Raw genomic sequence first — 72,089 nt, 5'->3', positions numbered from 1 at the left:
TGCCCATATTTTTAGATTACTAACGGGGGGTCATTGAAGGCCATCTGACTCGACGTGTTCAATCTGTTAACAGTGAACTTAGTAAATAATGAAAAAACATGAAATGTTGAAGACAGTACATGCAGTCACAAAATTATAAGCATAAATGGTGAAAAGATAGTAAACGCGTGGTTTGAGAGGTTATGAAACACATATTACCTTGTCAACAATATATTAACTTCGAAATTTAAATATAAAACATTTTTTGAAGTAACTTTGTCTCACTACTTAAACTAAACACTAAAACTTAAGTATGCACTGTGCACTACTTGTAATAGGAACATATAGTGTTAAAAAAGTCAAAAGAAACAGGCTTAGGACTGCCAAAAAAAGCGAGTTTGTTCTAAATATAGCAACCATGTTGCCTTTTAACCTTATATGCATCTACAAATAACTAAAACAAATTTTCTCTTAAAACTCGCCAAAATTACTTTATATCATTAATTATGAAATGCAGTGATTTGAGCTCAGAAATTATGTTATTTACTTTTCAAAAATTAAATATAGTTTCGCACTATGAGCTGCAGTAAGTAGCGTAAAGCAGTAAGTAGCGTAAAAGCGTTTTATTTTGGCGTAAATTTTCTAATGTTAATATTGTAAAACAAAGATTTGCTATGTTTATAATGCAGACCTGTTTTCATTACTAGAACATTTTTTTTTCAACTTAAGGAGTAGGGCCGGGAAAGCCTGGTTGGTAGGACCCTCGACCCATGTCCAAGACTTCGTGGGTTCGCAGCTCACCGGTCGAAGACTCCCCATGTAGTAAGTGGTGACTAATGCGCTTTAAATCTGTCGAGTTGCAAAGTCCTCCGTGGTCCCATAACAAATCGAAACCTCTGAGGGTACTGATCCAGGAGTTCCCTTGCCATCTGGATTGGTTCAAAATTACAAGGCTACGGCGTTGAACATAAGTAGCTGTAAACCCAAAATTAGGTCGGCTGTTCAACTGCGGAAATATAAAACTTAAGGAGTGGATCTTACTACGCTGCAGTCCTTAGCCCCATCATTAAATTAACCACCATTTTTAAAAGGAAAAAAATTAGTTTTATGGTTAGTTTCTATTAATAGCGATTGAATATATATAATTTTATAGTTTATGTATATTTTTATAATTTCATTAAAAAATAAAAAACAATTTCTTTTATCTCGTCTAATATTTTAAACATAAAAAATAAGATAAAAAACAATCTGAAATGTTACATTAATTTTTTTATGAATGAAACAAAGAGAATTAAAAATATTAAAAAATTGCTTTTCATTTTGAAATTATTATTATCTAAAACCACACAATTAAATCGTAGATTATTTCTTTTTTTTTTCGGTGTATGTGAAAACCTAAATTGATATAATTATGGCTTTTTTATTATGGAATTACTCTATTCTATTCGAAACCTTTTTAAAAATAAAAAAAGTAAAAAGTGTTTTCAATGAAATTTTTTTAACTTTGCCTTTGTAAGAAAAGAGACCGAATTCTTAAAAACATTACCGATGATTTCTTGTGTTCCCTGAATATATATGAAGGCCTATTTATTTTCTGAATGCAAACCTATAATTTTCCAACTTCGTCAGATATTTTGTTAAAAACAACCTCACCACTACAACATGCGACACATTTATAGACGAATTAAAGGGTTCACAAGGGGACCTACTTGTATTCTCTTTACAAATCCGCGGAAATGACTTAGTCAAACAACTAAATTACCGCAGTCCTCCCTTGGTTTGAATAACAAGAATGCTAATTCCAGCTGCCCGTGTTCGGTTTCCGCGGGACATTCTGTTTTAGCAAATTTAATTATTGTTGTTGTTGTTCATTTACGTCGCACTAGAGCTGCACAATGGGCTGTTGGCGACGGTCTGGGAAACATCCCTGAGGATGATCCGAAGACATGCCATCACAATTTTGATCCTCTGCAGAGGGGATGGCACCCCCGCTTCGGTAGCCCGACGACCTGCGCGAAGTCGAGCACTTTACGGTAGAACAGTTTAACGAGGACCAATACCGCACACCCTCGGTCCCTACGTAGGCTAATCCAAGTGGTCACCCACCCCCCGCACACTGACCACAGCCAGTGATGCTTTACCTCGGTGATCTGCTGGGAACCGTGTCTTAACGATCAGTCCACTGCGGGACTTAATTATAATTATAAATTAATAATTATAATTTAATAACAATGAATTATAAATTAATATTACATTATAAATTAATGATAATATACTAGAAAATTTTTTCAAAGTATGGTAGTCTTAATAAAATAGTTTCAATTGTTGCTCTTAATATTCCCCTTTATATAAAAAAAGATCGGTCAGTATAAAATTTTCTGAAGATTCTTTACAATCTCTGCACATATATGAGAGCCTATTTATTCCTTAAATATTACCCTTTTATTTTCCAAATTGGTTAGATAATTTGTTTAAAAGAAATGCACCACTAAAACAAGGAAAACATTTCTAGACGGAGTTGGGAGTGCACAAGGGCGCCAATTTGTAATCTCAATATTCTGGCGACCCTGGAAAACAAGAACAATCGCACCTCTTGTCTTAATGGCCTACGCCAACAACAACAAAAAACTTTTTTTAAATTATGTAATTTTAATGAAAATTTTTAAATTGTTGCTCTCAATTTTACCCTTTATATAGAAAGAGGACCGAACACTTTGAAGCTTTCTGAGAATATTTCTCGTGATTCCTGCATTTATTAGGGCCTATTTATTCCCTATATTAATCTTTTAATGGCAAGCTTGGTCAGTTTTATTGTTAAAATTTCTAACTTTGTCAAATATATTATTAGAAAGAACCACAAATTCAAATCAAGCTGTATATGTTAAGATAAAGAAACAACATCAGAGGCCAGTAATTAGCGAATTAAGTTTAATTAAGATAGAAATAACTGAATCACGCACATGACAGCGCCCTTACACATTTGTGTTTACTATCAATGCTAAAGCAAGCGTTGCCAAACTACGCAACTGAAATACGTACAATCATTGATGCCATATAAATAGTAATACAAAATAAACCAGGGAGTAAGGGTGATTATTCTCAACAGTATAAATATAGACAGACTAGAAGGCACATAAATTCCGGAACAAAATTTAAAGCAAAAATACTCAAAAAGCAAAAATTCCGGAAATCCGGAGCACAATCAGCCCTGTCAAACGTAAAATAAAAGTTAATCATAAATTCATTTGGAAAGCTATTGATTTTAATTAATTGAACGTTCAACTTCGAAAGAACTGCATTAAAACTGTTTTTCCCTTAATACTTTTCAAATAAAAATTATGCTTTTTTGTCCTTTAATGCAATTTTCTTGTAAACTCCACCTCTGTTCAAATAGTTAATTTTAGAAAAAAATCTGTTTACTATATTTTTTAATCTGTAATCTATTATCTCAACTTTTAATAAACTAAACTAAACTCAGCGGCGCGACAACCCATGAGGGCCAAGGCCTACTGTGCCCATCTCAGCTTTCTTGACCTTGGGCTCTGGGGTGCAGGAGCAGATGCTCCGGTCTGGTGGTCAGCCGAACGCGGAACCCCCAGTGTTTAGTTTCCAATCATGCTTAGTACTCATTTATCGACCCACTGAAGGGATGAAAGGCTGAGTCAACCTTGCCTGGCCCGAGGGTCGAACCAGGAACCTGTGGCACGACAGCGCGAAGCGCTACCGCTTAGCCACCCGGCGCATTTTTAATAAACTGCATTGTCAAAAAAATAATAATAAATTTCTATATAAAAAAGACTAGTAGAAAATATAGGAAAACATGATTGAAACATTATTTTGGAACGATTTTAAGAACATTAAAAAGAAATCTTAAAATAATAAATCTCAATCTTTAAATTTGACCTAATATGCTGGATTGCTACATATTAATAGAAAAAAAGAGTCATACCATGGCAATTTTCATCGGAAGAACACTCTTGCTTCTCCTTCATTAACTCTTGGCCAAATATCACTGACTCCAAAGGGCTGCATAGTTTTACTAACATCAACTTCAATGGAGTCAATTATTTAGCAATATCTTTTCTGATGACTCAAAGGATGATACTTCACACACTAATCATAAGGAAAAAATGATCCATGATCCAAAACATTTATAATAATTTTAACTAAGTTAAGTGTTTTAACTAAGTCATAGAGCAAGCTGTGAGATATATATTTTATATCTCACACTTATAATATAAGTACATATATAATATAAGTACAATTTGTAAATTCTAGTACAAGGAAATATAAATTAAGAAAAAAAATTTGATTAATCCAGGTAAATGCCAGAAAATCTTGTACATAAGCAAGAAAAACTGTAGGTCTAAAGACTATCTTACAATTTCCTCCTTATCTTGAGAGCACAAGCTATAGATTAAAATCAACTAATACCGTAACCATGGAATTTATTAATAGGCAGAAAAATATGAAATATAAAAGTTCTAGGCAAATTCTAGAAAGAAATCATGTTGTTCATTTACGTCGCACTAGAGCTGCACAATGGGCTATTGGCGACGGTATGGGAAACATCTCTGAGGATGATCCGAAGACATGCCATCACAATTTTGATCCTCTGCAAAGGGGATGGCACCCCCGCTTCGGTAGCAGGTCAATAAAGCATATAACATTTCTCATCTGTAGAGATCAGAAGCTATAAATTTTAAAAGTTTCATTTACATGTCGAAATTTTTTTATTTATTCACTACACTATAATTTCTTCATCTTTAGAGACAACTAGCTATAAAAATAAAGAATACTTCAAACATGAAATTTATGAATGGCAAAAAATAGAAAATATTAAACTTCCAGGGCAATGCCAGAAAAATCTAAAGAAGCAAAGAAAACTGCAGATCAATAGATGCAATCACTATTTCTTTTACATCTTTAGAGACTAGTTAGCTATAAAGTGAAATTAATTAATAATTCCAACATGAAATTTATGAAAGTGAAAAAAAAAAAAAGTTCCAGGCAAATGTCAGAAAAGTAATCATCATCTGGAAAGACCACCAGCTGGAAATGAAAATTGATTAATACTTCAAACATAAAATTTACAAAAGGCGATAAAAAAATAATAATAACTAAATAAATTTCATATGACGGGAAGGAAAAAAATTTGAGACCTTATTACAATCTCTACTTCATCTTTAGAGATCAGTAGACATAAATTAAAATCAGTGAATACATTAAACAAGAAATTAATGAAAGGCAGAATAAACATGAAATGTAAAAGTTCCAGGCAAATGCCAGAAGAAAAAAATTAACAGATTACATTACAACTTCTTTTTCATGTTTAGAGACCACTAGCTATAAATTAAAATTAATAAATCCTAGTTCAAAAACAAAATTTGTGATTGGCAGAAAAACATGAAATATAAAAGTTCCAGGACAATGCCAGAAAAAAGTTACAGAAACAAAATGACTGTAGGTCAATTGAATAACATTTTCTTTTTCATCTTTAGGGATCACAAACTTTAAATAAAAATCAATAAAATCTCTACTAACACAAAATTTTTGAGAGGTAATAATATATAAATTATAAGAGTTCCAGACAAATGATTGTTAAATTTTACAAGAGCAAATGCGGCCTGCAGGACAACTAACTAAATAACATTTCTTTCTTTGATTTTTTTAAAACACTTGCAAATAAAAATACAGCTAAAAAACCAAACTTCAAAAATTGAAAGCCATAATGAGAAGTGATACAATTTACACTTTCTAACTCAAATACAATACATAAGTTGAGGAAAAAATTTAGCAGATAACAGAAGACCAGGCCAATACCAGATAAAATTTACAGAAGCAAAGATGGCAGTAAGTCAATAAACTATAGTAAAATTTTCTGCTTTTTCTTTTTTAATTTCTTAGAAATTACTTTAATGAATATGAAAACAAAATGAAACCAATAAGTAATTCATAACTAATCGAAAATTCAAAAAATATGAAATAACAGATTGTTTGTATTCTTACAGAGACAGAATACATGAATTATAATAAGTTTGGGAAATACTGTATAGCAACAGGTTAATAAATCCAATCAATAAAATGGATTAGAGGGTGCAGAAAAAAATTAAACCGGGGAAACTATTTACAATTTTCATTTAAGAAAATAACATTAAAAAAAAAATCAAGATATAAGTAAATGAAAGATATCGTGATTGATATAAATGAAAGGTATCGTGATTTTTTATGAACATAAAACTATTTAATTAGAAAACGTATGACTATTTTACATTTTTAAAAACTTATAATTTGGCTAATTTTCTATATTTTTTTGTATCATTAACTTTGTGAACATCAATGCGATTGGAGCGACCACAAAGAAAATGCATTCTTGTGATTTAAAAAAAAATAATTAACAATGGACACAGTCAGTGGGTGGTTGTGTTCATCAGAGCAGTGTAATATGGGAGCATTTCAATCCTCCAGATTATCATATATTTCATTCTATGTATTTATATTTAAATTGAACCAATCGGCCTGTGTAGGGGTTGGGGTTTGGGAACTGCTCTGGTATTAGAAAGGTTCTGGGTTCGAATCCCGGGCAAAGCATGGATGTTCTTTCCTTCTCTGTCCTTACTGTGGGAGCAACGTTGGCCCACCTATTATGGTGCCCCTAAAAGAGTGGCCAACAAATCTGCGCTTCAGATGCCTGTATGATGTAAGTCATTTTCCAGGTGGGCATTGGAAATTTTTCTTTTAAAATTGATGTCGCTAAATGTGGACATTGTTGTATTCTCTAATAAAGAGATGCAGTTGAATAATTCCTCTGAGGGAAACAATAACCCACCATTAGATTTCGATTTTATCAATTCAGCATAGGGAGGATTGACATCTTGAAAAACTAGGCTGTCTAAACATGCCTGGCACTTTTATTATAAAAGCTCTTTTGATAGGTATATTAAAAGAAATTAACATTAATTTGTAATTAAAATTATTTAATTTCTGAATACTGGCAAAAATTTATAATCAATCAAGTTAAATTATATCTGATATGAGTAAATAATAACATTAATAATAAATTGTTACTTATCACTTAATACCACACAAATCACTTTTTATCACATAAATTGTTAATTGTCACTTAACATTACTTTGATGAAAGAATGATAATGTGAAGTAAATATTGTTACACATAGAAATTTCATTAAGATATATAGAACAATAACTATCTCTTTAATTATTAAAAATCTTAATAATCAATAATCAGGGTGGCTACTCAAATCAGATTTAAAATTTCCCTGATTTTTCGAGTTGAAAATTCCAGGTCTGCGATTTGTTTTTTTCTTATAAAGTGAAGGATGTGTACAAGAAAAGTGTCTATATTATAAAATATTTCATTAAAAATGTCATTTTTTTTAACATACCTTGAAAAAAAATTTATTTTATTCTTTTATGTTTTGGAACAACATTAATTTTTAAAAAATTAAGATATGTGGAGAAAATAATATGCTTAGCTTGTAGAACATATTGTTTTTATAGAATAAATTTTTTTTAATGTGTTACTGTAAGTAGTATTTGCTCAAAGTGTACCTACAAAATGACAAAAACAGAGTGACCAATAAAACTCTGATAAGTATTGTTTAACATCTTTTCATTAAGCAAAAGAAAACCGTTTCAGGTTCATATATCAATTTTTATAATTACAGTGGCTCCCAAAAGTGTTTGTTCAATTATAACTTTTATTGAAATAGGAAATAAAAATTCATTAATTAAAATGAATATTTGAAAATAAGATGCATAAATGATTCTTAGCAAAACTGCATAGAATATTTCAAAAACAAAGCAAAAGTTAATTTTTAAGATATCAATAATCAAATAGTAACAAAAATTTTACACAATGCAAGTCATTGTACAGTTAAATGTTTTCGGATTTCAGAATAAAAATTATTGTCAATTGCTTTAATTTTTTATTTGCAATTTAGTATCAAACTTGAGAAACAAAATTATATTTTAATTTTTGCTTGCTAATTTCGTAATATTTTATTTTATCATTTAAAAACGGCTTGTGGTCGTAATAAAACAATAGACTAAATTTGACTATTTTTCATCATAAGAGGTAAATTAGTAATAAATATGTTAAATTAGTTTATTGTATCCTATTGCACTGTGCAATATGTGATAAAATGCTTAAAAGAACTTCATATCAGAGATTAAAATTATAAAATTTGTGGAAAATTCATAAATTCGCAATTGAGTGATGTAAAATTTTTAAAAAAATATTCTGCACGAATTTTCCCTGACAAAAAAAAAACTAGTTACATGTATTTAAAAACTTATAAAAGCCATTGTAGATGCAAAAGGAAACTCTACTAAATGGTAATTTAATGAAAAATTAGATAATTTACTTTAAAAGTGTACGATGACTTCAGCGGAATAAAGTTTTTGTCACTTTTTGGTGATTGATTTCTAAAAAATAAACTCTTCCTTTGTTTTTAAAATATTTCCTACAGTTTTGTTAAGATTAGAATAAATTTTTTATAATTAAATATCCAATTTAATTAATGGATAGTCTTATTTCATTGAGTCACAAGTGTACGAACACATGTGTGAGTCACACTAATTACATTTCAATATAAAGTTGTACTGTATACTGCATTTTTTCTTACCAGTGCTTTTCATAAAATTCATTGATCATATTTTTTTAAAACCAATATCTCAAGTCAAATTTCTAAATGTCGTTTGGAATTAGCATTATTATTTTAAGAGATTCAGTATACAAAAATAAATGTCATAAATGTAAAATTGTCTAATATTTTGTTCTATACTCTACAGAAAAAATTCCTTAAATTTTATACTTTTTTGATGTTTTTTCTTATATGAAATTAAAACATTTAAAGAATTTCAATCTAAACACACAGATTTTTAGTTTAGCATAGTTAATTGTTTTTGTTTTAACAACTAGAGCCTTGAACAGCGCATAACTAAAACACTAAAGTTCATTTTCCTTCTTCCGACTGAACACGTATGAATAAATTTTTTTTAATATTTATACATCATTTAATATGTTTCCTATACATTCCTTAGTCTTTGTCAGCTTTTTAGGGTAAAAGGAGGGATAGTTTTGGAAATAACTCTGGAATGCAAGCAACATTTACGAACTTTCGATAAGTGATAACTATACAATTCGAACTTTGAATTAAAAATCAAATATTTACCAGCAAAACAGTAAAATTAAATATTAATATATTGTTCCAAAAATAAGCCTTTTTTTTAAAAATTGAAGTATGTTATAAAAGGTAAAAATAAAATAGAAAAACTAGCACTAATGCAACAATTGTAATAATTTGTCAACAAACATTGCTGTTCAGCGATTGTAAAGAAATGTGCGATTAGTCAGTTTGCTGAGAAAAAATAATTTACAGATTTCTTTGAATGGGAACACAAAAACTTTCAGAAAAAGAATGCAATATTAAATCTATTATTAAATTATAAGCAACTAATTTTTGGAGAGTTTCATTAAGTTAAAAATACAAAAACATTTTGTCAAAATAGAAAAAAACTACCACCAAAGCATCGGAACAAACTTAAGCTATAAATGGATTCAGCCCATGGACAGAATTTTAAAACAGAAGCAAATATCATAATCCCTTCTTCCACGTCTAGGACAATCTTTGCCTTTCTTAAATAACAGTCCCATAGTCTCCATAGAGATCAAAGGTTTATACATTCTTTTAGCAACCATGAGAGAATTTTATGTGGCATTCTAGTTTAACAGGGTTAAAATGAAGCAAATTTTGATGCAAGCAAAGTATAGCTGAGTTGATGACATTTTAACTGTTTGGAGATACATTTCCATCGAAAAAATGTCGGTATAATGAATGAAATAATTTAAATTAAAAAATATCTAAGAAAAAATTTCCAGCTTTTCTTTAAAATTCCCAGATTTTTATCCAAATTTCCGATTCTTTCCAGTTTCAAGAAATTCTCTGATAATTCCAGGTGGGTGGTCACCCTGATAATAATCTATAACAGAAACTCTAAAAGTAAAATACAATAGATAAAAAGGAATTAATTCTTATAACAAACTTACAATGTAGTATTCTTTATAATGAATAACATCATTGCATGTTATTGAACAATTACTCTTTTAACATACACTTTATCAGCACATGACATAACTATATCTCATTCAGCATCGTAAGTTAGAATCTTCATTTCATAAAGTTTAAAACAGAATTAATTAAAATCAACCAATGACATTGATACAACAAAACTTGTTTTTTTAAAAAAAAAAAATACTTGATCAAATTATTCTACATAGTGATATCACGGTTTTGTATCAAAACTTATGTGAACACTTTTTTAATATATTAAATAGACTCATCTGAATTATTGCATCTAATATTAAAGCAGATAAGTACAAAAACTTCAAATTAGAAATTAACCAAAAACAATCTTCATCCTCAACGCCATAGAAAAAATTTCTTTTGCTTTGAAAATAAAAACAAACATTCAAAGGGAGTAGCAATGAATTCTATCACAATAATTGAGTTGATTAAATATAGTGACTTAACTCAACAAAAAATAAATTATGTAAAATTCAGCACAATAAATTCTTTCTAATAATCTCATGCAACTTTTTGGTGTATAAACAAAATACACAAAGTGTTGATATTTATAAAATATTTTTTAATAAAAGAGATGATATGATAAAAAATAGAGTTCACTGCATTCTTTAGTACAATTAGAAACTATAACAATAAATTTTAGCATAACATAGGAAAATTCAAAACCTTAGTTACTTTACCATAATTAATGAAATAAGTTAATGATATCACAGTATGTTTGCCTGATTCAGTTTATTATTAAGTGACAGCCATACAAATCCATATAAATGTTTTTTAAAATTCAAATTAATGTATAAAATTATTATTTTTAACAATGTGTTTCATAAATTTCAATCTATTTACTAGATGTTCTAGTGAAAAACTGCAAGTTTTAAAAAGGCTATAATTTATTTCTTCCAATTACTTTTTATAAACTATAATTGTTTAGATGATCAGATCAATCAAAATAAGCAATTTTTAAAAAACACCAATCACTTAAACGGTTAAGTAATAAGTTCATTAAAACAAATATTTTTAATTTAAAAATGCACCTTTAAATGTTTCTCATAATTTTAAGAATAAAATCTTGCCGCACAGTAGGCTATTGTAAAAAGCCAGGTAAGCAGGTGTTGAGAATGAACAGGGTCCTCTGCAGAGAGGATGGCTCCACTGCCTAGGTAGGCAGAAGACCTGATCATGAAGTGGAGCACCTAACAGTAGAACAGCTTAAAGGAGACTGTACACCCTCTGTCCCGTTGCAGGCCAAATAAAGTGTGGTCACACACACTCAACTGCGTCCCGCAGTGGACTGATCGTTAAGACACGGTTCCCAGCAGATCACCGAAGTCAAGCATCACTGGCTGCGGTCAGTGTGCGGGTGGGTGACCCACTTGGATCAGTCTGCGTAGGGACCGAGGGTGTGCGGTATTGGTCCTCGTTAAACTGTGCTATCGTAAAGTGCTCGACTTCGCGTGCAGGTCGTTGGGCTACCGAAGCGGGGGTGCCATTCCCTCCGCAGAGGATCAAAATTGTGATGGCATGTCTTCGGATCATCCTCCGGGATGTTTCCCAGACCGTCGCCAATAGCCCATTGTGCAGCTCTAGTGCGACGTAAATTAACAACAATAATAAATAACACACTCAACTGCTGCCTGTGGGACTGGTGTATATTAGAGAATCTCTGCACAGTAAAAAAAAAAAAAACTCAAACCAATCCTAACTCAATACATTTATCATGATTTTGAAGCTAGATTAGATAGCAAATTTAATAGGAAACCTTGCTGGGTATGATAACTGATTATTTTCCTTTAACCATAAACTAGCTAATTTAAAAAAACTGCTTTTGCTCAATAACCTTAAATCTAGGCCCATGCTTCCCACCAACTGCCAAAAATACATAGACATTGTAACCTATTAAATGAACTAGGTAGTGAGACGAACTTGTAAGTACCTTCCTAGATTGTTGGACAAATGTTTATGAATAGCTTACATCTGCATTAACCTATCGGGAGTACCTACTTAAGAATAACAAAAAACAGAAACAGATGGGAAAAATTTAAGTTTTTATTATTGGCAAAATTTTTACATTTGAATTCGAACTAAAACTCAAAGAGTTAAATATCACAATACAGTAAAAAATTTAAAAACTTATTATTCAAATCAAGCTGCTTTCAGAAATGCTTTTCAAAGAATGCTTTATATCATGACATAAGAAATCAGTCTTAGTTCACATGAAGAAAAAAAATAAAAATTACGGAGAGAGCAACCTCGCAAAGTTGAAGGAAAGCCCTCCCTCATTAGACATGGATATCAACCAATTAGACATGGATGCCACGTGCCATTGACCACAGCCGGCCAGGGGGTCTACCTTTCTGCATGTAAAATGGCTTGTGCCTACGTGTGCCTCGACAGACTCCTCGGACGGGGTCATTTAAGGGAGTGATTTTTAGGGAACATAGAAAATTAAAATGCTATTGGTTCTATAAGCGCTGTGATTTCGTAAAAATGTCTTTTTTTATTTTTTTAATTTTGTAATAGGAGTGTTTTGATTTTAAACTCCGCATTATTTATTATTAAAAAATAAATTTAATAGTCCCGAAATGATCAGTTTTCTTATGGATTAAAATTTGTTCGCTATCTTATTTAAGCATTAATAGGCATTTATAGACGAACTAATAAACGGATACTAATACTCGTAATAGCTTAAAAATAATAAAAGATATGTTTACCCATGAGTTTATCTCTTATTTAAAGGTATTTTTTTTCTTTTTATCCTGTTCTATTTTCTTTATAAGAATAGTAATCTTTGAAATATGATAACTTTTTTACTATTATTACGTTTTGTATAAAAATAAAAGGAATGTAAAATATACTCGGGACAGTCCGTTGCAAGCAGGGTTCGTGATTTTTCTGACTTTTTTTTAAAAAAAATCAAAAAAATCGGATTATTTTGATTTAAATCGGATTTTTTTGATCTAAATCAGATTTTTTTCATTTTTATTCAAATACACTATAAGAGCTTTTATTTATGATTACAAAAACTTTATAAATGTTTAATCAAAAGTAAATTAATATTAAAACCATATTATAACAATATTTTAGAAGCTCTAACTTACTAAAATGATTTTTCATTATAATGCATAGCGACCATTTTGATACAAAGGCGTGATTGAAATTAAAAGACAAGATAAAATAGATAATTTAAAGAATACTACTTTAACTAGTAACACAAAGTTTCAATTAGCACACCATAATTTTAATTTAAAATTGTGATCTCTTTTTTTTCTCATGATTTATAAAACGGCAAAATAAATATAACAGATTGTGTTTATAAATGTTGTCATTCATCAAAAAATAAGTGTTCAATCTATATATTTTCATGTTAAAATATTCATTTTTAATCCTATATCAAAATACATAAGGTAAGCTAAAAAACATTTTAAAAAAATCTATGTACACATTGGAATCTTTTTCACAAAAGAAAATCTGATAATTTCAAAGATACCGTAAACATATTATATGAGAAAAAAAAAATACCAGTTAATAACCCTACTGCTTCAAATAGACTTTGAAATTGAAGAATGGCACTATATCAGGAAAAAAATATCTGAACTCAGCTTTTTTTTTTTCTATTTTTGGCACATTAAGGTAATTTCTTTTTAATATAACCTCAAGCTTTAGAAATATGGAAATTTCCATCAATAAACTATAATGTAGATCTGAATTCCATGCTTTTTTAATCAAAAGGTAGAATTTTAATTAACATTTTCTTTTTGAAAAAAAATCATGTTTATTTACTTTCTACAGCTATGCTAGTCTATATTAAGACATCATTAAATATTTACTTTAATCTGTACTTTCAATGTTAAGAATCAAAAGATTTTTAAACATGTAATTTCAAATGTGTTTAACACACACCAAGAAAGAAAGTAAAGAACTAAAATTAATTAATGCAGTAATTTATTTAAAATAAATTTTAAAACTAAGAAAAGAAAATAATAAAAGTATCAATAATTTAAAGCACTGTTTTTTAACTTTTAAAATCAATATAATATATATATATAAAAATCAGTTGATTTAAATCAATGATTTTTTTTTAAAAAAATCAACGAACCCTGGTTGTAAGCCACAAAATTAATTGACCACTGCGCACGATCCGCCTTTATTTCCCCCAGACAATTTAATAATTACGCTCTGTTAATTCAGATTTCATATATATATATATAGATAGATAGATCGCGAACAATTTTCAATCAATAAGAAAACTGATCATTTTAGAACTATTACATTTATTTTTAAATAATAAGTAACTAGCAATTTAAAACAAAAACATTATTTTTAAAAAATTAAGAAAGTAAATACATAAATTTTTGCGAAAACCCAACGCTTAAGAGCATCAATAGCATTTTAATTTTCAATTATATATATATATATATTGGAATAAGACTGTTTTGGTTTTAATTTGAGCGTTACTTATTATTTAAAAATAAATTTAATAGTTCTAAAATGATCAGCTTTCTTATTGGTTGAAAATTGTTCGCTATCTATTTTTACAGTAATTGTTGCGTGAATTTTATCATTTCAGTTAATTTTTGTTACTTATTTTAAATAGGAAATGATTCCGTGTAATTACTATGTTTAATCAACTTATAAATTAAAATAATGATTAGTCAATAACTTCGAATTCTGTTTGATGTTAAGAATAAGTATCATTTATACAAGATTAAGTGCCATTAGTATAATTTTATCTCTAAAATGCAATTTTCCCACAATCTGTGCCTTTGTGAACATAGAATGTCTAGTATTGACTAATCATGCTTTAAAATGGTTACCAAGAAATATCCCTATCTAGCTAGCATAGTATAATTAACTAGTAAGGATCCTGATGACCTGTTTCCTGTCCAGGTGTAGCCCATTCTATCACTTTCAGTATTTCAAAGAACATTGTTTCATGTAGTTTTGTTTGCATTTCTCTTCAGGCACAACTTGCTAATGTTAAAGTGTTACAGGTGTGAACATCTCCCCCCCCCCTATTTAGGATTCCCATTGCAGAAAATAACACTGATTGGTAGACAGAGAAGCTTTCTACACACTCTAGAAACTAACTATATATACCATACCGTTTGAAAGGCTTCTAACCATTTGTGTTTAAACTTCAGCGACATTTTATTCTCTCTATTTTTTAAAACTAACTATGAATTTCGAGTCTTCTGAATTTGCTGAAAATTTAATTGAGCTGGTGCGTGATAGACCTAATCTATATGACAAATCTCGTGCAGATTACAAAAATAGAGACTTGAAAAAAAATTCATGGGAGGAAATTCACAAGCATCTGTGTCCTGATTTCCATCAATTATCTGCAGCAGAAAGAGTTAAAACAGGTAAGATAATTTTTTTATAAAATATATTTATATATGTGTGCATTTGTTTTTTTTTTTTTATCATTTTACATACAGTATAGCAAATTTTTTTAAAGTATGTGCAAAAAAATTAATTTTAAAAAATTGGATTTCAAAGAATTTTTTTATTTAAAAAGTTAAAATCAAAGGTTTTCAGGTTGAAATATATATATATATAAATTGCTATTAAACAAATGATATTTTATTCATATTATAAAGTGTGCATTAACAGTATGAATCATAATTAATAGTAGAAATATTTGTCAAGGAAATAACACAATAACAAAAAAAAAATGAAACTTACTTCTGTTTAATTAATTTAATCATACTTGAATTGATTTCATTTTAATATATATATATATATATATATATATATACAGTGGTGGCCAAAAGTGTGGACACTTTTTGAAAGTTTCATGTTTTTCAACTTTTTGTGCTTGTAGAATATATTAATTTTCACTTAAATACAAACGTTTATATATCAAATTGAAGGTAATTTAATGTAGAATTTAATAATAAATACAGTATTGCAATATCTGCATTACAAAAAAGGTTATGCAACAAATAGTCAGATCTATCTTAGATTTGCATTTTTTTTAAAGTGATACTTACACAATCAATACTTAGTAGGATAACCCTTATTTTTTAAGACAGCTTCACAGCGTTTTTTCATCGAGTGAACGAGTGTTTGGAGTTCATCTTTCGTAATCACATGGTGCCAAGAATCAATTATAGATTCAATAAGTTGTCTTTTATTGGATGGGCGTTTTTTTCGTACAAGAATTTTCAAACGTCGCCACAAATTTTCAATTTTATTGAGATCAGAGCTGTTTCCGGGCCATGATAATATATCTATGCCTTTATTTTGAAAGCATGCTTTGCATACTTTTGCTGTGTGGCATGGAGCTGAATCCTGCTGAAAAATAAATGGTGCGTTGTTGGGGAAGAGATCCCTGATGGAAGGTATCAATTTTGGTTTCAGGACAGTTTCGATGTATTTTTTGGCATTCAGGATGCCAAATCAGGCCGAAAAAAATGCACAAGTGCTACTACCGATAGAAAAATTAAATGGCTATGCCTTCAAGATAGAAAAATGTCATCAGATGCCATTAGATGTGAAATGAATGCAGCTGGTATTGCAGTAAGTTCAAGAACAATAAGAAGAAGGTTATCAGGATTTGGACTACAAGCTAGAATTCCAAGGAAAAAACCATATTTAAATCAAAAGCAACGCGAAAAACGAGTTAAGTCGGCAAAAGAACACATTAAATGGTCAGAAAATCAATGGAAGCAAGTAATCTGGAGTGATGAGAGTAAAATATCGCTCTTTGGAAGTGATGGTAGAAAATACGTGAGACGTAGAGTAGGTGAAGCGCTTCATCCTGATTGCATTGAAGCAACTACTAAAAATCCAACAAATGTCATGATTTGGGCATGTATATCTGCAGATGGTGTGGGCCGAATTCAAGTGATTGATGGCATCCTGAATGCCAAAAAATACATCGAAACTGCCCTGAAACCAAAATTGATACCTTCCATCAGGGATCTCTTCTCCAACAACGCACCATTTATTTTTCAGCAGGATTCAGCTCCATGCCACACAGCAAAAGTATGCAAAGCATGCTTTCAAAATAAAGGCATAGATATATTACCATGGCCAGGAAACAGCCCTGATCTCAATCCAATTGAAAATTTGTGGCGACGTTTGAAAATTCTTGTACGAAAAAAACGTCCATCCAATAAAAGACAACTAAGTGAAGCTATAATTGATTCTTGGCACCATGTGATTACGAAAGATGAACTCCAAACACTCGTTCACTCGATGAAAAGACGCTGTGAAGCTGTCTTAAAAAATAAGGGTTATCCTACTAAGTATTGATTGTGTAAGTATCACTTTAAAAAAATGCAAATCTAAGATAGATCTTACTATTAGTTGCATAACTTTTTTTGTAATACAGATATTGTAATACTGTATTTATTATTAAATTCTACATTAAATTACCTTCAATTTGATATATAAACGTTTGCATTTAAGTGAAAATTAATATATTCTACAAGCACACAAAGTTGAAAAACATGAAACTTTCAAAAAGTATCCACACTTCACACTTTTGGCCACCACTGTATATATATATATATATATATTATATATATATAATGTGGAGATAGATATTTTACAAAAAAAAAAATTGCTATTGAACAAATCATATTTCATTGCTATCATAAAGTGTGCATTAACAGTATGAATGATAATTAATAGTAGAAGTATTTGTCAAGAAATAACACAACAACAAAAAAAAAAATTCTTACTTCTGTTTAATTAATTTAATCATACTTGAATTGATTTCATTTTAAAATATATATATAGTCCTTTCATAAGGCCAGCTTAATCATAAAATATGTCATTTGAGTTAATTTATAATCAGTATTTATTTATTAAAGACAAAAAGATTGTTATGAACCAAAGTCTTACCAAGCATTTTTCATTACTTAAGAATATATTGTGCTACATTAAATAAGGTGATGAACATTTATATTTACATGACAAAATAATAATAATATATTTACATAATATAATATATTTAATAATATATTTACATAATAATAGATTTGCATAATTTACTACAGATCCTATAAAAAGAGGGAAGTGGAAACGGGAATAAAACTATATCATTGTAGGTGACGAGGCTTACAGTATAATGAAACAAAATTTTGGAAGTTTTGAAATAAAAAATCTGCAATATATATGTAACTAATAAAAATAAAAAAGTAATAATGAAAATAATAATAAAATTAAAGTAATAATAAAAAAAAGTAAAAGTAATAAAAATAAATAATGAAAGTAATAAAAAGTATAAGTAATGCAAAAATAATAAATATTATTGTTTGATATATTTTAATTATTTATTAATTATAATTTACTATACTGCCAAGAGACGGAGCCAGAGGGTGATACAAAGTACTCCGCAAAATATTCCCTTATATTGTCAGACCCCCCAATGGCAGTATTATTTGCTCCCTGAACTCTAATACTGTCCAGGGAACAAAGAGACAATTCTATTTCTTCTTCGATCACATCGAAATGTCTTATAAAATTATGCAAAATGCATGCTGCCATTACGATTTCATTAGCAAACTCTAACCCCACATCGATGGATCTATTAAAAATTTTAAATTTTTTTGCTAAAATGCCAAATGTGCACTCAACCACCCTCCTGGCTCGCGTAAGGCGGTAGTTGAAAACTCTTTGTTTGATGTTAATTCTTTGCCTCGAAAAAGGCCGCAGAACGTCTTTTGACAAACCGAAAGCCTCATCACCTACAATGACGAAAGGCATTTTTTTGCCGTCTCTGTCGAATGGCAGAGTATCCACACTTGGTATGTTGAGACCTTTGGCTTTCAATTTTTTGTCGAAATTCGACGCTCGAAAAACCGCCGAATCACTTGCGGAACCAAAGGTTCCAACATCCACTGCCGTGAAACGGCATTTTGCATCGGCTAGGGCCAATAACACAATTGAATGATAGCCCTTATAGTTAAAAAACTGTGATCCTGCTCCTTCAGGCTTTTCGATTCGGATGTGCTTCCCATCTATGGCACCTACACAATTTGGGAAGTTTGTGATCTCGTAAAACTCTTCAGCTATTGCTAACCAATCTTCTTCCGTCTTAGGTGCCATAAAGATGGGAGCTAAAACAGTCCACAGATGTTTACACGTGTCTCTAACTATTTTTCTCATAGTTGTTTTGCCACGCAGAAATACAAAGTACAGCTCTCCGAAACTTGCACCGGTGGCTAGGTACCTGTAAAAGAGTAACCAAATTTCAGTGCCTTCATTATATATATATATGTGTATATATATAGAGAGAGAGAGTGAGAGAGATAATATTGAAAAAATATAAAGAGTTATGAAAAAAAGAAAGAAAATTTTTTAACAAACTTTTAAGAATATATTAAAAAACCGAAAAAGAAAGTAATGAAAAGATATAATCTGGTCACCAGCTCACACGATTATACACAGAAAAAAAGGAATGCTTTCTAACATTTTATGAATATAGCTGAAGCAAAGTATATCAATACAATAGTGTTAGGAGCACCCAAAAAAAAATTTAAACGAAAATAAAACATATCGAGTAAAAAATACAAAACAAAGAATATAAAATATAACATTCAATTAACTTAATGATTTTAGAAATAAATTAATTGCTTTAGTTGGGTATCCATTGCTTTTGATCAAATTTTGGAAAGTTAGTCTACTGTTTTTTCACATTTTCTTTTTATCCTATACAAATTAAAAATGGTATTTAAATGTGTTTTTAGATACATTAAATTTCAAGTAATTAGTTTATTTTTATTAAATTTAAAATAATTTCTTTTATCGTATTGATTAACAATGCATTCTCATCATTTTTAATCTTTTGGAAGGCATAGTTTAGCTCATAAGGCAAAATTTGTATAAACGCATATAACAATGTTCTTTTTGTAGTCTTGTCTTAAATTGATACCTTCTAATGTATCTAAAATATTAATCTTAACTCTGTTAAAATCAAGTTCTTGATTATTGATAATTTTATTAGTTAATATCTGAACATGTTGATTAATTCTAATATTAAGAGAGTTACTAGTTTGTTCAACATATCTCATGTTCCAAAAACCGCAGCATAACGCATTATTGATTTTACTAACAGATTTATAGCTAGCATAATTTTGAATTATGAGTGTTTTACGAATATGAGGGCAAGTTTTGTCTATATTCTTGAACTAAATGAACCTTAACTAACCTCCTATCGTTAACAAGAATTTTCATGGTATTGTTAAATTCAACGTTGTATGTATAAGTAACTGATACCTACGTACAATTAATTTCTTTCAGTATAAAAATAATGTAAAAAATTTTATATTTTAATTGTAATTATAATTTATTTCAATATATTATTTGACAATTAGTTGACTTGATATTATGTAAAAAAAAAAGAAAAAGTTAAACCAAATATATTTTTCGCTATTCTTACAGGCATGGAAATCCAGAAAAGATGGACGTACTTAAAAAATTCCTTTATAAGAGAGTTTCGCGATCAAACTGAGCATCATACTGGTGATGGTGCCAGGCATAGAAAGAAAAGTCCTTACTTTTCAAGCATGCTATTTTTGGTTCCAACAGTTTTGAGATCAAGAACTATGTCGAACATTCCGAATGACGAAGAAGAGGCCACAAATGATATAGAAACGCCATCTTCTTCAAAAGGAAAGAAAAGAAAGGAGATAGAACCATTCGAAAGGGCGATTATAGAGCTGTTAAAAGCTAAGAAAGAAGCTGACGACGAAGACTTTCACTTCGCGATGTCATTAATTCCAAGTCTTAAAAAACTAAGCAATAGAAAAAAATTAAAATCAGAAATTCTAAACATAATATACAATAGCACGTCTTCGGATGCAGGAAGTATTCCCTCCCCCTCTCCACCTATACCTACCAGATTCACATCACCTGCACCTTTGATCTTCTCGCCTCCTTTGCCTCTCGCCTTCTACACCAAACCCTTTTATTTCTGCTAATACCCTTCCCTCTTCTTCAAATGTCCCCACTTTTTCTATGAATCTTCCATCTTCCGAAAATAACCCATTCCTTAGCTTTTTATCTAAACCCCATTAATTTTTCTTAACCTCAATTAATTTTTATTTAATAATTATAAAAAAATTATTTTTCGTAATATACCTCATTAATTCATCAATATACATAAATTGAGCTTTTTTTAAAAATTTTAATCTGTATTACTTCTTTTTATTTATTTAAGATTTAATTTTCATTTGTTACACCTTCTGCAATATTCATACCTCTTATGCATTTTTCAGACATTTAATGACGTTTTATTTTATAATAGTGATGTTATTTAATAATACTTCATTTTGTAATATTTTTAATAGTGTTTTTTCCTCATATTTTATTATTTTTTAATTTTAATGAATGAAAATAAATTTATGTTTATAATGTTTTTGAAATTATATTGTACTCTAAAAATTTTTACTAATATTTATTAACATTGATATGCTTTCTTAAGATATTATCCATTTAGTGGAGAATATTCGACTATTGGTGGAAATATATACTGTAAAAGGCAAAATATTTTTTATTAAAAAATTAGTATGCATTTAGATCTGGTGTTTGTCTTCAATTCGTAATCCTTGGTTCTTTGGTATAGCTANTTATCTATTTTACTATCTTCGTTTTTTAAACAGATAAAGAATGTTGTTCAAGTTTCACTGCGATAAAAAAAAAAAACATGAATTGCATAAAAATTGCATGAAGATAAAATATTTTCAAAACAGAGAATAAAAATAAACTTCCTATTTTGACTTGCTGTTGAGAGTTATGACTATTTTCAAGAAAAACTATTTACATTTATCTTTTCATTTTCTAATATTCTTATGCTTTATATTTTTATCAAATATGTTTCATTAGATAAATAAGTATAATTAAGACTTTTTTTTGCATATAATAACTTTTTTAATATAGAAAAATAGAAATTGCAATTGACGCTTTCTACTTATTTTAGATTTTAATAATTAACTATTGTTTCTAAATGTTTCTAAAAGTTTTAAATATCCTTGCTATCAACAGATGTTTGTGAAACAAATATTTTCTATAATATCGTGAGCATTATTAAAAAGATTTTGAAAAGAAAGTATCTATCATCAAGTAATTTTTTACAGCAACTATTTTCTTTTATATAAAAACGAGAAATAATCTCCTAACACTTACTGCTTATACAACAAACTTTCAAATTTTACTGTTCTAGCTTATAATCTTATCTTTGGTAACGACAAATTTTTAAATAAAAATATAAAGTTTTACAAAAAAAATATATATGATTAAACAATATTAGTTTTGTATCAACAAATCAGGATTTTTTTTTTATTAAAGATAGTGAGAATATTTGATTATTAATGCATGTTTATACTGTAAAATCATGATTTTTTCATGGAAAAAATTAAGAAATTAGATTTGGTGTTTGCTTTTTATTCATAATAATCAGTTTCCTTTTCGTTACGTTATTTTTTTTAATATGTAGGAAATAATTTTTATTAATTAAAGATTTAAAAAATAGTCAAATAAATAAAATTTATATTACTACTTTTATTCGAAAAAATAAAATAAACATTGTTCAAGAGTGACTAAATTATATATATATATATAAAAAAAAAAAAAAATTTTGCTGAATTTCCACAACAGAAACAATCAATTACCTTTCTAAATAATAATGATCAAGTTTGGTATGCATATGTATAAGCTGAGATATACTATTAACTGCAATACCAAATACTAGTTTCTATTGGATATTTTTATTTGAAAATAGCCCTATCTAAAATATTACAATGAAATTTCATACACTGTCTTAAATAATTATTAGAATTTGGTCCCCAAATCTTATTACAGATGATCAAGAAAATATATCCGTAATCACATGAGACAATATCCTTAGTTAATATTCATTCTAATAATCCTTAGTTAATGTTATCTAAATACTATACAATTCTGCTAGCATATATATAATAATAAATAGATAATAATTATTAAACTCACCTTATAGTCACACTAAGCTTTTCTTCTGGATGAATAGCACAACTGCTCTTGGATGTGATTGAAGGCCCCATTATTTGCAAAAGTTCCTGAAATGTTTCTTTGGACATTCGATAAAATTCTTTAAATTTTGAAGGATGGTTTTTTAACTCATTGTGCAGAGTGTAATAATGGCCAAATATATGGCGCTTATCAGTTAAAGGATGACGCCATAATCTTTGAAATTTGCGTTCTTTTCTTTTTCTGCGAACTAAAAGAGCTAAAACTGCTATCGTTTCTTCCGCTTGCATTTTTTCAAACTAGAAGAATATATTACAGAATAAACAAAAATTTTTTTCCCTCGCATAGCAAGGAGAATAGGAAAAGTTTCGCGCCTTTTCTTCTGATTCGTGGATGAAAGTACTAAAATTTGGAGGTGTAAGATTACTATCTCCCCCAGATAATGTGTTTTCTCCAGATGTGCCACAAACAGGAAATGTCCAGGCTTCATTTTTGCTTTCTTTTCTTATTATTCTGTGGTAATTATAAAAAAATCCTAATTTTAAATTTTTAATAAAAAATTTTGTTTCAAATGAACAAGCTGCGTTGATAATAAAAATAGCTTATGTATCAAAGTAAATATTTCGTTTAATTTTGTGATATATATAACACACAAACACACAGATATATCATAAAAATTAGAAGACATTTTTTTTCAGTCTTCATATTGAATATTTAAGTTCCATTTGCTTGCTTAAATATAAGTTATAACAGTATTTACCTGTAAATTGGCGATTTACAATATTATTATTACAATATGTACTTAACAATATTTTTTGTAACATTTTCTCTTTTGACTTTAAGAGATATTTAAAACACTTTTGTTCAGTTATCGCCAACTATTTTTGTTTAACTATTACTGTTTGTTTTACTATAATTTATATTAAACTTATTTGGGGCTCCAGATCCATTGTACGCTACGTATTATACCTGTTAAAATTGCGCAAAATGAAAGGGTCAATTTCAAATGTAAACTAAAAATTGACTTTTTTTCTCTTCGAAATTTTAATTTGTTTGAAAATTATTGCAATTATAAGTACTTTTTTGTGAGTTTAACAATGATTATTTATACATTGTTGTACAAAATTTCGCAAAATAAGTACTACCCACATGCCACATTTATTTCCCTACAAATTAATAATTACTTTCTGTCAACTTATTTTGTTATTTAGATATTTTTGTTTTATTTCTCTCTCTCTCTATATATATATATATGCAATTAAAATAATAATTAATTGTTTAAAATTCTTAAGCAATATATGAATAGTTGAATTCACATTATTGTTAAACAGCTTCATTAACGAAAAATATGTTACGATTTTGAGAGTGCGATCAGCATTGCGCACTTATTACCTATATTTTAGAGAAATACGGCAGTTACGTTACGCACATTAAATTTATTTTATCATTTCAGGTAAATTTTGCAACTTTTTTTTAAGCAGTAAATAATTTTACAAAAAAAAATTACTATGTTGTCTCAACTTATTAATTAACCCACTGACGGTTCTGCACGTAAAAAGTCGCATTTTAACCTGCAGTCTTCTCTGTATAGCAAAACCGGTTTTCCCATGTTAACTGATAGGAGAACTGTGTGTAGGGGAGAAACATTCTCCCAATTTTGCCCATTTCCTTAACCGCCAGTGGGTTAAAATAATGAATAGAAAATAACTAGTTAAAATTCTAAAGCAATATTAATAATTAAATTAACATTATTGTTAAATCGTTTCATTAATGAACATATTGCGATTCAAAGAGAGCGATCATCATTGCGCACTAACCTCCTTTATTTTAGAGAAATCTGGCAGTTTTGCTATGTACAGTTAATTTTTTCCATCATTTCAGTTTTTTTATGTTACTTTTTTCTTCAATAGGAAATGATTATACAAGAATAAAAAACTATTGTCACTCAACGAATCGATTTAAAATAATATATATTAAGTAACTGTTTCAAATTCAAAAGCAGTATTAATAGTTATTCACATTATTTTAAAATCGCTTGTTCAACGAAAAATATATTACATTTCTGAGATTGCAGTAAGCATTGCGCACAAACTTTCGTTATTTCAGAGAAACATGGCAGTTACAGTATGTATATTAAACATATTTTATCATTTCAGCTATTTTTTGATTCTTTATTCTTCAATAGAACATAATTATACAACAAAAAAATAAATAAAAACTAGTATTCAATTAAAATAATGAACAGTAAATAACTTTAAAACTCTTCAGTAATATTAATAATTAAAGTCACATCATACAAAAAAATAAATAAATTAAAAAAACTATATATGCACTATCTTTTATGATATGTTCGCGATATAGTATGCGTAATGTAAAAGAAAAGCAATGACATTGAAACAGGAAACATTTCTTTTAAAATCTCTACTTGACCCCTTAAGACTTGCCTCACTTCCCCCACGCGTCTGTCGTACGCCGACTAATGAGGGAGAAATGAGCCTTCTCTTTGCCACCTAGTTTTCAGCCTAAGAGGGCTTAAGCTATCACAATATAAACACAATTTTAAAAAAAATACAGAAGCAGAATCATAAGCTTTAAGCAAAGTCATGAATAAGAGTATCAAACACACAGTTTAAGCCAAACAAATAAAAAAATTATTTTTTAAGACTGTCATTAGCGAATTCACTTAATAACAAAACCCTTGACTTATATATATTTACGTATATACATAACAGCAGTCAGTCTTTAATGTCAGCTCATACAATTTTCAAGAGAAAAAAATTCAATTCTGTTCATTAGATGGCGTCTCCATTTTAGAGATTTATTTGATACAATTATAAAACAGTTCATTTGAGGAATGAATGAAGTGGAATGAAGTACAACAGGCAGAGGTTAGACTTTAATCTGAAATCACATTCTAAAAACCTTTTTGTATGAAAACTAATTATTAAAAGGAAAATCTTCCATTGGGTGCAGCATTGGGACCACTAAAGCTTACTCATAAGTTTCGGTTTAACATCCTTATCTTCTTCCTCCTGAAAACAAAAATATTCAATTCAACAAAAAATATTCAAACATTTCGACAACAGTTTGTTTCAATCAATTTATGAGCGAGTCTTTGAATGGGCAACATACAGGTCTATTCCTTTAACGGAAAATAATTTTAAAATTACATAATTCACATTATTTTTTAACAAACTTTATTGAAAATCTAAAAGAAACTAATATTCAGATTCCTAAATGTGGAAAATAACGTCTTTTGAAAATTTTATTTAAAAATAAAAGTATAATAGACCAGTTTCAAAGTAACTAAATACAAAAATATTTATTAGACAGCTAGAAATGATTTTAAAAATTGTGATTTGAGAACATGAACCATTTAATCAAAATTAAATTTCTGTTACGTGATTTGTTGGTGTCATATTTTACTTAGGGTAGAATTCTGTAACAGTAAAAGAGACTATAAATAGCAAAATTCTGGCAATGACTGGGTGGTGGCAGGAGGGAGAAAAAAACATCATAGAAGGGCACCAACTCTAGGTATATTACTCACAAGGGAAACTAGGGAAGTGTGACTCGCCAATTTTGAAATAAACTAGTGGGACGTATGCCTTATGAGGAATAATTTTAGGGGGCATAAAATTCAAAATAATTTTTTTTTCATAAAATTCAAAATTTAAATATTTTGCAACTAATTCCTTTTCCATCTGATTAAAGATAAATAGTAAAGTAAATCTCTAAAATAACAAAAAAAGACATTATATGATTTATAATAGATAACGTAAGTACTTCCAATCCATTCTCCAATCTTGATGCATAGGTTAGAGCAGCGCCGCTTTATAGAATAGCACAGATCAAAAACGTGTAGTCTCTTTTCATATGGTGGCGCTACTCTAACCTATGCTTTAAGATAGGAGGATGCCAATTTTAAAGCTAAATATTTCAAAACTTAGCTAGGATATCAGATATAAATATAATTGTATGAATAATATAATAAAAATGGAAATGTTTCGACAAAATATTGAACAATTCACAGGACATAGGAATCAATGGATTTTCCACCATAAAGTGACAAATCACCTCAAATTTTGTGCATACAGAACAGTTGATCTTTTATGAAAAAAATCGAATTGAAATATTAAACATTTTTGAAGTTCAAATTTCCCGCTGAAAAGATTTGAAAATATTTTTAAAAATGCAATTTAATTTTATGCAATCACATAAATTATTTCAGATTTTTTTTAAAAGATCTAACAGTATGAAAAAAATTAATTTTTTATAAATCACATTTTTGGATGTTAACATAAGCTATACTCCCAAAAAATTCCATCAGTTTGGGAAAATGTGTATTTTATTTCTACTTATATTTCGACTCTGATATAAATGAAATTTATTATTGTTCACTTGTTTTTATATTGGAAAATTTTTTGAAAAAAAAAATTTAAGAAATATTTGGCCCCTTGGTGAAAGGAGTTGGTTTCAAACAGGTACAGTTACTAAGTAGAAATACCCCTTTATTTGCATAAAAAAAATAAGACTAAGGTAAGGTAATTACAAATGAAATTCAGTTAACTGAACCAAAGCGAGACTAAACCTTCAAAAATATAAGTCACAAAATGCTCTTTTAATAACGTTACGGAAAAATCAGGTTTATCTTTTTTATAATCGATCAATTTTAATAAAAAAAAATTGTATTTATGTATAAACTATAATACAAGTTCCGGCTATTAATTTAATTAATTCCAGGACTCATGGAATAAGTCAGAAGAAAAAAAGTTAAACACATAGCCATTTAATATGATTCGAAGTAATCCCCATAAGTCGTAATGCATGTCTGTGCTCAGATGTACAAATTTGGGAAAGAAGTTTTAAAGTCCTCTTTTGGAATGCTTTTTAATAGTGACGCTACAGTTTTCTTGATGGCTTTGACATCCTAAAATCTTGCTCCCTTCAGCGAATTTTTCAGCTTAGGAAACAGGAAAAAGTCTGCGAGTGGATGCCGTATCTCAACGACACCATGCTGGGCAAAGAATCGATCCACAGGCAACGCAGTGTGTGGGCGGGCATTGTCATGTAGCAGCAGCCAGCTCTCATTTTGTTGAAAATGAGGCATCAATCTACGAATTCGTTTTTGAAGTTGGTCAAGAACTTCTGTGTAGAACCGTACATTGATAGTCATGTTAGGAGGGAGAAATTCATGATGAATGAGTCCATCGCAATAGAAGAAAGCGATTAACATGACCTTGATTTTGGACTTTCAAATCGAAATTTTTATCTGCTTTGGTGAACTTGGAGACTGCTATTCGGAGCTTTGACGCTTGGTTTCAGGGTCATATTGATTAAACCAAGACTTGTCTCTCCTGACTATCCTATCCAGGAACGCAGGGTCAGCATCAGCGGTGTCGATAAGTACACTACATGCGCCCAGTCTCAATTGCTTTTGGTCGTCCCTTAAATGGTGAGGAGCGAATCTGGAACAAATATTGTGTTTGACTAGGTCTTGCGTCAAAATTCGCCGAACCATCTCTTTGTCCATGTTCAATTCATTAGCGAGTACTAAAATAGTCAATTGACAATCACATTTCACCATATCGAAAATTTTTTCAATTGCTTCCGGTGTGCGTACGGACTGCCGCCGACCTGCACCAGGATCATCTTCCACGCTTTGCGCCCGTCCCAAAAGCATTTAAACCCGCTAAGACGAGTCTTGAGCGGGATAATGGTTCCTCGCCGTAAACTTGTTTTAACATTTCGTAGGTTTCCGCAGTTGTCTTGCCCAATTTGAAGCAAAATTTAATAACTATGCTTTAATGAGCCTTTCCATGAGAACTACTTACTCCAGAATGGCGCCAATTGCACTGCTCATGCACAAGAAAACGCTCTTCAATATGCAATCACTAGCGCCATCTTCCGACCCTTCCTTCTCCTATAGTTCTGGAAATTAATAGCCAGACCTTGTAGATAAATTATTAATATACTATAAACTTAACCAATATAAAATATTGATATCATTAACATATTCTTTTTCTTACCTCAGTGTCTCTGCCTTTATTCTTCAAATATTTCAGTCTACATTGAGTAGACATGGTTACCTAAAAAAGGGGACAACAATTAAGAAAAATAATATGTTTATAATTAACAAAATATGATATTAACTTAAAATCTATTTCATAGTTTAAATATATGAGAACGGTATCATTCTAGCATTTTTTTTATAAAACTATCAAAATTACAAGGGTCACGTTATAATGAATATGATTCAAAAATATATTCTCAAAACATCTTCATAAGATATTAGAAAGTAACAACACCAAGTACAATAATTAAACTGTCACTTCCCTGTCTTATTCAAACTTTTTTAATAAATTACGAAATAACATTTTGAAATCTTCACCATCGGAAGAGGCTATATAAATTTTAAAAAATGGGGGGGGGGGGAAGAATTATTTTTAATTGAAATAAAGATGGTGCGCACAGCAGAAAAAAGTGTACGTGCAGCTTATGGGTTGAATATAGAATAAATAAGCAGACGCGTAATAGCAATTATGTTCATAAGATCTAGAATTAGTAGTAGTTTTTTGTGAGTGCTGTTGTGTGTTATGTTGGGCATAGTCGCTTTTGTTAATGTTTAATTGGTTCATAAATGAAGGATAAAAATAGATATCAGTCTGAATATTATTAAATTAAGATAATCAAGACAATGATAGCAATATCAAAACAGACATTCAATCGTTGATCTCCACCTCTGAGAAAAGGTAAGAAGATTATTTATTTCCTGGCTTGTGAATACAAACATTTTTCTGGAATTTTGAGCTAGACATGTGTTAGAGGATATTAGTAGGCCACACTTTGCATGCTTTCATTATTGTGTTGAGAGTTATAGGAGAAAAAAGTACATTAGTTTCACTTTAATTTTAAATAGATTAAAAAAACTTAATGCTGTTAAACTGTTTGGAGCTGGAAACTATATTGCACAGTTTTAAAAGAAAGAGTTATGGAAATTTTAAAAAATATTTTTGACAGACAAAAAATATTAAGAGAGGCAAAAATATCGTAGTACATTCCTATACAACAGAGAGGGGGAAGGGTCAAAACATGGATTTGGTCTTCTCCCCAGATGGCGTATTCAAGCGTTGCGATCACGAATTCTGAAATTTTTATTATGGCGTACAGTTTCTAATGTTTACACTGTAAATAAGCTATGTTGATATTGCAGACTTGTTTTCATTACTAGAACTTTTTTTTCAACTTAAGGGGTAGGGCGCTTGGCCCATGTCCAAGAGTTCGAACCCCACCGGCCGAAAACTCCCTGAGTAGTAAACGGTGACTGATGCAAGTTAAATCTGTCAAGTCGCAAAGTCTTCCATGTTCCTATAACAAATCAATACCTCTGGGGGTACTGATCCAGGAGTTACCTTGCCTTCTGGATTGGTTTAAAATTACAAGGCTACAGAGTTGAACATTAGTAGTCGTAAAGCGAAAATTGGGTCGGCTGTTCAACTACGGATATATAAAACCTAAGGAGTGGATCTTACTACGCTGCAATCCTTAGCCCCATTATTAAATTAACAACCATTTTTAAAAGGAAAAAAAAAATTCTTTTATAGTTTAAAATAATGTTTCATTTATTAAAAATTTTCTTGCTTTTGCTTGTTAGTTTCTATTAATAGAGATTGAATATTTTATTGTTTGTATATAATTTAATAATTTCATTAAAAAAAAATTTCTTTCATCTCATCTAATATTTTAAAAATAAAAAATAAGAGAAAAAACAATCTGAAATGTTACATAAATTTTTTTATAAATGAAACGAAGAGAATTAAAAATAGTAAAAAATTACTTTTCATTTTGAAATTATTATTATCTAAAACCACACAATTAAATCGTAAATAATTTCTTTTTTTTCTTCTTCGTACACGATTTCTTGTAGATAATTTTAATCATAGATAATTTCTTGTGAAAGCCCAAATTGATATAATTATGGCTTTTTTTATTATGGAATTATTCTATTTAACATTTAACACATCACACTGTAAGTAGATGAAGAAATTAGCAAACCTTCATATGAAAGGTTTAAAATCATTTGAAACAATTCAATGTGGATTGCAGTTTGAGAATAAGGCTGAAGGAGTTTTTGGTGCATTAAAAAATGGGAGACCTTTATTATGAGAAAAAAACACTTTTTCAATCGAAAAACACAGACAAAATTAACGGACTTTATCAGTAACAATCAAAATTAAGAACACATGTAATAATGTATGCTTAAAATTACTTTTATAATAAATGCAGCAATAACTTCAATATATAAAAATTTAGCTTTTTATTCAGTGGAAAATATAAGTAGCATGATAGTGTAACAATGGTTCATGTTTTGTTCTATTCTTGCTTTCTTTGCAGATTACTTTTATGGTTAAGATTTATAAAATAAATAATAGATAATAATTTACAAGATAAAGGTGTATCAATTGCAATTTCAATTATTTCTAGTGTTTACGAATTTAATAACTGTTTTGTGTCCTGCTGTTTTGTCTGCTGTAGCATATAAAAATACCAGCGGGTATTTGCTAACTAAAAAAAAAACAAAACTCAGTGAAGAGACAGCCCACAGAAGGCCAAGGCCTACTGTGCCAATATTAGTTTTCTGGACCTTGGGGTCAGGGGTGCAGGAGCAGATGTTCCGGTTATGTGGTCAACTGATGCAAAACCCCAGTGCTTAGTTCCCAAGTCCCTTTGGTACTCCTTCATAGCCCCACTGAAGCTGAAGGGATGAAAGGCTGAGTCAACCTTGCCCAGCCCGAGGATCGAACCCCGGAGCACTACCACTCAGCTACTTGCCTCATTTGCTAACTAATATTTTGTTTTTAAATCAGAATTATTCTATTATATTTGAAAACCTTTTTGGGGCTGGCATAACCTGTTTGGCAGGGTGCTGGACTCATGTTCGCGAGAACGGGAGTTCGGAACCAGCTGGTCGAAGACTCCCCGAGTAATAAATGGTGACTGGAGTACGTTAAATTTGTCAGCCTTAAAGTCCTCTATGTTCTCATAACAAATTACACCTCTAGGGGTACCGAATTGGAGATTGATCGTCCTCTAAATTAGGTCAAAATTCCGAGCTTCGGATGAGGATGTATGAATGGGTCCTCCCTATCAAAGGGTGTGACGTACGGGTGTATCAGAATATCTTTCTCAGCCATAGATGGCACCGCTGAAAAACAAAAACAATCACATTCCTTGTTTTAATGGCCTACAGCAACAACAACAAATTTTTTTTTTGAAGTATGTAATTTTAATGAAATTTTTTAAATTGTTGCTCTAAATTTTACCTTTTAAATAGAAAGAGACCGAACACATTGAAACTTTAACAGAATATTTCCTTTGTTTCCTGCTTTTTTTAGGGCCTATTTATTCCCTATATTAATATTTTAATTTCAAGTTTGGTAAGTTGTATTATTAAAAAGAGCCACACCACAACAACAAGCAACATAATTGCATATGAATTAGGAGCTGCACAAGGGGTCTAATTGTTTTAATCAGATCACTTCCCTATACAAATCACTGGAAATCATTTAGGAGCTCTAATCCCTTTAAACAACCAAATGACGGCAGACTCATGGTCTGCAGCACTAGGCTGTTGATATTATAGACATGGCAATTTGATGTTTGTCGGTTCCTACAAACAGCATGGAAGCAAAAAGATCGTGTTCTAAGTATAAAAATGTATTAAGCGAAGAAAGACTAAGCATAAACGAGAATAATCTGACAATGTACAATACTTTGTACCAAATTCTGTTCATTTAAATAAAAATATTAATATTGCTTGAAATTAAAAGAAATACTTTTGTTGTATATTTTCAACCTTAATTATTTACGCAATTTCTGTCCTTTGCATAATTTATAAATTGAATTTTTTTATGTTTAGAATCTGCATAATTTTTAAAATTTATCGCGACAAACTTGCAGCCCCAGCGATCAATAATCTTGCACATGCACATTCTAAATTAAACAGTTTTCTTACTATTTTTCAAGTAACAAATACTAAATGGTAATTGAAGAAAAGAATAACCTAAAAATCCAGACCAGTAAAGAAAACGATCTCCGTTGAACACAAAATTCCGTCGGAAAAACAAACAAAACATTATGTTTTATTGCGTCCCATTTGGATCACACACTCTATTTTAATAACGAGGGAGGGGTAGATGAAGAAGGGCGAGGAGAAAATACATCATAACCATTCATTAAAGATATGTACGTAAAGTGTGATGAAACTTGAGTAAATCTCATTGGCTCTGATTCAATCCACGTCAGACGTAGAGGGCGTCGATAATCTTGCGCATGCGCAGCAAGTGACACGCTTTAGCATGTACAAAAATCAGCTTATCAGGTTTCAATCACTCTTTTTCCAGGTTCGCCTTAGGATTTTTCCAGGTTAAGGAAAATTAGAGATTTTCCCTTATTTATTTTGCTTATTTTAAATCCCCTGACAATTCCAGGTTTTCCTTGACCCATGGGAACCCTGATGAAAACAGTAGGTCTTTTCAGGAACTTCAGCTATAGAAGCAAAAAAATGGCTATATCTTAAAAGAATTATTAAATTTTTTTCTAGAAAAAATTCCCTGTACATATTTAACACAATATATTAAAAAAAAAAAAAAAAAAACACTTACCGTGCTTTTGCGTGAGCTATATTGGGCTAATTATATTTATTAGTTTTAATTGCTCAAAAAACAAATGAACATACTTAAATAATGCTATAGTAAATGAAATAGTTTAGTATAGCTAAAATATAATCCCTAAATATCCCATAGATTATACTATGGTTGGTTTAATTTTTTAAAAGACAAAAATAAGAAACAAAATTTCCTAAATTTTCCCATTTGTAAAGAAAAAATCAAAATCCCATGCATTTTCCCTGTTATTTTAGACGATTTTTAAATTCCCTGAACAGCAGCAGCCCTGTTTGATAAAAAAAAACATGCGTCAGCAAAGCCATGGAACTATTTGCACCATGTGCTATTCCATGCATAGTCTTAACTCAATGTACTTAAAACACACATAATTGAGGGGGAAAAAAACAATGTATCTAATTAAAATCTTGCATGGATTTTGGGTCTGTAACTAGACAATAAAGTTATCTAAGTTTTACCTCTCCTGTAAAGAAAGAGTCTATAATCGTAAATGCTAATTTATACACTTCTGGGTCCTCATGGTGTAGTAAATTTTCAATTATGTCCAAGCCACCACATTGTTTTATAACGCAGCAGACACTTTCTGTTGTACCTACAGTAGTACCTTCTGTAGTAGCCTGTCAATAAAGAAAAGTGTTTAGAAATATTTTCAATTTTCAAAGTATTAATTTAAAATAGTTACAAAAAGGAGCTTTCAAATTTCGTACACTTTACACCTCAAGCAAATTGCAGGCATTACACAAAAAATGTGAATACATTGTAAAAATTGGCAAGTATAGGTAATAAAATTTCTACAAAGCGGACAACTAGAAATAATTTTTGTTATTCTTATTTATTAATAATCACATTTTCATGAAAATTCTTTAATTAACAAAAAAGCCTTTTACAAGTTCAAAACAGTATGTAGAATAACCTGATCAAAAAATAAAATAAAAATATATGGTGGACTATTAATATTTAAATCTATAGTTAATTTTCTAAAACTTTAGAAATCAAGTGCTGACCCCTTTTGAAAAATAAAACAAAAAACATTCAATGAATAAAAATTTCTAAAAAAGTGCTGCCATCTATATGCTTGAGGAAAAAAAATCCTCAACTTCATCGCATAGGCCTATTTAAGCAGGCTTTTATATCAGCCGAATTATTTGAACGTCTTCAAAATACTTTGAATTAAAACATAATTACAGTAATCAAAAGGAAAATTACATAATCTTGATTGCATAATTTTCCTTTTAAAATTATGTTATCTAATGTAATCTTGAAATTCCCGATAGCTGAAAGAAAATCTGTTTCATTATTACAATTTAAACTTAATATTTTGACTAACTAACTTTTGACTAATAAACTATGTTAAACTAATATCTTTAAACCTAAAATTTCTTTGATCGTAAAATCCGATGAAATATCAAGATTTTAAAAAATAAGCAAAATTTTCAACTGAATTGGCCTTTATTAAATTTAGTTCCTTAGGATATATATCTTTAATTAAATCAAAATCATTACAATCAAAAATAATTAAATCACCAATAAATCTAACCAAACTAATAAATTGTGTTGTAAAAATGCCAGAAAATATTAGCAAATGCACTTGAATAACAATATCCCATTGAGATACCTTGAATTTGTCTAAAAACAAATACCATAAAAAAGATAATTTTCAAAAATGTTCATATTACATAGATTTATCCAATTTTCCTTATTAATGTCCTCATTAGTCAAATAATTATCTAAATTTTCAAAACAAATATTTCTTAAATTATTGTGTGGTATACTCTTAAAAGATTTTCCAAATCACATGTAAGAATAGTATTAATATTATTGTAATTTATATATTTAATAACGTCATGGTTGTTATTTTTAAACCTTTTTCTTGGGAAAAGCTAATATTTGATTATAAATTTCTTTTTTAGAAGCAGTAATTTTGACAAAAGTATTATTGTCATAATATTCATTGCTCATTAAATGTCTAAAAACTTTTTTGCAAATAGAGCAAAAATTAGATGCTTTGTCAACAACAAATAATAACATTACAGGGCTGCCACTGGATGAAAATAGTAGCTTCAGTTGCATCCTATATGAAAAAAAGTCTCCTAAATAGTCTCCAAGATATATAAAATAGTTGCCAACATCATATCCTTCTCTAACATAATTTTAATTATTTGTACTGGAATAGTATAAAATTCAAATAATATGCAGTTGGATGCTCATATTTAATAAAAAATTTACATTTACTTGCGGATTTGCCAACAACATATAGATAGAGGAACTGCTGTAGAAAACTTCCAAATTTTTTAAAACATTTTAAAAATATCTATTTTTAGTTTTATTCTTCATGAGGCATAAAGCTTCATATAAGAAATAATAGTTGTAATTAAAAAAAAAAAGCTAGGGACTAAAAATTTTAGGCATTATAAAAAGAATGAAGTAGAAATGACATTTACTTTCCTACAAAATTTTTTTTAAACTTACTATAAAATAAAAATTTAGCATACAATAAACAAAATCTGCATTTTAAAACTACTTAAATAATTGTAAACAATAATATGAAAGGAAAATTAATATATAGGTACAAATAAATAAAAATTAAGTATTTTATGATTGAAAATGAAGTGGGCAAAAAGCACTTGGCTGCATAAAACATGAAATTTATTATTTTTTTAAACTTTTTCTTGGGGCTTGTAGTATAGAAATTAATTAAATTTGTTTTCCGCTTATGAACAAGTTTATTAATTTTAACTGATTCATCAATTTCATGTTCTCTCTCTGTTACTCACAATTTTTCAGTAGCTTCCAATAGTCCTTGAGTAATTCTTATTTGAACACTATCATTTTATTTTAATGGCATTTTTTGAACGCTCATTTCCTTCTTTAAGTAAAGAGTCTAATCTACTGACGACTGCATCTCTTGATGTTTCTCTATTAAAACCTGAGCCTTTTTTTCAAGACTGTTAATCTCTTCTTTTTTTCTTTCTACTTCTTCCCTCAATATTTCTAATATTTTCTTTTCCTTTTCTGTGGAGCCTCTTTCAGCTCTCTTTACTTAGCCTTTTTCTGTTCTTCTAAATAGGCAAAATACGAATTACAGCCACTATAAGTTTAAGATTTAAAGTATTTTCATAATTGGTACTTCTGACACATTTTTAAATTTCTGTATACCATCTTTTATATTAAGTCTAGCATTAAACATTTTCACAGACAGCTATGCTTTCTCTTGAGAAAGTACCCTGGAAGCTATTGAGAAACAACTCTCTACATAACTATTGTCGTGAGATAAAGCCAGACTAACTTCAACAAAAAGTCCGAGAATAGGACATTTAACTTTTCCTGTTGAATCTTTTTCATAGATAATCTCTCTCCAAAAATGATCTATTCGTAATTTATTTATTCCATGATTGGCTACTACCAGTTGAAACTGCAAAATTAGCCATTCAGCTCTGGTTTGTAGATCGCTAATACCAGGAAAGGTAAGACACTTAGCAATTTCTCAAGCATAATTCAAGCTTTTTGGATTGATTATTTCATCTGTTTGAAAACACTTTAATTAAATGAAATTGTGGCGCCAGGCATGGTGCGTAGTCGCCAAAGGAATCAGCTGGATGACGTACACAGGATCGGCAACCTTGTATCTTTCCCCAGTATTTAAGAATCTTTGAACATTACTCTGTGCACACTCACACTAAATTTTACTTTTTTGTTTTTATCTTGTTATGTTTCAGTTGGTAATAAATCATTTAAATCAGTGTTTTCACTACAGCGCGAGAACGCGAGTATCTCGCATATTTTTTTCTCTTCTCGCTATAAAAAATGATTAACGCGAGAAGATCGCACACTCTATTAATCAATTTCAAAATGTGCAAATTTTGGAAAAAATTTCGTATTTTGCTATTTTGAATAAAATCCGTTTCACTTTTCTTCCTTGATCTTTCATTATTTTGAACATCGTTCCTTGTTATCTAGCTTCCCTATTGACCAGTATTGTTCAGAACTGGTGCAAACAGCAGAACAACACCCCCCCGAACCACGGAACCCCTTTCAGAACACATTTCTCTGCAACCACGTGTTCACCGTAGGTAAGGTTTCTTCATGTAAGACGTTTACATTTCTTGTGCATGAATGTAAGATGGACAAATACCTTGTTAAGGTGACATCTTCTACTCCGTAACGGACAAATAAAAATGAAGCAAATGTCGGTAGAAACGGTCAAAACGAAACAAATACGGAAATATAATAGCTGATGAAAAAGTATATATAGAACATTTTACATATGATGATGCAGCAAAAATATTCAATTAGAAGATGTTAAAAATGTATTATAATTAAAGAAAATTTTTTTTTCTAAGTCCATTCGTGTTTTTTTCAATTTTAAGAAATCTTACTTAACTTTTTAAAATCTCACCCTGTTTTTGAAGAAGGGTGAGAAATTCTCACCCATTTTTTATCTGTAATGAAAACACTGAAATGTTGTTTGATTTTTGTCATAGTTGTCTTCAACTGAATATGAGAGGGTTCCTCCCCCTCAAAATAAAAATTTTCCGAAATACAAATAAGTTTTCTCAATTAAATAATTGAAAGCAGCACGATAGTGTCTGCATATAAATTAATTTTTGAATATAATTCTGATGAGACAAAAAAACTTTCAAAAATTTCTGCAGAAAGAAAAATAAAAGTTTTGTTTACTTCCTAAAGGAAAAATCTTTCTGCAAAAACTCTAACGTTCTGTGACCATGTCGCCGGCTCAGGATTATTAATATTATCTAGAGCTTATGTTCTACCACGCTCGCAACCCCATTCAAAATAAATGAATTGAAAAACGGGTGTACGAAATTGTAATTAACTGCTGGACCCCTATTCTTTCACACTAGGCATAAAAACAGGGAGTTTCATTTTTATCTGCTACAGAACAGGTGAATTTGAAACACGAATTTTCTTTCTAATTTGCAGCTGCTTAGTTCAGACATTTAAAAAAAATTATTATAATTTAATTAATTCATCTATCAAGTGTTTATTTTTCAAAACTGACACATTTCCAAATTTTAAGCTTATCAAAAAAATTACGTACACAATTCGACAAAAGGGGGAAACCCATGAAGCTACTCTTCATTTTAGTCGCTAATTGGCTTAAAAAGACCCCGATTATACAAAAATCATCGCAAATTAGTTGCTTTTACTCATATTTCTACTAAAATAGTTACCCTTTTAGTCGCCAACGGCAGCTCTAACATTATATTTCAATTTCTTAATAGATTTAATAATATCAGTATTCAAATAAAACTTGATATTTTATATTATTGTTCAAAAAATTTAATTTAAAATTATATAAAACACAAAATTTCACTAAATCACTCTATAGGCCAAATAAATTTTCTTGAGCATCTTTAGATAAAACAATCGAAATTCTTATTGATTGAAGCAAGCATAAAATTTAAGTGATATTTTTTCTTGGCCTAAGTCTAGTCCCACGAGAAATCTTAATTTCTGATTATGTTAAGGTCACCTGTGACAATAAGCTTAAAATCATTATTAACAAAATCTTTAAAATGCTCTAGCTCACATAAACAAATATCCTCTAAGCCATTTAAATTTTTACTACATAAATTATAATTACAAATTCTCTTCTTTAAAGTCTTACAATATCTAAAACAAACAGAATCCCAGATTTTCTCTCTAATTGGGAAACAATAAGTTTATTATTAGTCATAGGTAGTAAACCTCTTTCAAAATCTTTATCAAGAAAATTAAGAACAAAAAATTCTTCTTTAATTTTTGAAACATTCACAAAAATCAAAATTGTTAAAGGCAAGTTAAAATTTAATAAGATCTAATACAATATATTTAAAGTCAGGGGAAGAAAATTTCATAAGTTTTAATATCTCTTTAATTATCCATTTCAACATGGAATTTTTATTACTCAAAATAAACCCCTAATGTTTTTAATGTTAAATTTATTGACATCCAATAAACACAAAGATCTGAAACGAATCAAAATAAATTAATTTTTATCTTTTCTTTTACCCCTGCATCTTCTCAATTTACATGATCATTAAAAGTGTTCAATTTTTTACAAATGCACGCATTATTTAAATCTAGGTTACCTGCACCATTTAATTTACAGCCCATAGGGGTTTAAAGATTTTAAATTACAAATAAAAAGGTTTTCCTAATTTGATGTTAAATTTAGATCTATATATTTATACAATTTGATAATGCAAAAACAAAATTCCTCGTCAAAACCAAGTTTTAAAAACTTTTCTCCTAACATTTTTGTGCCATCTCATTTTGATATTTCAAACCATCTCAATTTCAATAATCATTCACTGTTCGCATTTTAACATTTTTTTTTATGTAAAATAACCAATCACAATGCATAAAACTTAATTTTTCATTTTAAGCATTGCATTTGGGGAAATCTTAAATTAAAAATAGATTTTTAACACACTTTTGTTTTGTTGCAGGTACTAAAAATGAAAATAAGTAATGAATCGAAAGAAACTAAATATTTCATACATTTAGAATATTATCTATGGTTTCCAAAGCTACAGCTAGAATTTCTGGATCCTTAACAGCAAGAAGGTTACAAACAGGAGGGATGACACCAGCTTTGACCAAAAATATAATCTGTTCTATTGTACCATATGTTGTTATACTTTTAACAGCCCAGATGGCTTCCTTTTGGCATCCTTTGGCACCCTGAAAAGTAAGAAAAAAAAAACATTTGAAAGATTCTTGGAATGTAAATAAATCAACATTTATAAGGCCAACATGTAACAATAAAATAGTAATAATTTAAAGATCTTATAAGATTTGTAAAATGCATTAATGCACATCAGCAAGGTGCATAGAGGCGAAAAGGGTACATCTCCGCAATACGCCATAATAAAATGGTGTAAAGCCTTAAATCTGTTGCAAGACTACTAATATATTTGCATTAGATTGTTACTATATTTGTATTAGAAATTTTTCAATTGATAAATATTTTGCTTGAGCAGTACATTTTGCGCAATATAAAATACAATTTTCAAACCAATCAATCAAATCAAGTGTTTTGTAATTAAATATTTATTTTCTTCGCATCTAAGATATCTTGCTTAAAAATATCAAAATTATACAAAAGTAACTACCATAAAAAAAAAGACTTAAATATGGATTTAAACTATTATGAATATTAAATGTTCCGATGAATGTTTTTCCTTGAAATTTGGTTTTTTTGGGGGGAAGGGGGTCCCTTCCAACGATGACATTATTGCACTTTTCTTTTCACAAGCATCTAATTAGGAATTTTGCCTTGTACATCTACACACCTCTGCAAACTACTGATGCACATCATTGTGATGTAATGCTTACTTTGTAAATATTAGCATTATGTTTAAGGGCAATGTAAGAGTAGCATATTGAGCTGATACAAATTGTAATTAATTTTTAATGTAACTTTATGAAATGCTCAAAGAACAAAACTAAAATTTTAAAATTCTATTCCCAAGAACTAGAGAAGTTTTAGAATAAAAGACTATAAAGATATATCTAACTCCAACAAAAAGCTTGTCGGCATCAATAAAGGCACCAACTAAAGCGGGGATGAGAGTGGACAGAAAGCATAAGAGTAAAATCGAAAATTTTTCCAAAAAAAAAAAAGAAAAAAACACGTAAAAGATACGATATTCAAAAATTCACATAAAAGGGGTGATTTATTAATAAGATTATAATCAAATATTTCCCAGGAGAGACAAATTACCGGCAAATTATTTAGAAATTTTATTTCAAATACATTTTTTAGTATTGAATAAATTTCAGTTATAAAAAATACCATAGAATGTACAAATAAAATAAACATGTTTAATAAGCCTAAAACCAGTAGTTTAATATTACAATTATTTTTTAGTAAACATTTCTTTGATTGTCATTTAAAACATTCCTTTATTTTGTTTTGTAGAAGGGTGGTTTGTCTTTTGTTTTCTTGCTGATTTTTCAGCTGCATTCTCATTAAGTCTATGCTTATTTGAAGGAGAAGAATTTATACCCCTTACAGGTACTGTACTTTGTTTCTTCACTAACTTTTCATTGACATGTTCACTTCAGTTGAAAGAGAAGGAACATTTTTCTCTAAAGAAATCTTGTGCATTTTCTTTAAATGAATATTTCTTTGTAATTTAGTGGCTTTTGCAGACAACTTCTTTGCTGCTTATTTTGAAATCAATTTTTGATTTCAGGCATGTGGTTGTTTGGCGCACTTCTCTTTTCTTTTCAAAACCATGTCATTCCTGCAATTTAAGTATGCTGATTTCATATTTTTACGCAGTTTTCTATTGATTGGCTCATGCAGGAAAATGTTCAGCTCTACATTCAACCTATTGGACCCTGGTGTTATTATAGAGTTCGTAATGCTAAAATTGGACTCCACTTTGGGTCCATGAAAGCAGAGCATGTGACATTTTTGACAGAAGTGGAAATTTTGTAGAATTTTCAATTTCTATCCACCAGTAATCTATAGACTCATTTTGTTTAGGCTGACGTAGCTTGGCAACATGGTAGCATTGGGCTTCTAGGTCATATTTAATGGCATCTTTTGTTGTAATGTTTTTCAACAAGCCGGATATGCTTTTGAAACATTCGCTTTGAATTTCTCTATGGTGTCCACCTGAGATCTTGGAGCTGAAGTGCACAGCGAAAAGCTGTGCACTTCAGCTACATTTCTCCCCACAAATATAGATTTTCTAGGCAAGTGATTAACTCTGTCTTCCACATGGAAAAGTTTGAATTTTTTACAATAATCTTTGAGAGTGGCTAATTTTTCAGCTTTTATAAAGCATGCCAAAAAGTTATTAACTAACCAGAACTGTTAGTCATTTAAAATATGTATAAGTGGAGAACTACTTTGAAACAGGTTTACATATTCTTTAAAGAGTGACAACACAGACAAACGAATTTGAAATTAAATGAGTATCTAAACAACATTCAAACAATATTTTAACAATTCTGTTTTTCAATCTTGGCCTGCTTGTGTAAGAACTTTATGCGAAAGTGTTTGCCTTAAATGTCTGATGTGCTCTCTCTAGCTTCATTTCCAATATCATTTGCTTTATAGATGCTAACAAGAATGTGAATTATTCCAAGGAATATCATGTTCAACAAATATCACTACAAAAAACAAGATTTCTTACTTATTACAAGAGTCACCAAAAAGGGCAACAAATATTCAATTTAAAAAAATGAAATAATTTTAGCTATATTAATTGAAAAACTTTGTGGAAGAAGCAGGTAAGTGACATTTTCAGAAGGAAAAAAAATTGCATTCAAACTATTTTATTACCAATTCAGTAGAAGGCCAGACAAATAATTTTTTGCTTTGTTGTTCCTAATTTTAAATAAAACCAAATTGCCTTTAAAAAAAACCTTATTACCTGATTTGAAATAAAAATCATGCTAGGATACTGAAAATTTATTTCGTTAGTTCTGTTAAGATTTAAAAGACAAAAGCAGTGATACAATAACTTCCTAAAAATGTCACTTATCTGGTTCTTTCATATTTAATTGTGTCAGCATATTATGAGCATGATTCAGTAGATCTTCTCTACTCTGATTTATTGATTCTTTACAAAATTTTTATTCACCCCGTGCGAAGGTATTTAGCTAGTTAACTAATATAACACAAAACATATTATTAAAAATATGCAATATATTTCATATCTAATTATAAGGAAAAAAGAAAACTATAAAAAAGGAAAACTTATTAATCAAAAAACACTTGAAAATTACCAAACTTGAAAGCGCTAACATAAATATTAATACAAAATATTATAAAATCAACTGAATTTAAAAAAAAAAAAAAAAACAGCTTACTTTTAAAATTTATGAATAAAAGGAATGAATTTATTGCGAAAGGTAAAAAAAAAAAACTCAATACGTAGTGAAATCAGAAATATATAACTTTTAAAAAAAGAAAGCTGTAAAATAATCGCCTGCCATTAGAAATAAATAATTGCATGTTTAGATTAATAAACAATCTTCTTTTATATTCTACATCAAGCAAAACTCGCAAACGATATCGCACTTCTAAAAAAGCAAGATTTTTCAATTGCAAAATATTGTTTTGTTAATCGGTGTCAAATAGATTAATATAACAGACGATATAAAAACGTTCTGTTCGGAATAATTAATCGTAATAATAATGTATTATCCGAAATTATAAAACAATTTGCAACAATAAATCAAGTATAACAAGAATAGAGTAACTAAAGTGGATTTAAAAAAAAAAATCTAACAAGTCAATACTCTTGAGGCCGAAGTTTCCAGTTCCTTAACTCGCACATACGATTGGCAAAACTCAGAAACGATAAAAAATAATAGAAGCATTTTTAAGATGCATAGATCCCCCATAACGCGAGGGCAAATGGCGATATTAAAAAAAAAGGGGGAGTGTAATCCAGCAATTTGATCTGTGTGGAATTTTCTGTCATTAACTATACTTGGGATAAAATTTCGCTTTCCCCCGACAATTCACTGGTTTTTTTCTCTCTTTCGAATCTCATTTTCCTCAATAATAACCGGGGCTTATGAATCCGTCATTTTACTTTCAGGCAATATTATTCTGAATTTTTATTTCATATTCTTAATTTAACATTAACATATACTTCATATTCTTAATTAACTTTCCTTGGGCTGCGACGGTCCTGCCACACTTGTATCATGCATTTTCCCACTCCCTCGTAAATCAAAGAAAAAACGAATTCAGCATGCCACTCCGTGTTTGATTGACGGCAGCTTATCAGAAGTAAAACCATTCCTACAATTCAGACACACAGGAAAAAATAAAACAATTGTTCCTTCCCTGCCTCCCCCTGACCTAACGATCTTTAAGGTCTTGGAAGAAATTAGCTTTATCTTCACAAACTGGGAGAAATATACCCCTACTCCCACATTTTCTTCTACATAAAATTAAATGAAATATTCCATCGATATTTTTATTAAAACGATGATAGCAACATACTTACATTTTTCTTGCCAAAATTGCAGGTGTTTTTTCAATTATTTAAAAAGTATTTTGCATGCAAACAATTTTCCCTTCTTCCAGCGGAACACGACTATATAAATCAGGGTGGCCACTCAAATCAGATTTCAAATTTCCCTGATTTTTCCAGGTTTTCCAGATAAAAATCTTAAAATTTCCAGGTTTGCGTTTCTTTTTTCTTATAAAGTATAGGATGTGTACAAGAAAAGTGTCTATATTATAAAATATTTTATTCAAAATGTTATTTTTTTAACATATCATCTTGAAAAAAATAATTTATTTTGACAATTTTCAAGATTTTTTATTTATTTTTTAATGTTTTGGCACAAAATTTTGAATCAAAAATCATATATTGACCAACAAAGGAGCCTTTTTTGTTTAAAATTAAAATATGTTATAAGAGGTTAAAATGAAATAGAAAAAATTAGCATTAATGCAACAATTGTAAAAATTTGTCGACAAACATTGCTGTTAGTGATTGTAAAAAAATGTGTGATTGGTTGGTTTGCTCAGAAAAAATAATTCACAGATTTCTTTGAATAGGAGTAGAAAAGCTTTCAGAAAAAGAGTGTGATATAAAATCTATTATCATAAAATTATAACCAACTAATTTTTGGAGAATTTTATAAAGTTAAAAATACAAAAACATTTTGTCAAAATAGAGAAAAAAAAATAACCACCAAAGCATCGGAACAAACTTGAGCCATAAATGGATTTAGCAAGGACAGAATTTATAAACAGAAGCTAATATCCTAATCCCTTTTTCCACCAGAATCTTACCTAAATTTTCCTAAATTCCCATAGCGGTCAAAGGTTTCCACATTTGTTAAGCAACCGTGGAAGAATTTTATATGGCATTCTAGTTTAACAGAACTATAATGGAGCAAATTTTGATGCAAGCAAAGTATCGCTAAGTTGATGATATTTCAACTGTTTGGCGATACATTTCCGTTAAAAAAAAGTGGTATAATGGATGAAATAATTTAAATTAAGAAAATTAGCAAATAATTTAAATTAGTGAAATTTAAAAAATCATTAAATGAAAAATTTCCAGCTTTTCTATAAAAATCCCTGATTTTTCCAGGTTTTTATCCAAATTTCCTTGATATTTCCAGGTTTTTTCCAGTATAAAAAAATTCCCTGATAATTCCAGGTTTTCCAGGTGGGTGGCCACCCTGATAAATACAGTTTACTGTTTATTAAGATAGTTGCAAACGTTATAACCTTTAAAAAACTACGTTTAAAATACTTAATTAGAGGAATGCACAATAGGAAGTGCTAATGTAATATTTTATAAATGCTTGTTCTTTTTCATAATTTGTTCAATATATTGCTATAATATATTCTCTTTTAAAAAATGCAATTTCCATTTAGATGGCATCTTACATTAACTTAATAAAGGCAACCGAAATATTAAAAAAATTGTAAATTTTAGATTGTTCTAAATATAATCAGAGGTTTCAAAACTCATCACTGGTTATGAAAAAGACTAACCCGCGGAGCCTCTTTCGAGGCCCAAAAAAATTCCTGAAAAAGTCTTGAAACCAATTTATAATACTTAAAACTTGATAATTAAATCTAAATACTTAAAATGTAAAACTAAATAAGCTAAGTAAAGAAAAAAAGGATTAAAATAACTCCCCAGGTAGTGCAAAATGCTCCTTCCATATCTGAGGACTTGTGCTTTGAGGATTTAACATGGTCTGTAAGTGTAACAAATCCTCTGGAATTGTCTGCCAACTCTTTGCCACAGACGGTACAATAGCATATGCCGCATTTATCCAATTTTCAAAAACGCTCGCGTAAATATATACCTTCAATTTGTTTTTACAGCCAATCCCATTTCCGCGGATTTTCAGCTTTATCTATTTCCCTAATGTTAAAAGAAGAATGAGATACGATACCCATACGAACACTGGCCATTATTATAAGAACAGATAAAAATAATGATCTCTTATTGAAGAACAAGAGCAAATCACAAATTCTGAAGCTGGAATTGAAAAGGGTGAGGGAATAAATAGAACAGATTTGCAATGGTACTGGTCAATCAAATAAATATTGAAAACGACAAAAAAAAAAAAAAAAAAAAAAAAAAAAAAAAAAAAAAAAAAAAAAAAAAAAAAANAAAAAAAAAAAAAAAAAAAAAATAGAACACGGCGCTTGTAGTGAGTCATCAGAAGATAAAAAAATACTGAGAATACTTTGGGGGTGTTTTACAAAGGTTAACCAGTTTTAATTCAAGGAATTAATTTCAGAGAAACTTCAGGGGGAGGAATGAGGACTGCAATATTTTCGCTCCACGAAAAATTAAATTCCCCAGAGAATATTCTAACTTGTGCAAAAAAAAAAAAAAAAAATCCCCACAGAAATTAGCAAGGGAAATGGAAAAATCCCCCCCCCAAAAGTAGAAATCAGCGGAAGAATCACACCTCTGTAAAAGTCACTTGCTGGCAGCAAAGTTATTAAAAATAAATAATAAAAGGAAAGTGATATTTATTGCATAAAAATTTAACATATGCATGAAGGGTATTTGTTAAATCAATAAATATGCTTTTCAATTAAGCTTCAGAAAGACATACCTTATGAAGAACATCAATGACAAGACCCACAAGTTCATTATCAATAACAGCTTGGATTTGAGTAGGCGTACCTGCAGTAAAAAAAACAATCCAACAGGCATCCTAAAAATAAATTTAAAAAGCACAGGAAAATTTAAAAAAACTTAAAACAACAATCTTTTAATAAAAATTCAAACATTTTTATTCTTTTTTTACAAGTTCTCACCTTAAGAATTTAAAAATATAATTTCTCTTCTGTTGTTTCAATGAGAACTGTTTTCGTTGTTAATGAAACAACTATTTTAATGAGTCCAGAAAAGTTATGAGAATATTCTCTTGTGCTCTTCATTGTTACCCAGAATGCATAGAACGCCTAACAAAGCATTCGCAATAATTTTGAGCTTCATGGCAGAATTGCGGAGACATTGTTGCAGAACTTTACTGAGTTCTTGCAGAAAGATTTTTCTTTTGAGAAGTAAAAAATTTTGGTTTGCTTTTCAACAAAAATTTTCACCCAAAATTCGAATCGCGTATTTAAATAACCACTTTTTGAAGATCTCAATTTATACCGATATCGTAAATCCTTTTTGATTGTATTTTCAGTAGTTATTGACATTGATTTTCACATAAGGGTTGCAGATGTTCGGATATATTTCAGGTCATATGATCATTTACTTTTTTTTCATCACATTTGATCATTTACTTATTAAGGCTATAAATTTTTTTTGGCAGTTATTGCTTTTGATTTCTATTTCGATAGTTTTTGAAAACCTGAAATTTGTCATCCGATATTATTTTCAACAACGATCAAATCTGGAAATGAAACATTGCATTTGAGTAACACCTTTCTGAAGAGTCCAATTCGCATGACTTCATCGTCGACCCGTTTTTTTGTTAATTACTGCTACAGATTATCATATTTAATTATTTTTTTAATGTGATGATTTGCAAAATGCGATAAAGGAAATAATTAGTGTGGCCCCAACAAAGTGCGAGAATATTGCCCACAATATTAGAATAAAAAAATATAACATATTCAATTAAAAAAATATATTGTTTTTGTAAACACAGCGTTCTTGTTACCTTTAATTAGCAACATACATCTTAGTTATTAATGAATGTACATTGCAGAAAGATATTAGTGCTAGAGAGTTTTGTTGCAGAAAGTCTGAAAAAATTCTGCCACTGGGATTACAACAATTAAGAGATCGTCACTCACCTCCACAATAAAATTTACGGGATGTCTAAGCAACACCCTTAAAGTCTGAAGAGCACCAGCATTGATCATTGTTTGAACATGCTCATCATCTACAGATATAATATGTCCAATTGCATTGAGTGCTGGTGAGATAATAGAAACTTCCCTCATCTCTAGAAGTTCACAAAGGCGTGGAACAAGACCAAGATTTATTACTTCCTGACGCTCCCTGTAGCTGCCTTCAGTCAGGTATGATATAGCAAAGAGAGAGTCTCTGACCACTTCTTTATCTAAATAAATATAATATATACAAAAGTAAATGAGAGATATAATAGCACTACTAGAGTTTGTCAAAAAAAACATTAAAAGATTAGATTATAAATAGCTGCCAACTTGTTAAAAACAAAAATAGGAACACAAAGCATAATAAGTGTATTAGAGGTGACACAAATTGAAAATCCCTGAAAATTTTATGTGCCAAGTCCATATCAAGATATCAATTTATAAACCACACATGCTTCATACTTAACAAAATAACTGATGAAGAATCCCATCTTTGAAGTAACTAAAAAAAAAACTAACCTCTTACAAAAGTCAAGATATTGGATTTTAAAATCAAAAGAATGAATTTTGATAATTGATTTTAAAAATGCAGAAATACAAATTGAGATATCAGGGCTCGAAAAACAGCCCGCCCGTGGCGGTAAAAAATTCACCATGAACAACGAATTTTCGCCGTGAACATTTTATATGAACTCTGTTCCGTAAATCAAGAATCAGTTTAATGTGAATTACGATGCTTATTCATAATTAATGAAACCTGTAGAACTAAATTTTATTTATTAGCAGCAAAAACTAAATGTAAAAATTTGTTTGTAAATGATAAAAAATTAATTATCCTTTGTACATAAATTAAAGGAACAAATAGGATAATATTAACCTGTCGTAATAACACATTGAACATATTTCTAAATCAATTAAACACTATATATCATTCAAAAACTATGACTAAAAAACATAAAATTTGCTAGAAATTTCAGCTTTCAAAACATTAGAGATGAACAATAATCTGGTCTGAAAAGTCTAGGAAAGAAAAGTTTTGCATCTTCTTTAACCCCTTCTCACTTCAAGCATTAAAATTTGCATCAATCATTATAATTTTCCATTGAATTTATTATTTTTTACTACTTTTTTGTAAGAAAAATTAGAAGTATTTAAATTCCTAAAAAATCAAGTACTTTTCAAGTACCCTATGGCAGAATTCAAGGACTTTTCAGGGCTCTGATTTTTTTCCACCACTTCCAACTTTCAAGGGTCTTCAAGTACCGTGGGAACTCTGTATGAGCAGATGCTTTATCAGTCGAACTGTATACCTTGAGTTCTGTACACTTTGAAGGTCAGTGCGGATTCCCTCCTTCCCCAAAAAAGCACCATCTCTTCCACGTGCAGTATCATCCTTGTCCACACTCTATTCTTTTCATTTAGAATATCACTCTCTTCATAGAGTATCATTCTAGGGAAAAGGCATAATATATTAATGAAAGAACCAATATATTACTGAAAGGAGATGTTTTATTCTTTTTGCCTGTAGCCCCGTCACACACATCCCTTCTTGTCTCTCTAAAATGCTCTACCCTTGGTGTATGGTCTAATTCTATGTGATAAAAGAACGACTTTTTGTTTTAAAAACTGAAAAATTGCTCTTACCAAGTTTAGTGATGCTGAAAAATTAAGGACTTTTAAAAACCTTATACCAAAATTAAGTACTTTTAAGAGCCTTTATTATGCAATTTATATAAATGTTATATTCATTATGCAATTTATATAAATGTTTGTAATAAATAAGAGAAAATTATATTTTTATTCAATTAGAAGCTACGGGTTAGTTTCAAAGAACAGGTACATTGTTGGATAAGCCGCCCTCTGGGACGAGTAAAATTTCCGAGTTTTTTTGAGCCCTGTGCGATATTGAAGTCTTAATTCACGTGAATACGAGTCACAGTTTTTAAATCGCGTACAAATATAAAAATCTGCATTTGATATTACAACAGCATGAACATGAATAGCAATTTTGGATTTTAAAAATGTATGAATACAAATCTGATCTTTAAAAATGTATGACAATATTGGGTCCTAAAAGGAGTAAATATAGCTGAAAAACATACTCCTAAATGTAAACAAATAGATGGGCAGCGTTTTCTCTCGTGCTATGTCACTTTCTAGAGAAAGATGTGATACTTCCTTGTAGTGTAACAGCTTGGAAGAAGTGAGTTTAATTGTCTTACAGTTATGTTCTGTTCTAGGTAGAGTGGTGCTCCATTTGTTGAGGGAAGTTCGTCTTTGTGTTTATAGTTTTATCTTCTTTTCAATAAACTTAAGTCGTATTGGAGCAAGAATCATATGTATGTAAAGGTTTCGACAACAGGATTTAGCAAAAGTTTCAATGTGTCGTCGAATTGTAAATTTTTGATCTGCGGAAGTCAGAGAACCAATAGTTTTGAGATAAGCAGAATTCTACAAATATTTGCTGAAAAATATCATCATCCGCCCTCGACTGAAAGAAAATCGGTATATGGAGGGAAAAGGTGCTAGAATACTGAAAAATCAAAACATGGACCTTTTTGGCACAAAGCTAAAAATTCAGAACATGCATAAACATCTGAGGACATACAATTTAATTGAACAGTTGGCAGCTGAAATTAGGCAGATCAGAAAAAACATACTCTTAATAAAAAAATAATAATTTTAATTATTGAAAACAACCTTGAAACAGGATTTTTGTTGCGAAACAGCAACAAAGTATCAAAATGAAAAACTTTAGAAATATCAAGAATAAAATATAAACACTTTTTGAGAAGCCTTACAAATGTTTTATTAACTCCTTTTTAACTCCACAGAGAGAGCAGTCTAATAATTAATAAAATATGACATGCTACATTTAATAGTGCATTTTGCTTTAACATTGGTAATATTTAAAAGAAAAAAGAAAGATATAAATTCTAAGTCAAAAATATAGTAGCAATATAAAATATAACACCTAAGTATTTATAAGCTACACAGTTAGAAAGAAAACAATTGTGGAAAGCATAAAAAGACAAAACTTATTGTAATTAAAATTTTATTAATAATTAATAAATCAATTGGTATTAAAATCTTACCACTGTGATTTATCAGTTCAGCAAGAGTTGGCAGAACCATTTTGATGACGTGAAATGGAGGAGGCGAATTTTCATTAATGCAAAGTTTAGACAAAATTCCTGTAATAGTGCGTCGCAACAGTGGCTAAAATAATAAGAAAAAATTATTCTGTCACATTTATGTCAATGCTGTATAAAAAAAAAAGCTCTTATTTCAATCAAAAGTATGCTTACTGAAATGTCAGATGTCAGTAGTGCATGGAGTGGAGGTATAATGTTACTTCTAATAACCAAGTCTCTTAAATAAACATCATCACCTTAAAATATTAAGATTAATCAAATCAACAAACGTTCTACGATTTATTTCAAATTCAAACAAAATAAACTAAAACATCTTCTTAATAATAGAAAAGAGAATACTGTAAATTCCTTTTTTTTCTCCAATGGCTGAATTTACCTTCTTTTTGAGAGAGGAGAAAAACAAAGGGGCTAACATTTGCAATTTTATTAAATAAATTATGATAAAATTTATTTTAAAATAAAATTTAATAAAATATAGACACTTTAAAAATATGTTAAAATAATTTTTCAGACTATCAAAAGAAACACTTAACCAAGCATACCAAGTTGTATCAACACACGTGGTCTTCATGCTGTACCAGCAAAACATGTTGTAAAACCAAAGGTTAAGCCAATGTGGTTCAAACGATAGCTTAAACCAACAAATGATTTAAAAAAATCTCAAAAAAAAAAAAAAAAAAAAAAAAAAAAAAAAAAAAAAAAAAAAAAAAAGGCTGTCTTGTTAAAAGTTATTTTAAATTTGTATGAATAGTTATAGTTTTTGAGTAGGAATAAAAAAAAAAAATTTCAAAAATTTTCCACTTTTAAGATTAAATACTAATGGAAATATGCATTTCTTTAAACCAACTTAAGTACATAATTTTAAAATGTTTAAAAATCAGAGCTTGCCTCCAAAAATATTTATAAAAATAAATTGATATAAACAAATTAATTAATATTAAATACAGTAGGGGTGCACAACCTGCAGCCCGTGGGCTAAATGCGGCCCACTGACTGTTGATGTGTGGCCCGCAGGAACTTCTGAACCCAACAAAAAATTTCATTTAATTTGGTTTTTGTTTAAACATTATAAATTTTCTTAAATTAAAATCTTTAATTCAAATTATTTTATTCTAAAATGCATAAATTTTTTGCTCTTTCATTTTGTAAGCTTCTTTTTGGTTAGAATTTATCTCCCCTTATATTTATGTATATCTATAAATATTTGATAAATTAATTGTGAAAAATGGAAAAAGTTTCTTGAAAAAAGTATCATTTTTTTTAAAATTCAAATAATAAAAAGCATTTAATTTTTTGCAAACATGTTATTAAGTTTACTGATAAAAATATTACGTGCTTAGAACACTAATACTTATATAAAAAGTATCATATTTGCCGGTAACATGACTAAATATCAGGGTTGGGTTTTTGACGTCAAAAAGTGGTTTTTGACATGACAAGGGTATAATACTGGTTTGAACCGTCAAAAATGTCAAAAACTAAAGTTTGCCAAAAAATATATAAACTTTAAAACTACCAACAGTTGCCATGCATTATATTGAAATTTAATTATACTATAGGTAATCAGCAGGTTTTAAAATATTTTTTAATTAAAATTAAGGTAAAATAACAGATTTAAAATCTCAGAAATTTATATTCAAATGCATGTGCAGAAAAATTTTGCACAAATTTTTTTTAAATATTTATATTTTGAAAAAAAAAATTTTTTTTTTTGATACTTAAGAAAATTAAAAGTTTATTACTATGCATTTTTGACATATAAGGAACATATAACTAATATTTATAAGGAACTTACAAGTTATGTTGTATAAATACAAACTTGATACAAGTGTATGAAAAAAGCTTTTAATGCTATACCGAATATCTTTATTATCCAGTATGTTAATTTGAATTTAAAAGTAGTTATATTTGTGAATAATGATAAATATAATTCATAATGTTTATGATATTTATTTATAATTATTACACTTATCATTTTAAAACAATTTTTACCTCTTAATTTATTTCCCCCACTTGTATTAAGAATACAAATAATGCATATCTTGAAAGCAAGAAGTAATTATTCAACAGCTGAATATTTAGATATTCAACAAAACTATGTATATAGTATTCAGCAAAATGAAATTCACAAGTATTTGGATAAACTAAATTTTCAGCATAGTAAATGAATAGGCTGAATATACTGTAAATCGACACTAACTACTCTGTGTATTTAACAGAAAGCATTTAAATTTGTATTGTCTTATGTTAAAAAGATTATTAAGATTTAAAAGAATATTAAAAAGATTTTTCTTTAAAAGATGTCTAATGTACAAAACTGCTAATGTTTATCTTTAAAAATGTCTAATTTTTAGTATAATCTATACTATACACTAAATTTGGTTATAAATAAATTTCTTAATAATATCACTGCAGATTTTCAATAACACATGAAAATGAATACATAATATTACAAAAGATGTGAGCTTTCAAAAGTACAAGATTTTGGTTACTATTCAAAATATAAGTGTTTCTTCAAAATTTTAAATTTATTTTTTCTAGAACATATTTAGTAACACTATCCTTTATAAAAAATATATAAATTTTATGTATTAATTAAATTTCACATATGAATATAGGTTTTTGACATTTTCGACAGTGAGGTTTTTGACGTGACGGTTTAAACCATGGTTTAAACTGTCAAAAACTGTCACATGTCAAAAACCTGCCAACCCTGCTAAATATGCGTGATGCCCTTTGTTAATCTACCTGCTGTGCAAGTGGCCCTTCACTCAAAAAGGTTGTGCACCCTTAAAATACAGCATCACCAAATCTATTTTCAGGTTACTTTTAAAATTAGTTAAATCTATGGAATGAATGAATTGAAATATAAGCTACATAAACTCTTTTTCATTATCATATTAAAGACACATTATGCTTGTTACAATCAAAAGCATAAACGGAAATACTTCCTGTAATGGAGTTCATAACTTCTATTATCTAATATTATAAAGTTTCGGTTTTAACAATTTCTAAATGAAAATAGTAAATGTGCTTCTCAGCCTCGGTGTTCATAAGTAAAATTCTGGATGAACCATTAATAAAATAAAAATATGAGAACAAAAAACTGAATCTTTCCATTGCTCAAAAAGATTTTAAGAGCTGCATTAATATTCATAGAAAATGGGATGTTTTAAACACAAACAAAATAGAAATATTAGGACCAAAACCTATAAAAAGAAGGAAAAATAACTAAATATTGTTTTAAAACTAAATGCTCTAATATCATTAAACTTTAAGTTCTATAATGCTAAAACAAATTTTCGGGATATATCATGCATAGTAGGGAAATCGTGCATACTCATGTAAAGTCAAAAAGAGAAATTCAAAACTGGAAATAATATAAGCACTAGCATTTAGCGAAGTAAAAAATACGTATAAACCTTTATGTAACAAGCATTTTTTAAAAATCATTATTAATAATTACTTAAACTATAAACACTCAACGTACTGCAGCATTGACAATAGTGCGATCTGTTGAAGAATAAGAAGTATTTTTGCGTTTGCCATTAGCGGATGCTTTATTTCCAAATTTTTATTTTTTAATTTCTTCAACAAATTCGGAGAAATTTGAGAATATACAGGTAAATAGGAGATAGACATAAAATAGGAGATAGACATAAAATACAAGAGTCTTCGTTAAAAAAACAGGAGACTTGGAAGGCATGAATTCACATTAACTACAATTAAAAAAAGATCCAAACACATAAATAGCTTGCTGAAAAGTAATTACCCAAATGTATGATTTGAAATTTCCATGCTTTAATATCAAACTAAAATTTTTTTTGATCTAAATGTAGCCTAATTAGATGAAGAGTTAAATAAATCCCATTAATAAAATAATTATTTTGTACACATTCAAATTTCCAACAAAATTGCTACTTATTAGAAATTCTTTTTCGAGTGAACAATATTTCATATGTTTATAATATCAGAATTATTTTTAAGATTACATATTTTATACTTTTGTTTTAACCTTAGTAGTTCCTTAATTCTAGCCTAAGCTATTATGGAAGTTTTGTTTCTATAAATTTGCCTTTTTCTGGAACAAAAATGTGGGTAAAAAAAGTACATTCAATAAATCTGATATAACTATGAAATCATAATCACGCACAACATTAATTTGCCACAACTTAATCCCTAAATAGCAATTATAAGTGAACTTCAAAGTTGACAATATTAACTTACCTGCAATGTTTCTTAAGGCACAGACAGCTTTCTCTGCAACATTAGCATGTGGAGAAGATAACAAACTTGTAAAATTAGGGATTGCTCCTGCCTCAACAACAGTTCTTCTTTGGGCAAAATTGCCAGATGTTATATTCGCTAGTGCCCAACAAGCCTCAAATTGTAAGGGGACACTAAAAAAATTAAAGGATTGAAAACCAAGACTAAATGTAAATTCCTAAAATAACAATCTGATGTATTAACTTCAGGGATGAGAGAAGTAAGAACGTAAAAAAGAGGAAATGCTAGATTGAATATATGTTTGCCAAAAAATATATAAACTTTAAAACTACCAACAGTTGCCATGCATTATATTGAAATNTATATATATAAGCTGATATCCAAAAATTTGACAAAAAAAAGTCCAATTTTTAAACCATGTGATTATAAATCTCTATTAATTTTATCTATTAATATTAAAATCGTGTGAATAAGATTTTAAATTGAGAGAATATGAATCCTGATATGCAGCTTTTAAATCTTGTGAATATGAAACTCTACATTGGATTTCAAAAATACAAACCACGATGCATAATTTTTAAATCACGTGAATAAAAATCGCAATGAGCAACTTTTAAATCAGGGAAATACAAACAAACAAAACAAATCGCCGTTTTGTAATAATATCGCTATTTTTAATTCTCGTAAATAACAATCACAATGCACAATATTTAAATCGCGTGAATAAGAATCGCAAAGAGCAACTTTTAAATCAGGTAAATACAAAAATTGATGTTTGATATTAAAATCGTATGAATAAGAATGGAGATATTAGCAGATTCTGGGCATGGGATTTCTAAAAGGATTGTTTGTGTTGAGCCATAAATAGAAATTTAAAAGATTAATTGAATGAGCAAATAAATCTTTTCACAGTAAATCCACTGATAATAATAAAAAAATAAGTTTAATTTGTTTGATTTTGAGCCAGCAAACACAAAGTAGCACAATCTGAATTACGAAAGTACAAGTTGCCTAGGGTGCGGGGAATCTTGTTTTCTGTACTTAAAAGCAGAGAAAATAGCTAAAATAAGTAAAAATGTGTAAGGGTTGGTAGCTACGTAGTTTGAATTTTCTGTTTGTCTTTGAAATTCTGAAATAATTATTCTATTTAAACTGAATTTTCAGAAAAAGCGGAATGTTTATATAAAAAAAAAAAAAAAGCAACTTTCAGAGAATTAGAGTTTTTGAAAAAGAAAAAGGTTGAAATTCGAGACAAAAGCGAAAATCTGCTAAAATGAGAAAAAATCTCATCCCTGCAACTAATATTTTTTAACACTGATATGGTTCAGAGCTACGAGCAGCTTTCTTATATTTCAAAGTTTCTTTATACAAAATTATGTGTTTAGTAAGACCCTTTAGTCCTATATAAATAAAATTTCTGAATTTCTAAAACTAAACTATGACATATTCAGGGTGTATAGCCAAATCTTTCAACAAAAAATAAGCACCTTTTAAGAATTGAAAAATATTTTATACACTGTATACATTAACAAAATGCAAAATAATTTTCATGATCATGATAAAATAACTACTTTCTGACAAAGAACCCTTTTTCTTGATTACTGTAACAATTATAGAAAGATAAAGAGATATTTCGATTCGATATCAGAGGGTGGAAAAATTAAGCCTGACAATATCATTATTGTTGAAAATACGAGCCAACTTATTAAGTTTCAGACATTGCAGACATCTATCATAAATAAAGAGTTCACTTCACAGAAAAAGAATTCACTTCATAGAAAACAGTACAACTATATTTATTTACGAAGATAAAACTTTAAATATAAAGAAAGAAAACTACACTCAACAAAACTGAACATAACTCTTCAAGAGAAGAACATACTCTATACAAAGCAAAACATAACTAACTAAACACTAAAACACCCACTTCCTTCTAGCTGAGACACAACTTCCCCTAGGAAGTGACCCAACTTCCCTCAGGAAGTGACACAACAAGGAGGAAAACACTGCCCATCTATTTGTTCACATTTTTCAGCAATTGCCCCTTTCTTTAAATAAAAAAAAAAAAAAACACTAAAAAATTATTAATTGATAAATTTCTCCGATTCTGCTTTTTTCGATCATTTATACTGAAAATGGAGATTTCAATATCATGGTCTGTGGCAGAATAAACGTCAAGTCTTTGCAACTTCCGAGAAGTACGCAAGAAACTAAAAAACTTCACAGACAGTGACCAACTCGAAAGGTCTAACTGGCAGTCATCTCCGGACAAACATCTACTTACTTTCTGTTACAAAAAAATTTAGAAGTTAAAAATAGATTTGGCACCTTGGCAATTGTAATTGGCGTAACAGATCACAATACGAAAATATCCCCACAAAAATTATAAGATAATAATCACTAAAAGATGCAAATTTTTAAAAAGAAAAAAAGTATTTAAAATATAATTTTAAAAGTTTATCAATATACCCCCTTTAAAAAAAGAGAAACTAATAAAAATTTGACCAGTTAAGAACAACCCTAACAAAGTAAATATTTGTAATATAATCAGAATTAAACCTATGAACAAAAAAATTTTTGTGTAAATAATTTAACAAAAATGGAATTTATTAAAAAAGGAATAAAATAAAAAAAGAGTTTTTAAAGGATGACAGGCATTCATAGGGATCAAGGGCAGACAGGCCATTCTAAAAAGAACGGATTTAATTTTAAAAACTTATACAAAACAGGATTATAATGATATTCATGTTGGATACTAAAGAGAATGGAAAAAGTAACAACTATAAAAAAAAATCAAACACAGAAAATTTATGGCTTGAAATATTATTAAAATTAACTTTTTAAAATGTTACTTACTTATCATGGCGTAAAAGAAATTGTACGAGTATGGGAACAACTCCTGAAGCAATCATAGCATCTGTTGGTGGACAAGGCTCCCTGGAAAGTATTTTTCTAGCATTCTGAGCAGCAATCAATTGTTGATGAGCATCCTGACTAGAAATGCCTTGAACTATTTCTTCTATAGACACCCCAGCATCCTATGAAAATAAAATAAATTTGAAGAAAAATTCACTATCAGCCAAGTTCTATATCTTTGATGAATATATAATTATCATTATGATTAACAAGTTGCCGAAGAGTTCCGTTTACTCAGTGCAGTGTTGCCAGAACTTAAGATTAAAAAGTAGCGAATGGGAGCTCCAAAAGTAGCGGATTCGAACATTTTGTAGCCCAAAAATAAAACATATATATATATATATATAAATTTATTTACTGCACTAATTCATTTGGCTATATTTCTGTAAAACAGCGCCGTTTGGCAGAAAACACTAAAATTATAATAACATTAACTAGCTTGTTTTTTTCCAGCTTTTTTATGTGTAAAAATCAGTCGGAACTGTCTTCGATATTTTAATGTTGGTGCGGTCTTTGAGCTGCATAAGAATACTAAGAGGTTTCGACCTCAGCTCGCTTCATTCCCCAACCTCAAGAACCTTAATTACTCGCACATAAAAATGTTCTCACTAGCTAATTTTTTTTTAATAAAAATTATCTCGCGTTTCGAGGAAATTAAAAATAAGACCTAACTAGGACCCAATCTCCAACAAGAAATTCAGAAAAGTTCAACTTCATGGGCCTACATCTGTGTGTATTTAAAAATAAAAGGCAAAAAATCTTTTTTTGATAAGCAAAATAATTTATTTAATCATTTCTGCTCTGAAGTTCGAAACAATACAAAGTACAAACATTCAGCTCGCAGATGAGAAATATGACTTTGCTTTTCTTTGTAACAGCATCAATAATTGTTTCAAACTCGATTGAGAATAGTTTTGATAGTAATTTAGTGAACAAATGAATATTTTGATTTGGACCACGTATGAAACAGTATTTTAAAGCGTCTACGAAGCAACAAATATTTTTAACTAATTTTTTTTTCATTTATAGTAGCCGTAACATCTGTTGTAAAGTTTAAAAAAAAACAATGATAAAAAGATAGATTTGCACTAAATGCTCGTAAATATTTTCTTTTCTCGCAGCTCGCCTTAGTTGCTGTGCTTACTTTACTTGCACAGTGAAACCTGTTAAGTTGACCATCTCTATAAGTTAATCACCTATCTAAGATTTTGATGATCAAGTGCAAAACTGGTAAAAACAATTTATTATCATTTTTATAAGATGACTTCTCTTATAAAACCATCAAATTGTAGTTCCACTTCTGATCAGTTTACGATAGTTTCACTGTAGTAGCTTTAATAATTTTCTAAACTCCTTTTATAACACGCAGCATATACATTACCGTGTTTATCATTTAAAGTAATTATCTTTCCTAGTTATTTTGCAATTACTATAAATGTTTCGAAAGGTTTAAAATGTTGACATTTTCGAATTAAAAAAATTGTCGTTATTCAGTTTTCCTGATCCCTAAGTGCATTATGTTTCAATTAACTTAGTCATTTTTATTCATAATTTCATTGTTATAGTTAATTATTATTTGAAATTTCATAGTATATATTTTTGTTTTAAAAACAAAATCCATCTTTTGCGTTTCATCGTCATCATTGGGTGGGCCTTGGCCTTCTATGAAATATTTCTTCATGTCGTTCTCCTTGATGCCAATTCTGATTATCATTTGCGTTTGGTAATACGAATTTTATTTTAATATGATAACTATCCAAAACTTAATTTTTATTTGTTTCATTTATTTATTGCATATTTGGCAAAATGAGGTGAAAAATAATAACTGTAACCATAGCAATACATATTATAGCTTCCTTTAAAAAAAATAATTTCATCATTTACAACGGGCAAATCTAAGCTCTAGAGCAGGGATGGGCAAACTTTTTTGGTCGAGGGCCAAAAATCGAGAAAAAAAATGTTTGGTGGGACAAATAAAACTTTCAAAATTTAAAAAAAAAAGCGATATACAAGTTTTAATTTAAATATTTAGTGAGATGAATGAAATTGCGATTTCGTTTTTAAAAGTTCCTTATATTAAGGTTCGAAGCGAGATGTGCCTATTTTACGGAACAAGGCTAAATGCTTTTCTGTTAGTCCACTTCTGAAATGATTCTTTCTAAGGTTCAAAGTTGAAAACTCTTGTTCACATATATAAGATTAAGCAAACATAGAGCTGATTTTCTGGGCATGAAATATTAAATTTTGGAAACTAGCTTTTGGTAATGATTTGTAAAACTTTGGCATATTTAGAAACAACTGCTTCAGATGATTGTTAGATTGTCCGCTCGTTGGATCTTAAAATGCGTAGTCTGCCAAATGTGAAGTACAATTTACCTATATTAGATTCCTCGAGAAAGACAAACGCTAGTTAGAGCCAATCTAAGACTATTCTATGAAGAACTTCTGCTTTCAACATTTTACCAATTGAAGCTGTCTGTGCTAACTATTTCCATCAATTTATGTTTTGTAGAACAAAAATAGAGAAAGTAAAAAGGTCATCAGTACTTTGTTAAAAAAGGAAAAACAGAAATAATTTTAAATAGTTGACAAGAAAATGGATGTATATTGTTTATGTATATTGCCACTGATCGGCAAATTAAAATTATATCCGCGGGCCGGATAAAACCTTCCGGCGGGCCACAGTTGGCCCGCGGGCCGTAGTTTGCCCATCCCTGCTCTAGAGAGATATAAAAATTTTCCTATTTTTCGTGCAACTGTGAATAGATCGTGATTTACAAAAGTGAAATGAATTCACTAAAAAGCATTTAACAGTACGATATTTTTTGGAAACTCATTGTCATTCACAACAACTATTTTCATTCATCAGGTAAAATGACTTTGGATTTAATTTTTCTGAGTTTCAAAGCGAGTAACGTGATTTTTTTTCTCCAGAAGATAAACGATTAATAATAGTTGGAGTTAAAAAACATTTTCCCCATCATACTCTCCGTGCATTTTTCCATATATATCTTTGCGATTTCCCGAGTCTACGATTTGAAACATAAACATGGAAAGATTATAGACTCCATCAGTAAAACATATCAAGAATCCAAAACTGAAGCGAGAACGTTTTCAACAACAACAACAAAAATGTCCTTTTTAAAAATGGTAAAGAAGCTGCAAACTTTCAGAATCATTTTATAATGGGAAGGGAAAAGATTAAAAAATATATATATATTTCAGTAAGGAAGAAAAGTAGCGCATATTTAAGATTTGTAGCGTTCGAAAAATAAAAAGTAGCCCAAAAAGTAGCAAGTAGCGAAAATTCAATTTTCAGTAGCGGGGACTTTTAAAAGTAGCCCAATCCGCTACTTGTAGCCCAATCTGGCAACACTGACTCAGTGAGGAAGGAAGATGGCGGAGGGAACCAGTTTTCCTCTAATCGTGGCATTCACGTCTTTTTCTTCTCATTGGCTCAAATTCTCCTACTACTCGGAACTTATCGGTTAAGCTATATCAGTTATTAAGTAACCGTTTCCGATTCCTTGCTCTTAAATAACGTGTACAAAATTTTAGCTCTTGAATAACTTAACAGATTTGAGGCAGCAAGGAGAGTCAACAGTGACGTCATGAGATCAGAAAAATTGTTAATTTCTTCGTTAGAAGTCCAAATGCAAAGAGCAACTTTTCTTTCATTTACCAATTATGCGCATTTGGTCTGACGAAGGAATTAACGGGATCTCTTGATTAGAGGGTAATTTTAGAAGGGAGGCGCTAGACTCTTGTAAGAGAAAAATTGAAAATGTATCACGAACATTAACGGTAAATTGGCCGTCCGTGCAGACGTCGGATTCGAGAAATTCATAGTCCGAGGGGAGTTTTTATTACCGCCGAGGACGGGCGATTTTTTGAGCCCTGCAAGGCTTGTTAATCGATAAAAATAAAAGTTCTGGCTTAAAATTTGGCATGAACCATTTAATTAAAATTAGATTTTTGTTACTTGATTTGTTGGTGTCATTTTACTCAGGGTAAATTTCTGTAACAAAAGACCTTAAGACTCTAAAAGTCCAAAACTGGAAGCAAAGAGCTAGAGACAGGCAACTTTGGAGGAAAATTGTTAGTGAGGCCATGGGCCAACATGGACTGTAATGCCAGGGAATTAGCTAGTTAGATTTCTGTAACAGTACCAGAGACAATAAATAGCAAAATTCTGGCAATGATAGGGTGGTGGCAGGAGGGAGAAAAAAACATCACAGAAGGGCATCAACTCTAGGGATATCACTCAGAGCCACCCTCGGCAAGTGCTTCCGAAGTTTGATGCTTCCAACATTATATTCTTTACATATAGTAGTATATATACTTTACATATATCTTTATATGTAATAAATTACACACAAAGAAAACCTTGGGGAAATATTAAGGAGAAAAGTAAACATTCTTGAAATGATTAAACCTATATCCTTATACTTCTAATTTTTTATATATAAAACTACATAGATTTCAGCAAGCAAATGGCCCTTAAGAAATATTTGGTCCCTTGGTGAAAGCAGATGGTTTCAAACAGGTACAGTTTTGAAGTAGAAATATCCCTTTATTTGCATAAAAAAATAAGACTAAGGTAAAGAAAGTACAAATAAAAATCAGTCAACTAAACCAAAGCAAGACTAAACCTTCAAAAATATAAGTCACAAAATGCTCCTTTAATAACATTTAAAAAAAACAGGTTTATATTTTTTATAACTGATCAATTTTAATAAAAAAAAATTGCATTTATGTATATACTATAATAGATAAATTACTAATAAACTTAACTAATATAAAATATTGATATCATTAATATATTCTTTTTCTTACCTCAGTGTCTCTGCCTCTTTGAGTAGACATGATTACCTAAAAAAAAAAGGGACAATAGTTAAGAAATAAAATTCATTTATAATTAACAAAATATGATATTAACTTTAAATCTATTTCATAGTTTAAATATATATCATTCAAACATTTTTTTTATAAAACTATCATAATTATAAGAGTCACGTTATAATGAACACTTTTCAAAAATATATTCTTAAAATAAATTTTGTCAAAAATTGCAGCAATGCAAGTCAAAATAATTGTTCATAACTTAATAAAAAAAATAACTAAATAAGCTTTAATTAAACAGTAGGCAATAAGATATTAGAAAGTAAAAACACCAAGTACAATAATTAAACTGTCACTTCGCTGTCGAATTCAAATTTTTTTTTAATAAATTATGAAAAAACATTATTAAATCTATACCTTCGGAAAACCCTTAATAAATTAAAATAAAAAAAACTTTCAAAAAATAAATAAACACACGTGTATATTCAAATGGAGCCAAGAGAAAAAACGTGCAAATGATTGGCTGACTAATTTAAACGTCACTAAACTCATCTTCTTCCTGTAACTTTACAGAAAGAAAGTGAAGAAATCAGACTACCCATTTTAAGTTGTATTTTGACTAAAAGTACTGGCAGCTTATTAAAACTCTGCGTCGATAAAGGAAACTATTTAGAAGAATTCTGCACCACTAGATAGCAAAAAATATCAGTTCGCTGAAAAATTATATTTTTTAATTTTATTTTTTAAACTTCAATCTAAGAAGAATTCTCAAAGAATACGGTTATCGCATTTTTAATTCCGTCTATAAGAAGCTGTTGTAGTTCATTTACGTCACACTAGAGCTGCACAATGGGCTATTGGCGACGATCTGGGAAACATCCCTGAGGATGATCCGAAGACATACTATCACAATTTTGATCCTCTGCAGAGGGGATGGCTCCCCTGCTTCCGTCTAGAAGAAAGGGAAATTGGTGGGTGAGTCTCATATTTCTAAACACATGAAGGAGCGAATTCAAATCCCAGGAATACTAATGTAGCTAATATAAATAAATACCTGTTATTCTTTATTTTTATAACAGAATTTTTCTAATAAACATTTCGTTAAAGTATGGAAATTTTAAAAAAGAATTTGAAAATTGCTGCCAATATACCCCATTTACCGACATGGCCTATATATTCCTTTAATAATAACTTATAAATTTTTAACTAGGCAGATATATTGTTAAATAGAACCCCACCACCATCACAAGCGACGTAATCATAGACGGATTAGGCGGTGCGCAAGGGGGTTTATTTACATATATTATACAAATATACAAATCAGCGGAAATGTCTTCGAATCTTAAATTCTGTCAAAATCGCAAATTTCTGAAGTCTCGACTCTTTGAAAAATTTCTGAAAATTTCTTGTGTTCTCCGTATATATATGAAGGCCTAAATATTCACCAAATAACTACCTAAAATTTTCAAACATAATCAGATATATTGTTAAAAGAAACACACCACCACAACAGGTGACATGATCATAAACTATTTAGGGGGAGAGGTTGTCACAAATGTACAATCCCATGGGTTCCGCAGTAACTTATGATTAACTATTAATTTAACTATATATATATATGTATACAGGGTGTCTCAGTTAAGCGTTTCAGAACTTCTAAGAGGGGTAGGGGGCATCCTGACGACTCGAAATCATATAGCAATGTGGGGTCGGAAATGCTTTCCTGAAGCGGTGACGTACACAGAAGCACCATAAAGAAAAGAGACCGTAAGTGAAAAATCGTTTTAATAATACATTGAAAAAAGCATAAGGCACATGGGTTAAACTAAGTGTTCGAAGTTTCTGCCACCGACTACAATGCACACCTCACATCTCCGGTGCATGGACATCCGAACATTCTGCAATACTCCAGGCATATCTCGAATTTCCCTGGCAGCTACTGCGATTCTTGCAACCAGCTCCTCAGCATTGTAAACAGGGGTGTCATGAACCAGTGTTTTCATATGACCCCAGAAATAAAAATCAAGACATGATAGGTCGGGTGACCGAGGAGGCCAATGCACTGGACCGCCACGTCCGATCCACTGTTGCCCAAATGTGACATCTAGGTAGTTACGAACATTTCCGCTGAAGTGGGCAGGGGCTCCATCGTGTTGGAACCACATTGTCTGTTGTGTCGATGCAGAAATCTGTTCGTCTCCCAAAAGTTGGGGCAATACTTGCTGCAGAAAGATCAAGTAGTTACGTCCGGTTAGACGAAACGGTAACAGGTAAGGCCCGATGAGGTGATCTCCTATAGCACCGGCCCAAAATCCGTATAACACCGGCCATTGACTGAAAGTCGAGTCTGTGCTGCACGATGTCGTATTGCATGTGGGTTCTGCTCCGCCCAGATATGGGAGTTATGCGTGTTGAAAATTCCTTCCCTTGTGAAGGATGCCTCATCGGAAAACAAAACTTTAGCAGGGAAAAGGGGATCTGTAGCACACTTTCCAAGGTACCACTGTGCGAAAGCAATACGAGGTGCATAATCATCCGGTTGCAGTGCCTGGACACGCTGCACGTGAAACGGATGCATGTTGTGATCTCGCAGAATTCTCCAAACGCTTGAACGGGAAACCCTGAGTTCGTGCGCCAGACTTCGAGTACTCTCATTTGGCATCTCCTGCACCAGCTGCAACACATTATCTTCGATAGTCCGAGTCCGTGCTGTTCTTATCCGGTTCTTGTCAGCTCTTTCAAATGATCCCATGGTGCACCGCATGTGCCAAGCCGCTGATTTTGGATAGTGCCATTTTACCATGCACGGTATACTTTCACCACGGTGGCATGCGAACAGTTCACAAAATTAGCCGTTTCCAAAATGCATCCACACCTGGCCCGAAAGCCAATAATCATGCCCTTTTGGACGTCGAATAAATCGCTACGTTTTTGCATTATGCCAACGCCTGAAATGCTTTCCGATGCCATAGGACATCCTTTATATACACTCTACTGTAATATGCTGCCACGTGCCTTCTGTGAATGGTTATTTCACGTTGACGTCGAAGGTAGGTGGTGGTCACATTAATGTGACTGGACTGTATATATATATATAAAAGACGNTTCTATGGAAGCATGCTAAGACTCGGTATTGTTCATCATTATCGGATAAAATTAGGTATATATAGAAATGATAAAAAACGCCTTTTTTCCTACTTAAATATTTTCTTAGAAACAAAAATAATAATTTGATTTTATTCCTTTATTCCTCTGAGAAACTTTCGGGAGTTTAAAAAATCAAGGAAGACAAGGAAGATATTTGGAATTTTTCGCCAATTAAGTGAACGGGCCAGATTCAAGAACAGAAATTACTAATAAAATTTTTATTAAATTTGTTATGCTATAGGCTTCATGCGTCTATCGTTGTTAGTTGAGGTACCGTAACCAATCTTCCAGGAATTTTTATTTGGAGTGTAATAAAATATGGCTACCAGTGGTTTTGTCAGACTGACTATGCCTGGCTTAATGCGACAGTACCATTCAGCAGGAAAAAGAAATGTAGCATAATTAAAGCGTGATATAATCCTTTTTTATGCTGCGATTTTTGGAAAATGTAATTTTATGTAAAAGTAGAACATAAATGAAAAAAGAAAAACACACACACATTTTTGTACTTTTCATAAAGTAGTATCTCATGATCATATTACAAAGGGTCATTAAATAATAAAAGGTGTCCATTTTAAATTGTTGCGCAAGTGACTCCACTCGGAAACTCCTTAAATTAAAATATTAATCTCATAAATTGCTAGCAACTTGAGAATGTTAGGAAAAACTCTATTGAAACATTTGCATATGGAAAGAATATCCTTTTTATCACTTCTATATAAAATGTTAAGTTGCAAACTTGATACATTTGTAATATTCAAAATATTGTTCACAACAATGCTGTGAAAAAAAATACTTTTCCAAACAAGACTTTTGATAATAAAATAATTTCTGCTTTTCATTTTCCCTAACTTTTTTCATTTGAATTATTTAATATTCCAGAAATTTAGTTTATTTAACAAAATAAAAATACGTGTTATAGCCGGAAAAAATTATACAGAAAAAATAAATTTGTTCTCCATAAAAAGATTAGTTAAGTATTAAAAGTTAGTGGACAAAATTAGAAGACAAAAATTATAAAAAATAAATAAATAATTTTGTACAAATTATTGATACAATATTTGTAAAAATGTGACGCTAAGTTTATTTCGGCAATTTATGAAGAATCTTGTACTGAAATCATAAAGTAATATATATATTTAAAAGAAATATAAGTATGAAAAGTAATATAAATATATAAAATAATTTTATAAATACAAAAAATAACGATAAAATGAGCTATGAAACAAAAACTAGATACAGAAGAAAAGTGCGCATACGCTAGCCAGGAAACAGGTTTGTTGTCGCATGCGGTGTGAAGGTACTTGCAATCTCTTGCAAAAGACACACTGCAACAGAGGAGAAAAATCGTGTTTCGCATCGCTGTTGCGTTCGGTGTGTAGACACCTTTAGGGAAAATCTTGCAAAGAAAATCCGTAATATGTGTCTATTTCGGGAAATAGGAAAATCTTAGTAATTACAATTAGTTTATTAAATAGGTCGCGTAATTCCCACAAAGAGTAAAGGGGAAAATGTCTCACTTTTAATTAATGCATGCTTGATCCAAAAATAGATTTAAGGACAGGATGTGAATTTAAAAGTGTGAGAAAGTGTTTCGATTAGAATAATAAATTAAGGAAAGGATTTACAGAAAAGAAATAACATAAAAATATTAATTGAAGATTTTCATGTTACATACCCCCCTCACCGAAGAATTTTAACTAATGTCTAAAAATTTTAAAAATTATCCTTTGGCAAAACTGTTCCAATGATAGAAGTACAATTAAAATAAAAATAATCAAATTTGTAATTTTGACAAGCTATAAAGTAATATAACTTACAAAAAATGCACAGTTGTACACATGTTAAAAATAATAACATAATTAAAGTGTTAGAAGAAAAAAAATTTGTAGTAGTGCTACCAGCAAACTTAAGAGTTTGATTTTCATTTTTAATAGTTTTTGTGACTTCAGTTTTATCAATTCAAAGTCCTTTGTTTAAAAATCACAATAAAGTTATTCTTCACAATAGCACAATTCAAATAAACTCTTTTATCAAGATATAAGCATTTTCAAAACGCACATATTCAAAAACATGAAAGATAAAAATATGAAAAAACCAGTGATGACAAATTGATACTTTTTGTTAAAGAAAAAATTTCAATCTGAAACTTTGACTTCAGTGTTGTACACTTTGTTTGAGAAAAAAATTTAAAAAAAAATTGACACAATCGTCTTTATTCTGAAGTTCAAGACTTCAGTGTCTTTAGGGAAGTTTTTGCTGGATTAGGTGCTGTATTTCCCAAAAGGAGGGAAACAGTCCCTTATCTCAACAATGATGTACAGGAAGATCCTAGTTTCAACAAAATGCTTATCTTAAAATTTTGTTTTATCCATTTTTGGTTTTTACCACAAAAAGAGAAAAAAAAAGACTATCTACATTTATATATATCTACACACACAAGTCTATAGATTCCTTTTTATTATTTTCACTCTTTGTCAGATATATTGTTAAAAGAACCACAGCTTCAGAACAATCGACAATTCAATACTCAACATTCAGCACAGTGGACAAATTCAATAATTATGTACGGTTTAGGGGATCGAATTGTAACCTCAATGTACACGTTCCTGAAGAAAGAGAGTGGACACTTTTAAAATTTGTTGAGAATATCTTTTCTCTACCTTTATTTGACGACCTATATTTTACCTATAGTATAAGTAACTATTAAGTAGTGATAAGTCCTCCTTAGTATAAGTGAAAACTAGCAGCTTATAATTAACTAATTTCTTTTCTATTTATTACAGAAATTATTTATTCTATTGGAAAACTTTTTAATATTCTTTGATCGGTTGAGAGCCACAATCTACCGGAAAGAAGACTATGTATTCCTTGCTTTTACTTTTGAAATGAATTTTTAACAATTCAAAGTATCTAATACTCGCAGAAAGTGCTGAGCAATCATATGTATTGTTAAGATAAGAAAAAATTAGTTCTAAAAATATGATATTTGGCTATTCTGTCGAGTTATTTATGTCATTATATACCAGATAAATAGTTAATGTTTTGCAAAAACGTTAGTTTTCTTACAATAAAGTTAATTATTTATTTTAAAGAGCTGAATCAGTACATTATCAATTTGCTCAAGTACCTTCTTGTTTCGTGTCTAGCTGGAAAAAAAATAATGCAATATAATTTTATAATCCGGGGAGAAAACACTTAAAAAAAAATCAAACTTAAACTTTAGAAATACACTGAAACTTGGATTGTTTGCCGCATTCATATTTTAATTTCCCTAAATCTACGTTCGAAAATTTAATTAAACATAATGTTATGTATTAAGTAATACAGTCAATTGTTCATAAGAATTAAGTTGTAATAGGACCAGTGATTTAATAATTATATTCATGATTATATTTTATTCCTCTTCATTACTAAGCACTTTAATTAAACCCCAATTTTAAGGCACTTGAATTAAATCCCAATTTTAAGGCATTTTAATTAAACCCCAATTTTATGGCACTTTAAAATTTTTGACAACCCCTCTTCAAGCTGAGACTGGTTAGAGAATAGTTTCATTTGAAAGACTGTAAGGCAGCGCCACCTCTACAGGGATAGCTTTGATAGGATAATAATCTGCTGAGGAGCGTCAGAAAAGTTTACAATCTGAACCCGAAATTGCTAAGAAAAATACTGTCTCACAAGAAGATACTTTGTACAAACTTGTGCCGTCGGAAACAAACAAGCTCCCCCGCAGAGGAAAAGGTTTTATAATAATTCCACAACGAACCCAGTCACGCCAAAATCGTAGACATAGAGCTTCTTTACAATAACCTGTAATGCAAGGTATAAAATTATTATTTGTTTTTGTAACCACAAATCGTGGTATCTTGGTTCAAACATTGGCCTGATTTTGTCCACGCGGAAAAGAGTTCAACACCCGATCGGGAATATCCAAGTGAAGAATGTTTTTAAATATTTGGTTCATGTCTACATGAAGAGCAGTTAAGTGTTGACAGTTGGAAAAAAATCTTCATCTCTATTTTGTAATTTTGAAGGATTTGGAAACTGAGAACATTCTCCTCTTCCAAAGTTTTGTTTGTACAGAAGAAGTTTTGCGACAAACGCAGATTTTAAGCTTTTAGTTTTGGTTAAATTGAATTGGTCACCTTGTAGTTTCAAATAAGTTTCGTTGAATTTGGCAAATGCACTGAAAATACATTTGGTACAGCTTGTTTTAAGTTGGCTGAAAGCCTCGGTATCTTCCTACCATCGCTGGAGCACCGTCAGTAGCTACAGAAATAATATTAGTCAGGGATATAGCTTTAAATTCAGTAAATAAAGTTTCACCTTTCGTATCGGCTTCCAAACATTTAGAAACTAACAATTCTCGGCAAAGTTTTCTTCTTTTACAAATATTTCAAAATCTAAAAGTAAAAGCTTCGTTTCCTGGCAAAGTAGACTCGTTAAACTGTATAGAAAATTTCGATGTTTTTAGGCACTCACATAAAGAATTTTCTACGCACTGAGCCATTTTGTCAATCTTTCTTTATAGATTATTCCTATTCAGTGAAATTCTTTTTACAATGTCGAAAGCTGATTTGTACAACACGGTGCGTATAACCTCACTTACAGCTGGAAAAATAATTTCTTCATCAATAGTGTGAGGCTTTCCGGACTTTGCAATCAATAAAGAAATGCTATAAGAAACATGCAGTCTATTGTCACCTCGTTTAGATGTTGTCTCTATGAGTTGTTGCAGTGACGGTGGTTTCAAATATTTTTCTTTGACTAGTTGAAAAACAGTTAAATCCTTATCTTTTTTGTCACTATGGATTTTTATTAGATGTTCCTTAAGCTTGAAAGTTTTCATTGAATCATTTGACATAGTTTTGTTGCCTCGACGACACATAGGTAAAGTACTATTTCCTAGTGAAGAAATAACGCCATTCTTTAAATATTCAACACTGTATTGTCGGCATTTTTAATTCGGCTCTCTCATACTGTTAGAACGGAGACAAAAGGATATACGAAAATTTGTATGTAAAATGTTTTATTTGTAACAAACCACTGTTAATAATTATTAACTTTATCTATGGAATGCTGCAGTAAAGCCCCTTTGAATTAATTATTTGACGTAAGGATAAAATTTCATGTCATTTTTGAATAAAATATAATTCTCAATAATTAACTTCTTTAATCTGGAAATAGTAACTGAACCTTTTGAAGACGAAGGGTGTGGAAGGACTCGACGTTCAAAACACGCTGGACACTA

At 29.8% G+C, this 72,089-nt stretch overlaps 2 protein-coding genes across 4 annotated transcripts; both read right to left on the bottom strand.

The window, feature by feature from the left end:
- Positions 1 to 18,265: 18,265 nt before the first annotated feature.
- On the bottom strand, positions 18,266 to 23,429 carry LOC107447352 (putative nuclease HARBI1). Its single transcript, XM_016062269.3, has 2 exons — positions 23,046 to 23,429; positions 18,266 to 19,269 (listed from the first exon to the last, which is right to left on the bottom strand). Exons 1-2 carry the CDS (start codon positions 23,330 to 23,332, stop codon positions 18,378 to 18,380), a joined length of 1,179 nt encoding a protein of 392 aa, XP_015917755.2. The 5' UTR covers positions 23,333 to 23,429; the 3' UTR covers positions 18,266 to 18,377.
- A 1,755-nt stretch (positions 23,430 to 25,184) lies between these two features.
- On the bottom strand, positions 25,185 to 64,255 carry LOC107446664 (importin subunit alpha-1). 3 transcript variants are annotated; one of them, XM_043054915.2, is made up of 12 exons: positions 64,166 to 64,255; positions 63,683 to 63,718; positions 58,787 to 58,968; positions 55,931 to 56,103; positions 51,857 to 51,939; positions 51,644 to 51,767; positions 48,507 to 48,775; positions 47,309 to 47,410; positions 40,232 to 40,414; positions 34,186 to 34,344; positions 29,072 to 29,131; positions 25,185 to 26,074 (listed from the first exon to the last, which is right to left on the bottom strand). In XM_043054915.2, exons 1-12 carry the CDS (start codon positions 64,238 to 64,240, stop codon positions 26,027 to 26,029), a joined length of 1,494 nt encoding a protein of 497 aa, XP_042910849.1. In that variant the 5' UTR covers positions 64,241 to 64,255; the 3' UTR covers positions 25,185 to 26,026. The 3 variants fall into 3 exon arrangements, with proteins under 3 accessions (XP_042910849.1, XP_071038284.1, XP_071038285.1); XM_071182183.1 differs by having other exon boundaries at positions 64,106 to 64,232; XM_071182184.1 differs by having other exon boundaries at positions 64,028 to 64,217.
- Positions 64,256 to 72,089: the final 7,834 nt, after the last annotated feature.

This window comes from Parasteatoda tepidariorum, chromosome 6 (assembly GCF_043381705.1).
Source record: "Parasteatoda tepidariorum isolate YZ-2023 chromosome 6, CAS_Ptep_4.0, whole genome shotgun sequence".
In the NCBI taxonomy this organism is placed as follows: domain Eukaryota; kingdom Metazoa; phylum Arthropoda; class Arachnida; order Araneae; family Theridiidae; genus Parasteatoda; species Parasteatoda tepidariorum.
Note: the sequence above shows the minus strand (reverse complement) of the source record. Positions and strands in the feature narration are given on the sequence as shown.

What these genes read in the sequence shown, in the direction of transcription:
- LOC107447352 (XM_016062269.3), bottom strand. Translation starts at nt 23,332, where the DNA reads ATGCAAGCGGAAGAAACGATAGCAGTTTTAGCTCTTTTAGTTCGCAGA. An exon ending in AAGCTTAGTGTGACTATAAG is followed by an intron (nt 19,270 to 23,045) that starts GTGAGTTTAATA and finishes ACTCTTTTACAG; the next exon opens with GTACCTAGCCACCGGTGCAA.
- LOC107446664 (XM_043054915.2), bottom strand. Translation starts at nt 64,240, where the DNA reads ATGAGTTTAGTGACGTTTAAATTAGTCAGCCAATCATTTGCACGTTTT. An exon ending in GGCTCCATTTGAATATACAC is followed by an intron (nt 63,719 to 64,165) that starts GTGTGTTTATTT and finishes TTTTTTTTTTAG; the next exon opens with GTAATCATGTCTACTCAAAG. An exon ending in TGCCTTAAGAAACATTGCAG is followed by an intron (nt 51,940 to 55,930) that starts GTAAGTTAATAT and finishes TAATATTTTAAG; the next exon opens with GTGATGATGTTTATTTAAGA.